The following is a 69,898-nucleotide window of genomic DNA, read 5'->3' as shown; positions in this document are numbered from 1 at the left end:
TCTTCCTCCCGTCGATTCTATGATTTTTCCTGCTCCGGAAAAGGAAAATGTCCGGACAGTGGTGAGAACTGTGACACTGTCTACAGAGGAAGGTAATAATTCATGCTTTTGTTTTGATTTCATTACTCCTAAACTGGAAGGTTAAGCAAGAAGGAAGGCAATTCACCCCTGTTAGCCTCCTGGTGCTGCCGCCTTCTGTTCAAAACATGCTTTTATGCTGAAAGTCCCTGGTTGTACTGGAAAGCTTTGGTGCTCAGGTTAAGTGCAGTAGCAGGAGAAAGAAAAAAATGTGTCAGTATGCAAATAGGGGGATAACTGAAAAACAGGAGAGTAACGAGAAGAAAGAGCTCTAGAGGACAGTGCTATGTAAGAAGCAATTTCTGAAGCTTTAAAGAGGCTGACAGTGGCACGTGTGGACAGTAGTGCGATAGGAGTCTGTGTATAAATTATATTGTTTAGAGTTGTGCAAATTCCTTTGAAAGGGAAAGAAGTGAAGAAGAACTTCTACTCATAGACATTCACCTTAGAAAGGAATATTTCTCAGCATTTGTACCTAATAATATTCTGCTTGCTTATGCAGCTCTGTTCTGCACAAAGTATAGCTGTCAAGCAGACTCAGATTCATTCTCGACTACATTCAGCTGGAATTTGAGGCAAACACTGAGACTATGGATACTTTTTCTAAGTTAATTATAGTTGAAATATGAGTTTGTGTGGTTTAGCTGTCAAAACAGTGCCTTGCTGGGTTCTTTTTGGACATGGGCTAACAGTATACTATTTCTATTGGCTACTGGTTTCTATGAAATAGAAAAATTTTACTTTTGTTTTAGGGGAGGAACCTGTGGTTCGACTAGATCTTGCTGAGAAACAAGGAAAACGGAAAGCCTCCGTGGGTAAGAACTTTTTATGAGCTGTTATTTAGGTGCCGCCTTCTCTATATGACTGCATTGAAGAGTATTTTTGACGTATGAGAGGAAAATGCGTTGCAGTGGAGATCTGTGTTGACTGCAGAAATGGCAAAAAAACCATTTAGCAGCTGAAAGGCAATTTTATGAAAATATGCTTGAAAAATAGAAGCTTGTGGTTGACTGTTCTCAAATCTTCCTGCAAAGAAATGTTCTTAAAATATTCTTTGTTTTCTCCGTCTGAAGCTGATGTAAGCGCCCTTCCGGTGAAGCGCAGCCTTGCTGAAAGGCTGGGGAAGAAGGTGGAGGTTCCGGGAAATGCTGACAAAGCACCAAAGGGAGGTACAGCTACTGAACAGGCATCTGGATGTGATTCACGGGTTTTGTATTTAGGCTTTCTGTTTGTCCTTTTCCTGCGATGTTTCTTTTTGCATGTTGGCTGAGGTCTTAATCGCCGGGATTCAAAGTTACCTTTCCTGCCTTGTTTTCGAATGTGAACACAAAGTTGACGTTTATGCAGCCTCCCTAATTTGGTCTTTTTCTGTTTTGCAGTTCAAGTTCCCAAGTCTGTGAAGGAGAGGCTAGGATTACCTTCTCAACGGACTAGTACTGCGAAAGGTAACAACTGGCTATTAAATATACTTTCTCCTTCTTCCTTTCCGTGAACTTAGACCGTTTTCATACAGCCCTAAAAAGGAATTCAAATGAAAACAAAGAACTGATTCCTCTTGCTTGAGTGCTGAAGCTCTTCTGACAGCCACTATCAGAAATCTGGCTCTAGGTGTGTGTTTATTTTCCGCTTGTGCCTTGTCAAGGTTTTAAGCTGCTTCTGTGAACCATCATATACAATTAGAATAGAGCCACTGCCGGGAGCAGGAATTTGAAATGCAGTCTGAAAAAGTAATCAAGTAAACTAGCATTTCTGTGTAGCAGCTCTCTCTGGATAGGGCTGGTCTTCAAAATACAACAAGTGGCTCAGAGGAGGAGGAGAATGTTAGGCTATTGTCCTAAGATGCGTTATTGGGAACGCTCAGGCTTAGTTTTCCTTAGTACTGTGACAAATTTTGGAGACTTAAACTATTGTTGGACTCTCTTTAAATGTTGGTGCTTCTCATTTCTTGATGATGACAGGGAAGGCTGCTAAGCCAAAGGGAGAGATCCATGTGAAAACACTGGAGGAAATCCGTCGTGAGAGAGCTCTTCAGAGACGAGAATGTCAAGCCAAAGCCCAGGCTGAATGGCATGGTAAAACCAAAGATCCCAGCGCAGGGGCAAAAATTCAGGGTGAGCCCAAGAAGCAGAGCGTGCTCACTCTTTCCGGGCCCAGCAAAGTGCAGTCGAAGGAGCCGGCAGGTAAAGCCAAGCCAGAAGGAGAAGTGCGTGTTAAAACCCTGGAAGAAATAAAGCGCGAGAAAGCTCTGCGGATGCAGCAGAGTGGAGGAAATGTGCCAGCTCCCCCAGCACAACCTGGACCTGCCCCAGCCGGGCAGAAATCGTTATGGAACACAAAGCTATCAGGTAATAAGATGCTTTAATACCTGCCTCGGTGAGGTGCTTCCCATATTGAGCAAGTTCCGTTTGCTCAGGATCTGCTTTGCTTTTTCCTTCAATGCGGAGGATAAAAGAGTTTAAGGCTACAAAGTTCAAAGGCAAAGAAGGGCCAGAACGTGCAACCATGTCTGTTTTCGTTAATTACGTGATGGTATTCTGTATTTCCCACTAGAAAATTAACACACTGAGGGGCTTTTTAGTCTAATTTTGGTATTCTGTTTTTTTCTGCCATCTGTTTATGGTATGAAGTCCTCCCTGCGTTGAGTTCAAGTTCACCTTCCTCTTTGGCATGTGTTGCTTAACTTGACACGTGTATGTGTTTGTAAAGCATGCATCAGCGTCTTAATGTGGGGGGCCAGTTTCTGTCAAAAATGACAGAGGATCAAAGGCCTCGTTGTTAAGATTATATCAACTTTGTAAAATGAGATTGTGTGAGGGAGATAAGGAGGGCTTAAAGGCTGCATGCACTGCACATTGTAGCCTTTCTCTCTGTCTCATGGGACACGAGGAAATAAACACACAAAGAAAACAAGTACCCAGCTTTCTTTCGTTTCTTCTCCTGCCAGCCAGATGTTAGGTCAGGAATGGGAGACTAGAATATGACTCTACAAATTTGGATTTTGTAGAACAACTTAATAGATTTTGTGGGACATCACTGCAGGGGAGAGGAAGCTGGTACAACAGTTGCATACACTCTCTTGTCTTACTATACCTGCTGCTTTTCCTTTCCTAGAGGGAGCAAGACTTTAAATACAAAAGCTGTCAACATTTGTGAATCTTACTAGACTTCATACAACGTCTTAGAGTATTGCTTGCACTTGGGATCGCTCTGTGTCTGAGTTTCCCTCGTCCTGGATTATGATTTACTGTAGCTATTCAGTTCCTTTGTTCCTTTGTATGGATTGTTGGTAGACGGAGTTTACTATGTGGAAGATATTGCTGAGAATCCAGGCAATGGCAGTGTAATTCTGCTGGCCAAATACAGTTAACTGTGTAGACGGGCCGTGGAAATGAGGAAGAGAACGTGGATTTTTCATGAGGCAGAGCAAGACTGTATCAGTTCTCTCTTCCTTTTACTCTAGCCAACTTTAACATGTTTGCGAAGCCTTGGGATGGGAAAGTCGCTTCCCCCAAGAAGAAGGCACTGAAACGTAAGGCACCTGGCAGTTTTCCCTCTGCTGTAGCAGCTGTGAAGCCACGGACTGCCTCTGACGCTGACACAATGGGACCTCCAGCCAAAAAAGCAGCTATGGTAAGGACAGGGGCTAATGCAGAAATGGATCCCTTGTAAAATTTACACCCTCCTCTAGGAGAAAAGATGGAAAACTCAAAAGTTCTACAGGCTTTCTGTTTCCTTTTAAATCCAGTAGCTGCCTACAGAATTCTTGTAGTACCCTTCCATATTTATTAGATTAATGGCACTATTTACTTAGTCCTCTGTGATTCTGTGATTTCTCTGGTGTGGAGGATTTTGTCCATTAATGCTGTGTTCTTAAAAGACACAAGATCATTAGTAACCTCCAAGTGAATATTAACTTTCTTCAGGAGCACCTTGGTTTTGTATTTTGGCTAAGGCTCCGCAATGCCAGAGGAGAAGCAGCATGGAGGAAAAAGCTAGTAAGGAATCTTTTACCCATGAGTCCTAAATACTGTTTTGCTGCTTTCTAGGCTGTTCCAGCCACGCTGGAGCACGTCCCAGCCACCAGACTTGAAGAAAATCCCCAAAACAGGTGATGACCACAACTTGTTCTTTTTCTCAATCGGTGTATATCCCCAGTGAAACATAAGTTCTGTCACACGTGGGGAAAAAAGGAGGGTTCTGAGATAATTAAAGCCCAAATCCATCAGAGGAATAAGTCACGTGAAATGACTTTCTAGCAGCTAGCAGGAATGCTTAATTAGACTTACTTTCTTTAAATGCTGCAAGTCGGTACAGCTTTCCAGTGACTTCTTGCTCTGTCTGAATACCTAAATGAGGATGAGGTGAAGTTCTCCTACTTCCTCGTGAGGTGATAAATGATGAGTAGTGTCCTCTGCCTTTTGGTCCTCAAGAAAGCCACCCGAACAAACATACAAGGTGACAAGAGTGCAGGGAGAGCAGAGGGAAGTGATGGCTGCAGATCAGCTTCCTGTAGTGGGGAGCAAACTCTGCTGAGTGTGCCGTGGGAAAAATGACTAACTTAGCAAACAGATATTTGCAGATGGAGACTTCTTAACATTTTAACAGGAAAATTAAGCAAGGTGGCAAAGTGCCTCTTGCTACAAAAATTGAACCATCTTTGCTAGACTCCAGGTGCTCTGGCTTCACAGAGAAACCCCCAAACTGAAAAATGTACCTGCTAATATATTGGGCTCTAAATGTAGCCCTGGGTTAATTGAATAACAATCCCTAGGTAAGATTGAAGTGCAGGAGGGGTTGGCTACGGTTTCAAGAGCCGGTTTGCAGAAAAGGGATTTCCCGTTAAGAAATGGCATATACTGATTGTTCTCTTCCTTGCTCTGCCAAGACCTGAAGCACATCTTGGAAGCCAGGCAGAATCCGTGGAGCCAATGGAGTTCTCAAGCTCGACTTCAGCTTCTTCCCAGCTAGAAGAAGCAAGGACACGCCGGCTGAGTTCCACAGGCAACGCGCCCGTATCTGTAGACGAGGATTTAGAGACGCTACTTTGGGAACTCTCAGACGGCATACTGGAAGCCGAGCTCGACTTGGACCCAGGGAAGGATGAGGATGACCTCCTCCTTGAGCTTTCCAAGATGATTGATGATTGAACTGCATAGTCCTATTGTATATTAAAAAAAAAAAAAAAAAACTCTTCTTCTTGTTGGATACCCCGAGGTGATCCTTTTTCTAACTGAGGCTTTGTAATGAGGCTTTGGGGCCTCCCTTTGAGGGGGGCAGTTGGGAGCTGGTTGTACACCTTTGGGGCCTGAGTCTGGGGTGTGGGGGCTGGGGCTGAGGCCTGGGGCATGCATCTGGGTGGTGGTGGTGGGGGGTCCAGTTCATGGGGGGGGTGGGTTGGGAGCTGCTTGTGGACAGTTGGGGTCTGCATCCGGGTGTGGCTGGGGCCTGCTTGTAGACTTCTGCAGCCTGTGTCTGGTGTTTGGGGGCTTTTCTGTAGTGTTTGGGGATTGCATTTTGGCTTTGGGATGTGTCTAGAGCTTCTGGGGCCTAGCTGTAGTGCTTGGGGCCTGCGTCTGGGGCTTTTCTGTAGCATTTTGGTAGCGTGTTTGTGATTTGGGGTCTGTATCCAGGGTTTTGCCTTTTTTGTAGTTTCCAGCTTTGTGTCTGTTTCTTTGTTGGTTGCCTGGGGTTTGGGGTTTGGATCATTAGTCAGTGTCATTAGCGTCGGGGGGTTGATATGAAGGGTTAGGGTTGTGGTTAGAGTTGTTAGGGTTAAAGAGAATAAGGATTTTAGGGTAAGGGGATCAAGGTTGTGGGAATAAAAATGTTTTTGCACAGAGTTACATCGTTTAGAGGGAGGGAAGGTGGTATTGATATATGCTTGCAGTGATAAGAAAGCTTAACAGACAACCTTGTAAAATGCAGACAACCAGAATCCTTAGAGCAATTGGGTGGAAATCACGGTGTAAGAAACATTACCACCTCAAAGAGGAAAACAGTCAAGAAAAAAATAAAATTGACTAGTAACAGGCCAGCAGCTGTGTATTTTCTGTGAAGCACTGGATAGATTGTGAACATGGATTACCCAGTCAATGGGGAAACTGGGGAGGGTCCTGGTCACCGAGAGGAAAAAAAAAATTATATAAACTGTGTTATGGAACTGGTAGGTGGCTTGTGGGACGCCTGCCATTGCAATCGTGAATAAAAATGCTACCTCACTGAGATACTTGCCTGAGCCTATGGTATTGGTTACAGAGTGTTTCTAATAAGGTGTTAGGGTTTTAAGGTTTCAGGGCTAAGGCACTAGGGTTGGGTTTCAGGGTTAGGGTTTCCAGGGTTTAGGGTTAGGATTTTAAGGTTGTTAGGGTTGGAGTTATAAGGGTTAGGGTTTGGGGGTTAGTGTGTTAAGGTTTTAAAGTATTTTGTGGTTTTAGTGTTGATAGGGTTTTTAGGGTTAGGGTCTTAGGGTTTTAGTTATGGTCAGGTATTTAGGGTTAGGGTTTTAAGGTCTTATTTTTTTTTTTTTAAGGTTAGGGTCTCCAGCGTTAGGGCTTTGAGAATCTTTACGTTTTGGGTTAGGGTTTAGAGGGTCTTAATTTTTAGGGTTAGGGCTTTTAGGCGTAGGTCTAGTGTGGTAAACTTTATCGGGTTAGGACTGTAAGGGTTTTTAGGGTTAGGGTTTCTAGGGTTTGTTGGAGTAGGGGTTAGGGTTAGATCCGTGGTTGCCATAGGCTTAGGGGTCAAGGTTCTTAGGGGTTAGGCCTAATATTAGGGCGGAAGGCCAAAATAAGAGGGTGGGAGCCCCCCCCAAAATTGAAGGGTTGAAGCCCCAAGTTAGGGGAAGGAACGTCAAAATTGTGGGGTCCCCCAAAATTGGGCGGAAGAACTTTTAATATTAGGGGGGAACCCAAAAAAGGAGGGTGGGGGACTCTACAATCGGTTGTGTCCCCCCCAAATTAGGGGAGGAACCCCCAAAATTGGGTGGGCGAACCCCCAAATTGGGGGGAAGAAGACTTAAATGGAAGTGTGAAATTCCAGAATTGAATGTGGACCCCCCAGAACAGTCTTCAGGGGTTTAGTGTGGTAAATTTTATCGGGTTAGGGCTGCAAGGGTTTTTAGGGTTAGGGTTTCTAGGGTTTGTTGGGGTAGGGGTTAGGGTTAGATCCGTGGTTGCCATAGGCTTAGGGGTCAAGGTTCTTAGGGGTTAGGCCTAATATTAGGGCGGAAGGCCAAAATAAGAGGGTGGGAGCCCCCCCCCCAAAATCGAAGGGTTGAAGCCCCAAGTTAGGGGAAGGAACGTCAAAATTGTGGGGTCCCCCAAAATTGAGCGGAAGAGCTCTTAATATTGGGGGAAACCCAAAAAAGGAGGGTGGGGGACTCTACAATTGGGGGGGACCCCCAAAATTGGTCGGGTCCCCCCAAATTAGGGGAGGAACCCCCAAAATTGGGTGGGTGAACCCCCAAATTGGGGGGAAGAAGACTTAAAAGGAAGTGTGAAATTCCAGAATTGAATGTGGACCCCCCCCAGACCTGGGGAGGAATCCCCAAACTTGGGGGGGACCCCCAAAATTGGGGTTAAAGCCCCAGATCCCGGGGAGCTAAGCCCCAAATTAAGGGAAGGAACCTCAAACATGTGGTGAGAACCCCAACACTGGGGGAAAGAACCTTAATATTAGGGTGGCAGGCCAAGAAAGGATGGTGGGGGCCTCCAAAATTGTGGGGGGCTTGGAATTGGGGGGAATCCCCAAAATGGAGGGGGAACCCCAAAAGTGGGGGGGGGGGCGAAGCACCAAATTAGGGGAAGGAACCCCAAAATTGCGGGGAAGAACTCTGAAATGGAGAGCTGAAAACCCGAAATTGAGGGGAAACCCCCCAAAACGGCGGGAAAACCCTCCATAAACACGACACCGGTAATGTAACAGAGCAAAAAATGGCGTCCTACGGCACGCTGTGAGGCTCAATTTTCTGGGGAGTGCTGGGAAATGTAGTTCTTGGCCACCGGGTTTCCGGGAGTCCATATTGTTTTCCCAGAGCATGCCGGGAGATGTAGTTCTCGGACACTGGGCTTCCGGGAGGCCATGTTGGTTTCCCATCTTTGCTAGGCTCCGGGTGCTCTGGCTTCACAGAGAAACCCCCAAACTGAAAAATGTACCTGCTAATATATTGGGCTCTAAATGTAGCCCTGGGTTAACTGAATAACAATCCCTGGGTAAGATTGAAGTGCAGGAGGGGTTGGCTACGGTTTTAAGAGCCGGTTTGCAGAAAAGGGATTTCCCGTTAAGAAATGGCATATACTGATTGTTCTCTTCCTTGCTCTGCCAAGACCTGAAGCACATCTTGGAAGCCAGGCAGAATCCGTGGAGCCAATGGAGTTCTCAAGCTCGACTTCAGCTTCTTCCCAGCTAGAAGAAGCAAGGACACGCCGGCTGAGTTCCACAGGCAACGCGCCCGTATCTGTAGACGAGGATTTAGAGATGCTACTTTGGGAACTCTCAGACGGCATACTGGAAGCCGAGCTCGACTTGGACCCAGGGAAGGATGAGGATGACCTCCTCCTTGAGCTTTCCAAGATGATTGATGATTGAACTGCATAGTCCTATGGTATATTAAAAAAAAAAAAAAAAAGAAAAAAAAAAAAGAAAACAACTCTTCTTCTTGTTGGATACCCTGAGGTGATCCTTTTTCTAACTGAGGCTTTGCAATGAGACTTAAAGCACAGTTGGAACTGGTAGAAATTGGCAGGATCTGCACTCAGTTGTCCTAAGTTTTCCTGCTGGTCAGAGTTAAGGTCTTGTGCATGGTTCCGTAACTATAGGTGGCTACCTTTGATATCAAGAGGACAAAGCACTTGTTTCTTTTGGCACAGAAAGATGTCCATCGGCACGCTGTGGTGGCTGTGAATTGACGTAGTGATGGAGCGATGCTCTGAAGGCTTAAACGGAAAGCTTCTTCCTTCCGCCCCCCCTTGGCACAGCTCGATGTTGGGCACATTGTGAAGCCTGGGTGTTCTGATTTCTCGGACAGTTGATACCCAAATCCCGGAGTTACTATGTCAACTCTTGACTTTTATTTGTGTATGCCATTGTTTTGACTGTAATCTTTTCAGATGATGAAGCTGTAGGGGCGGGAGGGAGCAAAATAATTATTCTAGCGTTGTGGACCAAACATGCTGCCAGGAGTGGTGGTGGTGGGGTCAGCCCACCCGGCCTTACTTTCAATTATCAGGGATGATAAAATGGTGTGAAAAGCAGCAGCTCTGCGATACGGCTACGCTACCCCCACTCCCTTCTCTTGTGCTGTACCAAAGTTCCCCCAAGCTTTGGTTGGTGCTTTTTGCTGGTGACAGTAGGACTCCAGGGCGAGTAGTCGGGACTCTCCTGCAGTAACTGGGTCAATTAAGGGTCGGTTTAAGTGCCTCCTGGTTTTTAAAATTGCTTCCCTGAGCTGCTGGCTCTGCTGCCTGCTACAGCAAATGTTCGGGTGCCATCAGCGTCGCACTTGGGCGTGGGCACTGACCCTGCGGAGGAGAGCTGAGACTCGCGTGTATTGTGTACCCTGCCGCCAGTGATCGTTTTCCCCTAGCAGATCTATTTTGAATCATTTCCCTAAATTTTAGAGGAACTTTAGGCTCTTTGTGCTATGATTTGTGAAGCTGTAGGGGCCCTCAGGCATTTGCTGCTGGCAGAGGAAAACCGCTTGTCGAATTTGTTGTAAATACTTTCTGTTTGGACAACAACGCCTGTGTGTGTGTGTGTGCGTGTGTGTGTGTGTGCGCGTGCGTGCTTTGACGACCCCCTGCGACGCCCCAGCTCCGCGAGGGAAGCTTTGAAGCGGCTCTGGGAAAACCTCTGCGGAAGAAACCGCTGCTAGTGACTTGCGGAAAAGGGACTCCACAATCAGTGAGATTGTAAAGTAGGTATGTTTATTCAGCGCTGGGCAGCACGGGAGGTCGTGGGCATGAAGATTGATGACTCTTCCTCGTCACCGCTAGTTGACCTCTTGTCTTTGCACAGACTCAGTTGCTCCTTGGCTCTTGTCCACCTGCAGGACCAGTTTCTCCCAGTTTCTTAAGACAGGCTCACTCTCTTATTAGGAGACTGACCTTGGTAAGGGGCCCAAGGCTTCTTGCTTTAGTTAATTGGCACAATGCACCATAGTTAGCAAAGACGCTAAGTAGCATCCTAGTTTAACGCCGTCAGCGCTCTATCTCTACTTGATAAGATTCTCCTAACTCCCTCTCTCACTGGAGCCCACGCAGCCCTCCGTCCTGCCGAAGGACTTCACGGGGACTTCTGCCGGCTCCGGGTGCCCGCACACAGACAGAAATGGCTTTGAGAGAAAACAATCAGGAGGAGGAGAGCTCAGAGACTGCGGCCGGCTTCGGCCACCTTCCCCTCGCTTTCCCTCTCCGTGTTCAAACCGAGCACTGTTCTGCCGTCAACCTTCGCTGCCTCTGCCCGCGGCGCTGGGCTTTCGCGTGTGCCATTGCTCCTCTACATATTTTATCCTTCCTTTTGTAAGGAATGGTCCAGCAATTCGTGTCACTAAGGGATTTGAAGGGTTAACATCGAGGCCCGGGTCTAGGTGATAAGAGAACAAAGGGGTTTTTAGGGAAAAGTGCTGACTACTGCAGGGGATGTTGCTAGAGTTTCTGAAATCCGGCGCAGAGGCTCCCAAACGAGGAGGAAGGGGGAGCTGAAGGACAATTGAAGGACAAAAGCCTGAGAGGAAGACAACCAGCATTGAGCCCGAGCAAGCCCCGAGAGACCACCAGAGACTGGTACGCAGGCGCCCCTGGGAGGGGTTTCGGATTCCGGAAACCAATTCTAATAACCCTGCCTCTTCTCGAAGTAGTAATGAATATGTATTAGCCTGGGAGCATCAAAACCAGCCGCCTTACGTAACAGGTGTGCGTCCTGGGGGAGCAGAGACTCCCGGCGCACCCAGCGCTGCTTGCTTGCCTCTATTCGTTTAATAAATTGTAAACTTTGATTGTAATCCTATTTGGATTTATAACAGCCATTTATAACACTTTTTATATTTGTATTTTATTTAAGGCTGTCTTGCCCCCCTCCCCCCCCAGCCTCGGTGCTCGCCAATAAAGCTGGCGCAGGGGCTAAGGGATTTGAAGGGCCTGCTTGTACACCTAAGGGATTTGAGGGCCTGCTTGTACACCTTTGGGGACTGCCTCTTTTGGGGGGGGGGAGGTGGGGGTGTTAGGAGCTGCTTGTATACTTTTTTAGGCATTCCTCTGAGAGGGGGTTGGGAGCTTCGTGTATACTGGGGGGGGAGGGCCTCCCTCGAGGTGGAAGGGGGGGGGGTTGGAGCGTTTCTACACTGTAGGGGCCTGCCTGTACACTTTTGGGGCCTGCCTTGGAGGGGTTGGGAACTGCTTGTACACCTTTGGGGCCTGCGTCTGCGCGGGGCGGGGGGGGTTGGGGGGTTGGAGCTGGTTTTAACCTTTCGGGCTTGCATCTGGAGGGGGTTGGGGCCTGCCTTTCGGGGGGTGGTTGTGAGCTGCTTGTATACTGTAGGGGCCTGCTTGTACACCTTTGGGGCCTGCGTCTGGGGGGGGGTGGGAGCTGCTTGTACACTGTTAGGGCCTGCCTTGGGGGAGGGGTTGGGGCATGTGCCTTGGGGGCATGGGGTTGGGAGCTGCTTCTACGCTGTAGGGGTCTGGGTCTTGGGGGGTTGGGGCTGTTTGTACACCTTTGGGGCGTGCCTCTGGGAAGGATGGGGAGTTGCTTGTACACCTTTGGGGCCTGTGTCTTGGGGGGGGTTGGGGCCTGTGCCGGGGGGGTTGGGAGCTGCTTGTACGCTCTAGGGTCCTCTGGCAGGCTTTGGGGCCTCCCTTTGAGGGGGGCAGTTGGGAGCTGGTTGTACACCTTTGGGGCCTGAGTCTGGGGTGTGGGGGCTGGGGCTGAGGCCTGGGGCCTGGGGCATGCATCTGGGTGGTGGTGGGGGGGGGTCCAGTTCATGGGGGGGGTGGGTTGGGAGCTGCTTGTGGACAGTTGGGGTCTGCATCCGGGTGTGGCTGGGGCCTGCTTGTAGACTTCTGCAGCCTGTGTCTGGTGTTTGGGGGCTTTTCTGTAGTGTTTGGGGATTGCATTTTGGCTTTGGGATGTGTCTAGAGCTTCTGGGGCCTAGCTGTAGTGCTTGGGGCCTGCGTCTGGGGCTTTTCTGTAGCATTTTGGTAGCGTGTTTGTGATTTGGGGTCTGTATCCAGGGTTTTGCCTTTTTTGTAGTTTCCAGCTTTGTGTCTGTTTCTTTGTTGGTTGCCTGGGGTTTGGGGTTTGGATCATTAGTCAGTGTCATTAGCGTCGGGGGGTTGATATGAAGGGTTAGGGTTGTGGTTAGAGTTGTTAGGGTTAAAGAGAATAAGGATTTTAGGGTAAGGGGATCAAGGTTGTGGGAATAAAAATGTTTTTGCACAGAGTTACATCGTTTAGAGGGAGGGAAGGTGGTATTGATATATGCTTGCAGTGATAAGAAAGCTTAACAGACAACCTTGTAAAATGCAGACAACCAGAATCCTTAGAGCAATTGGGTGGAAATCACGGTGTAAGAAACATTACCACCTCAAAGAGGAAAACAGTCAAGAAAAAAATAAAATTGACTAGTAACAGGCCAGCAGCTGTGTATTTTCTGTGAAGCACTGGATAGATTGTGAACATGGATTACCCAGTCAATGGGGAAACTGGGGAGGGTCCTGGTCACCGAGAGGAAAAAAAAAATTATATAAACTGTGTTATGGAACTGGTAGGTGGCTTGTGGGACGCCTGCCATTGCAATCATGAATAAAAATGCTACCTCACTGAGATACTTGCCTGAGCCTATGGTATTGGTTACAGAGTGTTTCTAATAAGGTGTTAGGGTTTTAAGGTTTCAGGGCTAAGGCACTAGGGTTGGGTTTCAGGGTTAGGGTTTCCAGGGTTTAGGGTTAGGATTTTAAGGTTGTTAGGGTTGGAGTTATAAGGGTTAGGGTTTGGGGGTTAGTGTGTTAAGGTTTTAAAGTATTTTGTGGTTTTAGTGTTGATAGGGTTTTTAGGGTTAGGGTCTTAGGGTTTTAGTTATGGTCAGGTATTTAGGGTTAGGGTTTTAAGGTCTTATTTTTTTTTTTTTTAAGGTTAGGGTCTCCAGCGTTAGGGCTTTGAGAATCTTTACGTTTTGGGTTAGGGTTTAGAGGGTCTTAATTTTTAGGGTTAGGGCTTTTAGGCGTAGGTCTAGTGTGGTAAATTTTATCGGGTTAGGACTGTAAGGGTTTTTAGGGTTAGGGTTTCTAGGGTTTTTTGGGGTAGGGGTTAGGGTTAGATCCGTGGGAGCCGTAGTGTTAGGGGTAGGGTTCTTAGGGGTAAGGCCCAATATTAGGGTGGAAGGCCAAACTAAGGGGGGAGCCCCCCCCAAAATTGAAGGGTCGAAGCCCCAATTTAGGGGAAGAAACGTCAAAATTGTGGGGTCCCCCAAAATTGGGCAGAAGAACTTTTAATATTAGGGGGGAACCCAAAAAAGGAGGGTGGGGGACTCTAAAATCGGTTGTGTCCCCCCCAAATTGGTTGTGTCCCCCCCCAAATTGGTTGTGTCCCCCCCAAAATTGGTTGTGTCCCCCCCAATTAGGGGAGGAACCCCCAAAATTGGGTGGGCGAACCCCCATATTGGGGGGGCAGAACACTTAAATGGAAGTGTGAAATTCCAGAATTGAATGTGGACCCCCCAGAACAGTCTTCAGGGGTTTAGTGTGGTAAATTTTATCGGGTTAGGGCTGTAAGGGTTTTTAGGGTTAGGGTTTCTAGGGTTTGTTGGGGTAGGGGTTAGGGTTAGATCCGTGGTTGCCATAGCGTTAGGGGTCAAGGTTCTTAGGGGTTAGGCCTAATATTAGGGCGGAAGGCCAAAATAAGAGGGTGGGAGCCCCCCCCAAAATTGAAGGGTTGAAGCCCCAAGTTAGGGGAAGGAACGTCAAAATTGTGGGGTCCCCCAAAATTGGGCGGAAGAACTTTTAATATTAGGGGGGAACCCAAAAAAGGAGGGTGGGGGACTCTAAAATCGGTTGTGTCCCCCCCAAATTAGGGGAGGAACCCCCAAAATTGGGTGGGCGAACCCCCAAATTGGGGGGAAGAAGACTTAAATGGAAGTGTGAAATTCCAGAATTGGATGTGGACCCCCCAGAACAGTCTTCAGGGGTTTAGTGTGGTAAATTTTATCGGGTTAGGGCTGCAAGGGTTTTTAGGGTTAGGGTTTCTAGGGTTTGTTGGGGTAGGGGTTAGGGTTAGATCCGTGGTTGCCATAGGCTTAGGGGTCAAGGTTCTTAGGGGTTAGGCCTAATATTAGGGCGGAAGGCCAAAATAAGAGGGGGGGAACCCCCCCCCAAAATCGAAGGGTTGAAGCCCAAAGTTAGGGGAAGGAACGGCCAAATTGTGGGGTCCCCCAAAATTGGGCGGAAGAACTCTTTAATATTAGGGGGGAACCCAAAAAAGGAGGGTGGGGGACTCTACAATTGGGGGGGACCCCCAAAATCGGTCGGGTCCCCCCAAATTAGGGGAGGAACCCCCAAAATTGGGTGGGTGAACCCCCAAATTGGGGGGAAGAAGACTTAAATGGAAGTGTGAAATTCCAGAATTGAATGTGGACCCCCCCCCAGACCTGGGGAGGAATCCCCAAACTTGGGGGGGACCCCCAAAATTGGGGTTAAAGCCCCAGATCCCGGGGAGCTAAGCCCCAAATTAAGGGAAGGAACCTCAAACATGTGGTGAGAACCCCAACATTGGGGGAAAGAACCTTAATATTAGGGTGGCAGGCCAAGAAAGGATGGTGGGGGCCTCCAAAATTGTGGGGGGCTTGGAACTGGGGGGAATCCCCAAAATGGAGGGGGAACCCCAAAAGTGGGCGGGGGGCGAAGCACCAAATTAGGGGAAGGAACCCCAAAATTGCGGGGAAGAACTCTGAAATGGAGAGCTGAAAACCCGAAATTGAGGGGAAACCCCCCAAAACGGCGGGAAAACCCTCCATAAACACGAAACCGGTAATGTAACAGAGCAAAAAATGGCGTCCTACGGCACGCTGCGAGGCTCAATTTTCTGGGGAGTGCTGGGAAATGTAGTTCTTGGCCACCGGGTTTCCGGGAGTCCATATTGTTTTCCCAGAGCATGCCGGGAGATGTAGTTCTCGGACACTGGGCTTCCGGGAGGCCATGTTGGTTTCCCATCTTTGCTAGGCTCCGGGTGCTCTGGCTTCACAGAGAAACCCCCAAACTGAAAAATGTACCTGCTAATATATTGGGCTCTAAATGTAGCCCTGGGTTAATTGAATAACAATCCCTGGGTAAGATTGAAGTGCAGGAGAGGTTGGCTACGGTTTTAAGAGCCGGTTTGCAGAAAAGGGATTTCCCGTTAAGAAATGGCATATACTGATTGTTCTCTTCCTTGCTCTGCCAAGACCTGAAGCACATCTTGGAAGCCAGGCAGAATCCGTGGAGCCAATGGAGTTCTCAAGCTCGACTTCAGCTTCTTCCCAGCTAGAAGAAGCAAGGACACGCCGGCTGAGTTCCACAGGCAACGCGCCCGTATCTGTAGACGAGGATTTAGAGATGCTACTTTGGGAACTCTCAGACGGCATACTGGAAGCCGAGCTCGACTTGGACCCAGGGAAGGATGAGGATGACCTCCTCCTTGAGCTTTCCAAGATGATCGATGATTGAACTGCATAGTCCTATGGTATATTGAAAAAAAAAAAAAAAAAAAAAGAAAACAACTCTTCTTCTTGTTGGATACCCTGAGGTGATCCTTTTTCTAACTGAGGCTTTGCAATGAGACTTAAAGCACAGTTGGAACTGGTAGAAATTGGCAGGATCTGCACTCAGTTGTCCTAAGTTTTCCTGCTGGTCAGAGTTAAGGTCTTGTGCATGGTTCCGTAACTATAGGTGGCTACCTTTGATATCAAGAGGACAAAGCACTTGTTTCTTTTGGCACAGAAAGATGTCCATCGGCACGCTGTGGTGGCTGTGAATTGACGTAGTGACGGAGCGATGCTCTGAAGGCTTAAACGGAAAGCTTCTTCCTTCCGCCCCCCCCTTGGCACAGCTCGATGTTGGGCACATTGTGAAGCCTGGGTGTTCTGATTTCTCGGACAGTTGATACCCAAATCCCGGAGTTACTATGTCAACTCTTGACTTTTATTTGTGTATGCCATTGTTTTGACTGTAATCTTTTCAGATGATGAAGCTGTAGGGGCGGGAGGGAGCAGAATAATTATTCTAGCGTTGTGGACCAAACATGCTGCCAGGAGTGGTGGTGGTGGGGTCAGCCCACCCGGCCTTACTTTCAATTATCAGGGATGATAAAATGGTGTGAAAAGCAGCAGCTCTGCGATACGGCTACGCTACCCCCACTCCCTTCTCTTGTGCTGTACCAAAGTTCCCCCAAGCTTTGGTTGGTGCTTTTTGCTGGTGACAGTAGGACTCCAGGGCGAGTAGTCGGGACTCTCCTGCAGTAACTGGGTCAATTAAGGGTTGGTTTAAGTACCTCCTGGTTTTTAAAATTACTCCCCTGAGCTGCTGGCTCTGCTGCCTGCTACAGCAAATGTTCGGGTGCCATCAGCGTCGCACTTGGGCGTGGGCACTGACCCTGCGGAGGAGAGCTGAGACTCGCGTGTATTGTGTACCCTGCCGCCAGTGATCGTTTTCCCCTAGCAGATCTATTTTGAATCATTTCCCTAAATTTTAGAGGAACTTTAGGCTCTTTGTGCTATGATTTGTGAAGCTGTAGGGGCCCTCAGGCATTTGCTGCTGGCAGAGGAAAACCGCTTGTCGAATTTGTTGTAAATACTTTCTGTTTGGACAACAACGCCTGTGTGTGTGTGTGTGTGCGTGTGTGTGTGTGTGTGCGCGTGCGTGCTTTGATGACCCCCTGCGACGCCCCAGCTCCGCGAGGGAAGCTTTGAAGCGGCTCTGGGAAAACCTCTGCGGAAGAAACCGCTGCTAGTGACTTGCGGAAAAGGGACTCCACAATCAGTGAGATTGTAAAGTAGGTATGTTTATTCAGCGCTGGGCAGCACGGGAGGTCGTGGGCATGAAGATTGATGACTCTTCCTCGTCACCGCTAGTTGACCTCTTGTCTTTGCACAGACTCAGTTGCTCCTTGGCTCTTGTCCACCTGCAGGACCAGTTTCTCCCAGTTTCTTAAGATAGGCTCACTCTCTTATTAGGAGACTGACCTTGGTAAGGGGCCCAAGGCTTCTTGCTTTAGTTAATTGGCACAATGCACCATAGTTAGCAAAGACGCTAAGTAGCATCCTAGTTTAACGCTGTCAGCGCTCTATCTCTACTTGATAAGATTCTCCTAACTCCCTCTCTCACTGGAGCCCACGCAGCCCTCCGTCCTGCCGAAGGACTTCACGGGGACTTCTGCCGGCTCCGGGTGCCCGCACACAGACAGAAATGGCTTTGAGAGAAAACAATCAGGAGGAGGAGAGCTCAGAGACTGCGGCCGGCTTCGGCCACCTTCCCCTCGCTTTCCCTCTCCGTGTTCAAACCGAGCACTGTTCTGCCGTCAACCTTCGCTGCCTCTGCCCGCGGCGCTGGGCTTTCGCGTGTGCCATTGCTCCTCTACATATTTTATCCTTCCTTTTGTAAGGAATGGTCCAGCAATTCGTGTCACTAAGGGATTTGAAGGGTTAACATCGAAGCCCGGGTCTAGGTGATAAGAGAACAAAGGGGTTTTTAGGGAAAAGTGCTGACTACTGCAGGGGATGTTGCTAGAGTTTCTGAAATCCGGCGCAGAGGCTCCCAAACGAGGAGGAAGGGGGAGCTGAAGGACAATTGAAGGACAAAAGCCTGGGAGGAAGACAACCAGCATTGAGCCCGAGCAAGCCCCGAGAGACCACCAGAGACTGATACGCAGGCGCCCCTGGGAGGGGTTTCGGATTCCGGAAACCAATTCTAATAACCCTGCCTCTTCTCGAAGTAGTAATGAATATGTATTAGCCTGGGAGCATCAAAACCAGCCGCCTTAAGTAACAGGTGTGCGTCCTGGGGGAGCAGAGACTCCCGGCGCACCCAGCGCTGCTTGCTTGCCTCTATTCGTTTAATAAATTGTAAACTTTGATTGTAATCCTATTTGGATTTATAACAGCCATTTATAACACTTTTTATATTTGTATTTTATTTAAGGCTGTCTTGCCCCCCTCCCCCCCCCAGCCTCGCTGCTCACCAATAAAGCTGGCGCAGGGACTCCTGCCTGCGACCATAGAGATGCGGTCCTCCCGGCCTGCTAGAGCAGCCCCCCACGCTCCTCCAGCATCCCAGCGTACCTTGCGTGCTCCCGCCCGGCCTCAGGGGCTTCCGGAGGCGGCCCAGCAGGGGCGGCGGGAGCAGCGAGGCGGCGGCAGCCATGGCGTACCGCGGGCAGGACCAGAAGGTGCAGACGGTGATGGTGCAGCCCATCGTAGCCTTCCTGCGGCTGGGGAGCGACGGGGGAGCGGGTGGGGGGCGGCCCGGGCCTCAGGGGTCTCGGCCCGGGCCTTGAGGCCTTGTCCCGGGGCCCTGGGGCCTCGTTGCAGGGTTTGAGGCCTTGTCTTGAGGCCTTGTCCCGGGCCTGGAGCTCTTGTCCCCGTGCTGAGCCCTTCACGCAGTGCCCCAGAACCTCATCTTCCGCTACCTGCAGAGCGTGAGTAGCGCGGGGAGAGGACGGGGAGGGGATGGGGATGGGGATTTGGGGGGGGTGGGGGGAGCGGGGAGGGTCCGGGGATCTCCCTCGCTGAGTTTTCGGCTCCCACCCGTTGCTCGGGGCAGGTTTGTGGGGAATGGAGAGCTGTGCGGCGTGCTGGTGGGTACAAGGAGCTGCTGCGCAGCCCGGCGTTTCCCCCTCGTGTTAACGGGAGTGGGATCGTGCAGCCGGGCGTGCAGGAGTGTTCCCTTGTGACTGGAAACGTGTCCTTCAGCAAACGTGTAGTATTCACCCAGTCATATAAGACTCTAAAATGTCAGACTGTTAATTGAAACTGCCCCTGAGAGTTGCTCCTTGGAGTGTTTGGGAGCTCTAGCGGCTATGGTTAGCGGGTATTTCTGAACACACGAGAGAGAACAAAACTGCTCGCGGTGTTTGTGTTCCAATTTGCTCTCCTCCTTCGTTCTGCAGAGCTCGAGGATCCAGGTGTGGGTGAGCAAGTGAACGTGCGGATAGAAGGCTGCATCATCGTGAGTGTCAGCACGACCCCACGTTACATCGTTAGTTTGTTTTCCCTCATTCACAATCCTATTTTTTCTTGTCAAGAAAAACTAGCCCAAGGGAAAAAAGAAATCGTGCTTCTCTAACAATTAGTCTTCGTTGTCCAGCCTGGGTCAGCACAGCTGACGATGGTTCGTGTTGTTGCTGAACTAATTGCCACTGTTGCCGATTTGTAGGGCTTTGACGAGTACGTGAATTTGGCGCTGGACGACGCAGAGGAGATTCACTCCAAGACAAAATCAAGGAAACAGCTGGGTGTGTCGTGTGTCTGTGCAACCCGAGTGACGCGCGGTCTGAAACCTGCCCGGGTGAGCCTTCTAGGTAGCAGCACTGAGACGTACCAACCGTGTGACGAGCCTTGCTGTTGAAGTTCAGTGAGCAATTCCTGGCTACATCTCTGTCCCTGATGATTTTTGAGCTGCTGATTTTGCTGAATGAAGGAGAATCTGTCCCTGCCTGAGACCAGTTCTGGTCTTTGAAACGTGTAATACCAGGCGGCCTGCACTCTGCATGATGGGCAAAACCCTGCTCAACCACACGAAACACTTTCTGAAAACACGAGATTATTCTCAGGTTCTGGGCTCTCTCTAATCCCCTCTTTCCCTTCTCTGTGCTGCAGGCCGGATCGTGTTAAAAGGGGACAACATCACTCTTCTACAGAGCGTTTCTAAGTAGAATTTGCCATCCTTAGAACAAAGGTGGCTGCCGTGCTGCGGAGTGACTGAGTGCCAGGGGAACGCGGCCCGCTGGTAGATAGGAAGTTATTTGTAACTGGGGTTGCATGCTGAGGTCAAAAGTCTTTCCTTTGTGGGAGCGAGTTGTTTGTAGCTTGAAACAATACGTGATGTATTTCACAAATAGCCATTTTTCACATTAACTGTAAATGTAAACCACAAATCTGCCTGTTTTCAGTCTCTTCCTTCTGTGAATGGAGAAGGAGGAGAAATATAGAAGCGTGGGCTTTTCTTTTTGCTGTGGATCTGATAAGTTTCGATAACGCTATGTGCTTTCTTGACCATTACATCTGCGTTATGTGGCCAGGGTGGACTCGTTCAGGGCACGGAAGCCCCACACAGTCCTTGAGCTAGCAGGGTGCTAAGGAGGGTGTTGGAGATTTTGCATACAATTGCAGCCCTTTGTTGCTGCAGTGACAGGTTCCTCAGATTCTTTCTAAACAGGGTTTAGCTTGTTGAGAATCTTTTTGGGAGTGTTTATTGTGGATCAGTCAGTAAAAGTATCTTAGTGGGCCCGTGAGGGATTTGGGGCTGTGGTGCAGTAACCCAGTGTTTACAAGTGTTACTGCTATGCATGCTTGTCCAATAACGTCTCCAGATCAGAGAGTGAGAGCGGGCAACTGGTTTGGATTAAATCTGTCACTTCTTGCTGCTTTGGACAGAGCCTGTAGATTAAACCCTTGTGCTGTTCAATAAGCTGGGGTATCAGATGTGTCGGTTGGGTTTTTATCATTTGATTTATTTTTTTTATCCATTTGGAGATCTGTCTTTTCTATTTAAGTTTCCCCAAGAGAGCTGAGTTGCTTGATGCATCGACCAAAGAGAAGTTCCCCGGCTGACTTGGGACAGCCAGTCCCCTCGTTTTTCTGATCACAAAAAAAAAAAAAAAAAAGAGAAAAAAATCGAAGAAGAAAAATTTTGACTGTAACTGTAACTCAGAAACTAAGATTACCTAAATGGAGAGAAATGAATTTTGATGCACAGGCTGTGCTAGAAATCTGTTAATCAGCATTCAGTTTTTTGTGTATCATCATCATGAAAATTAATAAATTCAAGGTGGGAGATCCTTTCCTGAAAGGGAAGGACAGAAATACGAGTCTTGCTGTGGGGCCTACCCAGCGCAGTTCTGCCATTCCGAGAAGTAATACGTCAGGAGTGTCACAGCAGACGTTCCCAGGAAGAAACCTTTGAGGGGCAGCATGACACACTTGATTGGCTAAAGCAGCTTCAGCTGGACAGCCTGCTGCCGGGATGGGTAATTCTAAGTTGTGTTCAAGTTGCTGAGTTCCTTTCAGCATGTAGTAAAGATGTAACGTGCCGATGTCGTTTGGGAACAGGAGGCATTACGTGTCACCAGCAGTGGGCACGTAGGGAACAAAACAGTATCTTACGAGGTCCTCCACATCTGCCTTTCATTTTGTCCTTGGTTTGCCAGCTGGAGCTTTCAGGAGGTGAGGAAGGAGGCTGTCCCAGTGAATAGTTCAGGTGTTGCAGGGTATTTGTGATGCAGTGCTTGTAAAATTTACCTGCCCGCATCTCCTGTTACAGGCAGCCCCCCGCGGGCCCTGTGAGATGGGGAGCTGCTGCCCGGGGTTAGGCCCAAGGTGCCCTGTCAGGCCCAGGGCCGCCCTTCCCCTCGCCCTGCCCTTCCCTCCCGCTCCTCAGCCCTTGCTCAGGCCTTTTGGGCCGTTTGGCCGTCCGTCTGGCCGTCTGTCCATCCATCCGGCTGTCTGGCCGTCCATCTGGCCCTGTGTCCCCCCGTCCCACCGCCCTGCCCCGTCCCTGCCGTCTCCCTAGGGAAGCAAAGAGTCCCTGGGCTGCCTTCAGGGGGGAGGTTCTGCTCAGGAAATTAAAGCTTCCCCCTTAACGGGCGCCTTGCGAGTTATTTTGAGTTCCAACCTTCTGCCTTCCTTTCGTAGCAGTGCCTCTGAGGGGTGCGCTGTAAGGTAGCCGTCATCTGGCGCGCTGCTCCTGCGTTTCCCAAAGGAACTGCCTTCGGGATCTGACTAACTCTGGATGCACGCGGTTGTCACCTTAATTTCTCCGTTAGTTTGCTGAAAACAACCCGCTTGGGTGACCTTTGTGTTTGTTTCTTCAAACTTGGATCGAGGAGGTCTCTGTTTCCTTATGTTGATGTTCACGGCGAAAGTGCAGAAGGGATGCTTACTGTTGCCCGGGTCAGTCCTGTTGCCAGGATGGGAATGTTTAGCCTACCGGCCCTCTGGTGCTGTTAGGCTGCACTCGGAGTGTGAGCTCTGGGCCTTATTTGGAAAAGACTGCGTTATTTGAGTGTACAAACCCGAGATATTCTGCGGATAGGTGATTCTCAAACCACGTCAGAACCACCGCTGTGACGTGTGCTGGAGTCGGACGCGCGTTTGACTGATCAGGCGGAGCAGGTGAATTGAATTTGTTGCTGGATGGCGAGGTGTTCTGGGGGAAGAGCTAGTCTAAGGAAAACTTCCTCTTACTGCCCCTTCCCATCTCAAATGGCCACTGCCTGGGGAAATTGCTTCTTTATGACATTAACTACAACGTTACAGTGAGGATGAGGAATCATCTTTACTCCCATAGTTATTTGCTGCCAGGCCGCAGCATTGATTTCAGAGATTTAAAAAAAAAAAAAAGGAAAAAGAAAGGAAGTATGTATTCTTTCACATACTCTCTTTTCCCTGAGAGTAAATGTTGTAGCTTCAGCAGTACCCTTCCTCTGGAAACGATTCCCAGTGCCTGCTCAGACACTGGGGAGTAAAATGACAGAACAATGGAGGAGAGCCACCCGATATAAAGAAAGGAAAAAAGGGGTTATGGATGAAGGGAAAGCAACTACATAAACAATTGGTGCTATCTAAAAATTGGTTAACGGTTTGGGACCTGCAGGTGCTGCCTACACGTGCGTGTGTTGCAGTCGTGCCTGTTGCCACTGCGCAAAATGGAGAGAGCTTCTTTGTCGAATGCAGCACGTTAAAGAATGCGCCATCCCTCGTGTGGGACTTCTTCCCCATTGATCTGTGGTTTACCTGAAGGTTTACCATAACCTACATAAGTTTCAAAAGCAAGCAAACAACCAACCAAAAAACAACACCAACATTAAAGAGTGGCAAGGCAGATGCTCATCTGGGGACTCTGACTCATCGGTGACATCACCAAGCAAAGCATTGTGAGCGCTTCGGGTCGGGGCTGCTGTGGCGAGCCTCGCAGCCGGGAGGGAGAGCGGGTACGGTTCGCCTCTGGTGGGTCTGTGTCAGCCCTCTGCCCTGGTGGCTTCGTTAGCAGTGAGGGTTTGACTGCTGTGTTCCCAGCTTTCGCTTCTGCACCGACCGTGTGGCAGAGCCCGCAAGCTGCTTCCTCAGCTGGAAGAGGAAGAGGAGTGACCTCAACTGTGCCGAGGTAAAGCAGAACCGTTGAAAAGATTTGTCAAAGATGCGGCTGGTACCAGCGCAGCCGCTGCAGCTGCAGCAGGTCCTGGAGCATTGGAGAAGATAGAGAGGGGTTTCTTCGTGAAAAGAATGCTGTGAAAGTGTTTTCACGCCAGAAATGAGGAGAAGCGCCTCTGTTGTTTGGATATCCTCTATTGACCTGGCACACGGGCATTACAGCATACCTGGCACACTCTTTGTATTGTTTGTAAAAGAAAAAAAAAAAAAGTGTTTTAGGGCAGGCCAAAAACCTGCCTTGGCACTTCCACATTGCAGCAGTGCTTGCAGGCCGTGCATCCTGGATGCCAGGCAAGGATCTAAATCCGATGGTGCTGTTGGTAACGTGAAGTTCAGGAAGCACTTCTGGGTTTTTCTGCTCTTCCATGTGAATTTTTGCCCTGTGAAGGTGGTGTACTGAGCTCTTTTCTTACCAACAAATAGGTTTAAAAGCAGTTACAGCAAGGATGAGCTGTGTTAGCAGGAGGCTGTTCTGTGCTTTGACCATGGGAAGATGAATGGTTTACCTATGCACCGTTAAATATAATTTGACACCTAGCACACAACACTTGCAGCCTGTGGGGTGCTTTAACAAGCAGGTAAATCAGCGGAGACTGTTTTGCAGCAAGGCTGATGCTGGGTGATTAAAAAGCAGGGTCACAACAAGGATTTATGCTGTTCTTTCTTGCTTGTCATCCGACTGTCCGCTTACACTGTTCTTAAAATAAAAAACCACCAAAACGGGGTAAGCATCTTTAATACCTTTATTATAAATGGAAGGCACAAAACAGGCCAGCAACAGAGACTGTCCAAGAGAAAGACTTTGTGCTTTATAAACAAACAAGAAATTACCCTTAGGTAGGTGTGATAATCCTTCCCTAATGCATTTTTTGGAGTGCAAAAATATTTTGTTCCCTTCTTGCTCTTCTCTCCAGGACAAAGGCAGAATAGCCAACTGGAAAGTTAGACCAGGGAGGTCAGTTTGTTCCATACTGAGAAAGACAAGCCTGTAAAACAAACTAGGCAGGTTTTCTTTGGACTAGTTATCTTCCTTCAGCAAAGGCAAAGTTTATGACACTTGTTGGCATGTATTTCCAGACCCCCAGCTACCGTGACTGTAGTGCATCTGTAATTCTTTTGTACAAAAAGAGTTCAAAATCTCGTAACGCAAAAACTTTACTAGCACCCTGGAGAAAAAAGAAATCTAAAAATCTTGCCAACTTCTATTACAGACCTGCTGAGTGCACCAGAGTTACTCATTTTTATTCAGGCTTTCAGGGGCTAGTTCAGTTGGTTTCTGTTCAGCACTTGGATCGCCATATTGGCAGATGTCAGTTTAAAAAAAAAAAAAAAAGCCTTGGAGATCTTTTTTAAAATGTGACTGCTTTTTATGGCATTTAGGGCTGTGAGGTATCCTTGGTTTTTGCTTTCTTCCCATTCCTTAGACCAGATCCATTCATATCCTGAACAGCGTTCTGGGTCTGTTCAGGAAAATGGAAGGCAACAAGCAAAATGATGAGCTCCTTGGGCATTCAAAAGAGCTCAGTCTGGAAAAGATTTCAAGTCCAACTTCCATGCTAAGGAGCACCAGTAATTTTTAGAAGTAGATGCAGAGGAATCTGCATGGCACTAAGTGTGTTTCTGAAGGTGCTAAAGGTCAGAAGTGACGATTCCTCTCAATACTAAAGAAGAGAAGGAAACCTTGCACTTAACTACTGTTTTTATTCCCTTTGTCAAGCAGTCAAAACCAACAACTAATACGGGAACCCAACTTTTCCCCTCTTTACTTTAGATTTGGGAAAATTCCCTGCCAAAATAATACTTCCTGGAAAATTCACTAGTGTTTGTGTGAGTAAAAGGTTCCAACCTTTTATTATTAATTTGTAAGAACTATTTCATCCGCTTTTGTCCAGAAGAGTCAGAAATAATTTGCACAGAAATGTGTAGCATTTTAATGAAAGGCTTCAGAATCACTCTAATTTGAACTTTATCTGGTCTGGTTGCAGGTTTTATGACATTTAGTGTCTTAAAAAAAAAATCAAAATATCTGACTTCACATCAGAAAAAAAAACCTGCTTGTGGCTAAATAAAATCTGTTGCAGCTCTGGTCATTGAAAAATCATTGGCTGTTAAATTGGACCTAAGTCATCTTTTCTAACCTTTCATGATCTTGCAGCAATGGATGATGATGGATATATGGATTAGGGAACAGCACGTGATGGCAAACCTGTGGTATTTGCTACAGCGCAGAAAGAAAACAAATTGCTTCCAAAAAATCAAACTAATTCAAAATTCTTGGTATCATGCAGCCATGCCACTGGCAAAGTGAGCATTGCCCTGCCTCTCAAAGCTTGCTGTATCCTTGATCTGCTGCCTTCCTGCTGTTAATTGATTGCAACTCTACGTGTCTGATCAGGGCTACGAGTTGTTCTCCATATGGATACCATACGACATATACTGTGCACGCTTGTGTGTATAGATATGTTTATCCTGTATGCATGTACATATTTGATCTGGATAGGCTGGAGCGATGGGCTGAGGTCAACTGTATGAAGTTCAACAAGGCCAAGTGCCGGGTCCTGCACCTGGGGCGCAACAACCCCAAGCAGAGCTACAGGCTGGGAGATGAGTGGCTGGAAAGCTGCCTGGCCGAGAGGGACCTGGGAGTGTTGGTTGACAGTCGGCTGAATATGAGCCAGCAGTGTGCCCAGGTGGCCAAGAAGGCCAACAGCATCCTGGCCTGTATAAGAAGCAGTGTGGCCAGCAGGTCTAGGGAAGTGATTGTGCCCCTGTACTCGGCTCTGGTGAGGCCGCACCTTGAGTACTGTGTTCAGTTTTGGGCCCCTCGCTACAGGAAGGACATGGACGTGCTCGAGCGAGTCCAGAGAAGGGCGACCAAGCTGGTGAGGGGTCTGGAGAACAAGTCTTACGAGGAGCGGCTGAGGGAGCTGGGCTTGTTCAGCCTGGAGAAGAGGAGGCTCAGGGGCGACCTTATCGCTCTCTACAGTTACCTTAAAGGAGGCTGTAAAGAGGTGGGGGTTGGTCTGTTCTCCTACGTGCCTGGTGACAGGACGAGGGGGAATGGGCGAAAGTTGCGACAGGGGAGTTTTAGGTTGGATGTTAGGAAGTACTTCTTTACCGAAAGGGTTATTAAGCATTGGAACGGGCTGCCCAGGGAGGTGGTGGAGTCACCATCCCTGGAGGTCTTTAAAAGACGTTTAGATGTAGAGCTTAGCGATATGGTTTAGTGGAGTACTTAGTGTTAGGTCGGAGGTTGGACTCGATGATCTTGAGGTCTCTTCCAACCTAGAAATCCGTGATACTGTGTGATACATATGTATGCATATTTGTGTGCTGGCCCCCAGATCACTCATGGTATAAAGCATTGGCCTCGAAGGCATACTCATCAAAATATTTGGTAGATCCTCCTTTTTTTTCTAGTTCCCTCAAAATGAGAGAGTTTTTACGCGCTCTCTGTGTCAAAAAGGCAAAACTTCTGATTTCCACTGTCGCTCTCGCTAACTTTCTATCACTCACTCCTCGTGTGTGTGTCTAAACACATATGTGTGTATGCGTATGCACATTTGTGTATTTCTGTGCACTGGTGTGTTTTTTGCTGTACAGGTAATAAAGACGGGGAAAGGTTTTAGTGTTTTCTTAATAGGTGAAGAAATCTTGAAGACCAGAGATTGGAACATACTGAATTTTGAATTAAAAAAAAAAAAAAAGTCAAATTTTCTGGCTGTGGAAGATGGAGCCTCATTTTTGCAGCCACTTTGAATCACGAGTTCATCTCTAAATGCACTGGGTTTTTTTGTTTTTGTTTTGTTTTGTGGTGTTTTTTTTTTTGGTTTTTATTTTTTGAAGAGCTAACTAACCCTGGCTGTCTCCAGTCTGAGAGAGTGTTCAGATGGACTTGCTTCCTCCATTAGTTATAAGCTGTTTAAAAGCACATCCTATGTTTGAATTGTGGATGAGAGGCTCCCTTGGCAAAGTGAGGAGGCAAATTCTTCCTACCCCTTTATCATTAATTCACGGATTCAGTGTTGGTTCGGCCTCCAGGAGAAGTTAACTGGAAGTCTTTGAAGATCGATAACTTTGCTGAGGTTGTCCAGGTAGGTGAACTCGAAGACCCACAGTGACTGGAACGTGCTATTTAATGCGTCATACTGCGTTCTGTAGAAGTTACTCGTAGCCATAGTTGATCATTGCCTTGCATGTATGATCAGGTGGTTTTTGAAGAAGTGACTCCCTTTTCAGGCTTCCGGATGTGCTCCAAGGCATATTATTGAGGACGTGGAAGAGAACACTTGCTGACAAAGCTCCTGGCAGCTTTACAGAACTTTAGTTTAATATTGTGTTAGTTCCCGTAACAGCTGATTTCAAGGCATTGCTCTCCTCAAGAGACTAATTTGATGAACAGAAGAAAGCTGGAAAAATGCTTGTTACTCATTATTTTTCACTTGTTGGTACTTTGTTTAGGGTTACTTTTAAAAAGAAGATTTCACTGATCACAAGCCAGTGGAAGACTTTCAGCCCAAGCAAGGGTGAAGACAGCTCTCTCCAAGAGCAGAGGAAGTCCCTGTGGAGAGAACCCGAGCTTGTTATCAGAACTTGTCGGCATGTCTAAACAAGGAGACGATTGCTACTTCTATTTCTATTCTACCTGTACCAAGGTATGGCTGGGTTTCTTTTGCTTTGCTTTGCTTTGTTTTTTTGTTGTTTTTTTTTTTTTTCATTTTTTTCAGGAAGGGGTAGAGTAGGAGGAGGAGGCACACTGGTCTTTGGTTAACGTGATAACCAGATAGATTCTGAATTCAATCGTAGCAACCTGAGGCAGTAGCATGGACGTTTTTGAGGCTGTACTATATTTTCCTTGTTGGTTTCCTTTTGGTTACAGGGAGACAACTGTTCCTTCCGCCACTGTGAAGCTGCTCTGGGGAACGAGACAGTCTGCACGCTGTGGCAGGAGGGTCGTTGTTTCAGGAATGTCTGCCGATTCAGACACATGGAAATCGATGTGAGTGCCTAAAGATGTGTTCTCAAAATAAATCAACAAAAGCATTTTTCAGTGCTGTAGGTGTGCTGATTGTGCTTTTGCAGGACAGAGTCCTTTGCTTTGGAATTACACTGGTTTCTGTTAGCAGGGGAGGGGGTGGGAGGAAGGAGAGGGAAATAAAATCAATGCCTTAGGTATGTCTTAGCAAGATTTTCTTTTATTAGACGCCGACAGTATTTTCTCAACAGATGCAGAATAACCGCTAACTAGACTGCTAAAACCTGCTGGAGCAGGGGGGTAATAAACAGGCTGTACTAGCCTCCTGAGAGCAGGCTTGATAATGATCTATCAGGTCTCTTGTGTCCCGGAGTCCTTCAGATAATGCTGTTCTAGCTGCCTGGGCTAGGAAGCAGTGGGGAAAGTTAAAGGTGCAGAAGAACGAAGTCTCCGAGAAGTAGTTCTGGATAGAGTTAACGTAGGCAATTTAAGATGTTCTTTTTCCCTCTGAATAATCCTAGTATAATCCTGGGTGTATTAGTTTAACCCACCCTAAACTGATGTCTGAGAGTGCCTGTCTTCTCAAACTGAATGATGACAAGGCTAAACGTGCATAGTGGTTACAGCTTCTGCAAACTTTGTGAATATGCCCGGAAATACTATACTTCCGTGATAAACTGACCTTTGGAATGATGTTTCAGCACTGTATTGTGACAGCCCTATCGCTGTCGTGACCTGGAACTGTGCATCTCTTTGCAAACCTTAGGTGCATGTTATCACGAGCTTGTCTTTCTTTCTGTCTTCAGAAAAAGCGCGCTGAGATTCCCTGCTACTGGGAGAAGCAGCCAGTAGGCTGTCAGAAAGCCAACTGTGCTTTTCATCACGCAAAGGGACGTTACATCGATGGCGTCTTCTTACCACCAAGCAAGAGTGAGTTTAGGTCCTTTTTCTTTAAGTATTGAAGAATTAATTTTGCATATTACTTAGTGGGTGCCAATAGTGTAGGAGACATCAGGTAACCGTTCATTTGTGAGTGCAGGAAAAGGTCTGCAGTCCTAGGTGGTCAGCTAAACCGAGTGTACTGCTGCTGTACTGCTGGTATTTGTTTTCTGCTTTCATGCTCAGCTTCTCTCTGCTTTGTGTGATATTTGCCTTGCAGTTTGCTTTCTGTTGTTTCGTCTTCTGCTGGGTGGTAGGGAGATGTGTTGTTGTTTGAAGGCAAGTCATTGTTCACGGTGTAAACAGTGGCGGGATGGGCAAAAGGAGATGCTGCATTCATTGCCTGTGCAGGTTATCTGCCTTAGCTACCATCTTCGTGCATTGTGGTCAAAGTTTTAAACTGCCATATTACTGATGATCCTCCTCTTCCTCTAGCTACACTGCCAAGTCCGCCTGAGTCCGCGGACGATGATTTGAAAGTGGCTCAGATGTCACTGCAGCAAAACAAACTTTCTGTCCAGTCCAATCCCTCTCCATAGCTAAGGCGGGTGATGAAAGTGGAAAACTCGGAAAATGTCCCAAGCCCTACACACCCTCCAGTTGTAATCAATGCTGCAGATGATGATGAAGATGATGATGGTGAGCATGGTTTGGTTCCTGGAAGGAATTTGTGCTGTAAATGATTGTGTAAGTCTTTGGTTCTTGGAAGGAATTTGTGCTGTAAATGAATGTATAAATCACAGATGACCTGAGGTCTGACTAGCGATAGGGCAGGCAGTCCGCTCAGGTCACTGGTGGCTTTGTCTGGCAGTCAGTGGACAGAACCTGAAATGTTGGAGGAAAGCTTAGAACCACTCTTGGCTTTAGCTGGTCTGTTGTGTAAAGCTCTATGTGAAACTAGGAAGGAAATTCCTTTTTTTTTGTCTGAAGAGTAATATGTTGTGTAGTAGTTAAAGCTGCAGAGAGAATCTAGAGTCCTAGATGTTTTGTCCTAGGGTAGTCTACTTACGAGTTCATCAGGTCAGTGTAGCTGTATTAAAAAAAAAAAAAAAACAAAAAAAAACCAACTTTTTTATAGGAACCATGGACTGAAGTGTCATTGCATGAGCTACATAATCACGAACAATCTGGCCTATGCATAACTGAATAGATTTTTCCCCTTCAGACCAGCTTTCTGCGGAAGGAGAAGAAACTAAAACTCCCGTCCAGCAACCAGCTGAGGAAGGCCAAAATGGATTACGGATGATTTCCACTCGGAAAGCCAGTGCTACTACTGCTAAACAAGGTATTCCAGCACCTGTAGTAGGATAAATCGGAAGGAGAACTTGACAATTAACTCAAAAGCAATGTGGCGTAAAAACACAACAGAATGTAGGGGTGCTGAATGGACTCGGTTATTTCCATGATCTCATTTCTCCCTGATACCATCATGTGCCCATTGGGTCAGAAAGTTGAACTGCTTTTCTTTCCTTTTGGAGAACAAAACAGGGTCACAGCATGGAGTTTAAATGGCTGCACGTGCAGCCTGGCAACCACTGTTGAAAGCCATATCTAACGATAGAGGGATCTAATATCACGTAAATGGATTAAAATTAAAACTACAGTTTTTACCCTGAAGGGTGAAAGGAGGGGCAAAATGCCATTGATTCTATGGTTGTTTCACTTGTGAGGAGTGTTGACAGGCTTTATTCTAAATACTTCTGAAAGTTCCTGAGCACTAAGAAGCCTGAGGATCTGTGATCCTCAGTGAGTGCCTCTAAGCCTTAGTCTCATTAACTGTTTTCTGTTTTCAGAGGACGGTCTGAATTTTGGAATAAAAACACTTGAAGAAATCAAATTGCAGAAAATGAAGGAAAAAACTAAGAGACACGGTGGTGAGTTAATATTCCCTGCTTCCTTACCCGGTTCACCTTCATCCTGTGTGATGATTTTTCTTTCAAAAAAAACCTCTTCCAGTAATACCGGGTAGCTGGCTATGCTTTGGTGAATCCAACTATTTTGCCAAAGAAGTGAAATTTGATTGGCTTCAGAATGGCAGGTGATGGTGGCTGGGAGCTGCTTGAGGGATAGACTTCCATGTTTAGCTGGGGGCATCGAGCAACCTGATTCTCAGCCAGCTGGTATTCTAGATGGGAATTCCAAGGGCAACCAGAGGCAAACTAGTCACCTCTCTTATTTGCATGCTCTGGTCACTGTATGTTTGACAGTAATGAATAATTAAAGTTTTTTGTTCTTCGTGATAGTTTTTTCTGTTTGGTAAACTTCCTTATGTTTTGCTTGCTCTGAGCAGAAGGTCCTTCAAGATCTTCTCTTCCTCCCGTCGATTCTATGATTTTTCCTGCTCCGGAAAAGGAAAATGTCCGGACAGTGGTGAGAACTGTGACACTGTCTACAGAGGAAGGTAATAATTCATGCTTTTGTTTTGATTTCATTACTCCTAAACTGGAAGGTTAAGCAAGAAGGAAGGCAATTCACCCCTGTTAGCCTCCTGGTGCTGCCGCCTTCTGTTCAAAACATGCTTTTATGCTGAAAGTCCCTGGTTGTACTGGAAAGCTTTGGTGCTCAGGTTAAGTGCAGTAGCAGGAGAAAGAAAAAAATGTGTCAGTATGCAAATAGGGGGATAACTGAAAAACAGGAGAGTAACGAGAAGAAAGAGCTCTAGAGGACAGTGCTATGTAAGAAGCAATTTCTGAAGCTTTAAAGAGGCTGACAGTGGCACGTGTGGACAGTAGTGCGATAGGAGTCTGTGTATAAATTATATTGTTTAGAGTTGTGCAAATTCCTTTGAAAGGGAAAGAAGTGAAGAAGTACTTCTACTCATAGACATTCACCTTAGAAAGGAATATTTCTCAGCATTTGTACCTAATAATATTCTGCTTGCTTATGCAGCTCTGTTCTGCACAAAGTATAGCTGTCAAGCAGACTCAGATTCATTCTCGACTACATTCAGCTGGAATTTGAGGCAAACACTGAGACTATGGATACTTTTTCTAAGTTAATTATAGTTGAAATATGAGTTTGTGTGGTTTAGCTGTCAAAACAGTGCCTTGCTGGGTTCTTTTTGGACATGGGCTAACAGTATACTATTTCTATTGGCTACTGGTTTCTATGAAATAGAAAAATTTTACTTTTGTTTTAGGGGAGGAACCTGTGGTTCGACTAGATCTTGCTGAGAAACAAGGAAAACGGAAAGCCTCCGTGGGTAAGAACTTTTTATGAGCTGTTATTTAGGTGCCGCCTTCTCTATATGACTGCATTGAAGAGTATTTTTGACGTATGAGAGGAAAATGCGTTGCAGTGGAGATCTGTGTTGACTGCAGAAATGGCAAAAAAACCATTTAGCAGCTGAAAGGCAATTTTATGAAAATATGCTTGAAAAATAGAAGCTTGTGGTTGACTGTTCTCAAATCTTCCTGCAAAGAAATGTTCTTAAAATATTCCTTGTTTTCTCTGTCTGAAGCTGATGTAAGCGCCCTTCCGGTGAAGCGCAGCCTTGCTGAAAGGCTGGGGAAGAAGGTGGAGGTTCCGGGAAATGCTGACAAAGCACCAAAGAGAGGTACAGCTACTAAACAGGCATCTGGATGTGATTCACGGGTTTTGTAGTTAGGCTTTCTGTTTGTCCTTTTCCTGCGATGTTTCTTTTTGCATGTTGGCTGAGGTCTTAATCACCGGGATTCAAAGTTACCTTTCCTGCCTTGTTTTTGAATGTGAACACAAAGTTGACGTTTATGCAGCCTCCCTAATTTGGTCTTTTTCTGTTTTGCAGTTCAAGTTCCCAAGTCTGTGAAGGAGAGGCTAGGATTACCTTCTCAACGGACTAGTACTGCGAAAGGTAACAACTGGCTATTAAATATACTTTCTCCTTCTTCCTTTCCGTGAACTTAGACCGTTTTCATACAGCCCTAAAAAGGAATTCAAATGAAAACAAAGAACTGATTCCTCTTGCTCGAGTGCTGAAGCTCTTCTGACAGCCACTATCAGAAATCTGGCTCTAGGTGTGTGTTTATTTTCCGCTTGTGCCTTGTCAAGGTTTTAAGCTGCTTCTGTGAACCATCATATACAATTAGAATAGAGCCACTGCCGGGAGCAGGAATTTGAAATGCAGTCTGAAAAAGTAATCAAGTAAACTAGCATTTCTGTGTAGCAACTCTCTCTGGATAGGGCTGGTCTTCAAAATACAACAAGTGGCTCAGAGGAGGAGGAGAATGTTAGGCTATTGTCCTAAGATGCGTTATTGGGAACGCTCAGGCTTAGTTTTCCTTAGTACTGTGACAAATTTTGGAGACTTAAACTATTGTTGGACTCTCTTTAAATGTTGGCGCTTCTCATTTCTTGATGATGACAGGGAAGGCTGCTAAGCCAAAGGGAGAGGTCCATGTGAAAACACTGGAGGAAATCCGTCGTGAGAGAGCTCTTCAGAGACGAGAATGTCAAGCCAAAGCCCAGGCTGAATGGCATGGTAAAACCAAAGATCCCAGCGCAGGGGCAAAAATTGAGGGTGAGCCCAAGAAGCAGAGCGTGCTCACTCTTTCCGGGCCCAGCAAAGTGCAGTCGAAGGAGCCGGCAGGTAAAGCCAAGCCAGAAGGAGAAGTGCGTGTTAAAACCCTGGAAGAAATAAAGCGCGAGAAAGCTCTGCGGATGCAGCAGAGTGGAGAAAATGTGCCAGCTCCCCCAGCACAACCTGGACCTGCCCCAGCCGGGCAGAAATCGTTATGGAACACAAAGCTATCAGGTAATAAGATGCTTTAATACCTGCCCCGGTGAGGTGCTTCCCATATTGAGCAAATTCCGTTTGCTCAGGATCTGCTTTGCTTTTTCCTTCAATGCAGAGGATAAAAGAGTTTAAGGCTGCAAAGTTCAAAGGCAAAGAAGGGCCAGAACATGCAACCATGTCTGTTTTCATTAATTACGTGATGGTATTCTGTATTTCCCACTAGAAAATTAACACATTGAGGGGCTTTTTAGTCTAATTTTGGTATTCTGTTTTTTTCTGCCATCTGTTTATGGTATGAAGTCCTCCCTGCGTTGAGTTCAAGTTCACCTTCCTCTTTGGCATGTGTTGCTTAACTTGACACGTGTATGTGTTTGTAAAGCATGCTTCAGCGTCTTAATGTGGGGGGCCAGTTTCTGTCAAAAATGACAGAGGATCAAAGGCCTCGTTGTTAAGATTATATCAACTTTGTAAAATGAGATTGTGTGAGGGAGATAAGGAGGGCTTAAAGGCTGCATGCACTGCACATTGTAGCCTTTCTCTCTGTCTCATGGGACACGAGGAAATAAACACACAAAGAAAACAAGTACCCAGCTTTCTTTCGTTTCTTCTCCTGCCAGCCAGATGTTAGGTCAGGAATGGGAGACTAGAATATGACTCTACAAATTTGGATTTTGTAGAACAACTTAATAGATTTTGTGGGACATCACTGCAGGGGAGAGGAAGCTGGTACAACAGTTGCATACACTCTCTTGTCTTACTATACCTGCTGCTTTTCCTTTCCTAGAGGGAGCAAGACTTTAAATACAAAAGCTGTCAACATTTGTGAATCTTACTAGACTTCATACAACGTCTTAGAGTATTGCTTGCACTTGGGATCGCTCTGTGTCTGAGTTTCCCTCGTCCTGGATTATGATTTACTGTAGCTATTCAGTTCCTTTGTTCCTTTGTATGGATTGTTGGTAGACGGAGTTTACTATGTGGAAGATATTGCTGAGAATCCAGGCAATGGCAGTGTAATTCTGCTGGCCAAATACAGTTAACTGTGTAGACGGGCCGTGGAAATGAGGAAGAGAACGTGGATTTTTCATGAGGCAGAGCAAGACTGTATCAGTTCTCTCTTCCTTTTACTCTAGCCAACTTTAACATGTTTGCGAAGCCTTGGGATGGGAAAGTCGCTTCCCCCAAGAAGAAGGCACTGAAACGTAAGGCACCTGGCAGTTTTCCCTCTGCTGTAGCAGCTGTGAAGCCACGGACTGCCTCTGACGCTGACACAATGGGACCTCCAGCCAAAAAAGCAGCTATGGTAAGGACAGGGGCTAATGCAGAAATGGATCCCTTGTAAAATTTACACCCTCCTCTAGGAGAAAAGATGGAAAACTCAAAAGTTCTACAGGCTTTCTGTTTCCTTTTAAATCCAGTAGCTGCCTACAGAATTCTTGTAGTACCCTTCCATATTTATTAGATTAATGGCACTATTTACTTAGTCCTCTGTGATTCTGTGATTTCTCTGGTGTGGAGGATTTTGTCCATTAATGCTGTGTTCTTAAAAGACACAAGATCATTAGTAACCTCCAAGTGAATATTAACTTTCTTCAGGAGCACCTTGGTTTTGTATTTTGGCTAAGGCTCCGCAATGCCAGAGGAGAAGCAGCATGGAGGAAAAAGCTAGTAAGGAATCTTTTACCCATGAGTCCTAAATGCTGTTTTGCTGCTTTCTAGGCTGTTCCAGCCACGCTGGAGCACGTCCCAGCCACCAGACTTGAAGAAAATCCCCAAAACAGGTGATGACCACAACTTGTTCTTTTTCTCAATCGGTGTATATCCCCAGTGAAACATAAGTTCTGTCACACGTGGGGAAAAAAGGAGGGTTCTGAGATAATTAAAGCCCAAATCCATCAGAGGAATAAGTCACGTGAAATGACTTTCTAGCAGCTAGCAGGAATGCTTAATTAGACTTACTTTCTTTAAATGCTGCAAGTCGGTACAGCTTTCCAGTGACTTCTTGCTCTGTCTGAATACCTAAATGAGGATGAGGTGAAGTTCTCCTACTTCCTCGTGAGGTGATAAATGATGAGTAGTGTCCTCTGCCTTTTGGTCCTCAAGAATGCCACCCGAACAAACATACAAGGTGACAAGAGTGCAGGGAGAGCAGAGGGAAGTGATGGCTGCAGATCAGCTTCCTGTAGTGGGGAGCAAACTCTGCTGAGTGTGCCGTGGGAAAAATGACTAACTTAGCAAACAGATATTTGCAGATGGAGACTTCTTAACATTTTTACAGGAAAATTAAGCAAGGTGGCAAAGTGCCTCTTGCTACAACAATTGAACCATCTTTGCTAGACTCCAGGTGCTCTGGCTTCACAGAGAAACCCCCAAACTGAAAAATGTACCTGCTAATATATTGGGCTCTAAATGTCGCCCTGGGTTAATTGAATAACAATCCCTGGGTAAGATTGAAGTGCAGGAGGGGTTGGCTGCGGTTTTAAGAGCCGGTTTGCAGAAAAGGGATTTCCCGTTAAGAAATGGCATATACTGATTGTTCTCTTCCTTGCTCTGCCAAGACCTGAAGCACATCTTGGAAGCCAGGCAGAATCTGTGGAGCCAATGGAGTTCTCAAGCTCGACTTCAGCTTCTTCCCAGCTAGAAGAAGCAAGGACACGCCGGCTGAGTTCCACAGGCAACGCGCCCGTATCTGTAGACGAGGATTTAGAGACGCTACTTTGGGAACTCTCAGACGGCATACTGGAAGCCGAGCTCGACTTGGACCCAGGGAAGGATGAGGATGACCTCCTCCTTGAGCTTTCCAAGATGATTGATGATTGAACTGCATAGTCCTATGGTATATTAAAAAAAAAAACAAAAACAAAAAAAAAACCAACTCTTCTTCTTGTTGGATACCCCGAGGTGATCCTTTTTCTAACTGAGGCTTTGCAATGAGACTTAAAGCACAGTTGGAACTGGTAGAAATTGGCAGGATCTGCACTCAGTTGTCCTAAGTTTCCCTGCTGGTCAGAGTTAAGGTCTTGTGCATGGTTCCGTAACTATAGGTGGCTACCTTTGATATCAAGAGGACAAAGCACTTGTTTCTTTTGGCACAGAAAGATGTCCATCGGCACGCTGTGGTGGCTGTGAATTGACGTAGTGATGGAGCGATGCTCTGAAGGCTTAAACGGAAAGCTTCTTCCTTCCGCCCCCCCTTGGCACAGCTCGATGTTGGGCACATTGTGAAGCCTGGGTGTTCTGATTTCTCGGACAGTTGATACCCAAATCCCGGAGTTACTATGTCAACTCTTGACTTTTATTTGTGTATGCCATTGTTTTGACTGTAATCTTTTCAGATGATGAAGCTGTAGGGGCGGGAGGGAGCAGAATAATTATTCTAGCGTTGTGGACCAAACATGCTGCCAGGAGTGGTGGTGGTGGGGTCAGCCCACCCGGCCTTACTTTCAATTATCAGGGATGATAAAATGGTGTGAAAAGCAGCAGCTCTGCGATACGGCTACGCTACCCCCACTCCCTTCTCTTGTGCTGTACCAAAGTTCCCCCAAGCTTTGGTTGGTGCTTTTTGCTGGTGACAGTAGGACTCCAGGGCGAGTAGTCGGGACTCTCCTGCAGTAACTGGGTCAATTAAGGGTTGGTTTAAGTGCCTCCTGGTTTTTAAAATTGCTCCCCTGAGCTGCTGGCTCTGCTGCCTGCTACAGCAAATGTTCGGGTGCCATCAGCGTCGCACTTGGGCGTGGGCACTGACTCTGCGGAGGAGAGCTGAGGCTCGGGTGTATTGTGTACCCTGCCGCCAGTGATCGTTTTCCCCTAGCAGATCTATTTTGAATTATTTCCCTAAATTTTAGAGGAACTTTAGGCTCTTTGTGCTATGATTTGTGAAGCTGTAGGGGCCCTCAGGCATTTGCTGCTGGCAGAGAAAAACCGCTTGTCGAATTTGTTGTAAATACTTTCTGTTTGGACAACAACGCCTGTGTGTGTGTGTGTGTGTGTGTGTGTGTACGTGCGTGCTTTGATGACCCCCTGCGACGCCCCAGCTCCGCGAGGGAAGCTTTGAAGCGGCTCTGGGAAAACCTCTGCGGAAGAAACTGCTGCTGGCGACTTGCGGAAAACGGACTCCACAATCAGTGAGATTGTAAAGTAGGTATGTTTATTCAGCGCTGGGCAGCACGGGAGGTCGTGGGCATGAAGATTGATGACTCTTCCTCGTCACCGCTAGTTGACCTCTTGTCTTTGCACAGACTCAGTTGCTCCTTGGCTCTTGTCCACCTGCAGGACCAGTTTCTCCCAGTTTCTTAAGATAGGCTCGCTCTCTTATTAGGAGACTGACCTTGGTAAGGGGCCCAAGGCTTCTTGCTTTAGTTAATTGGCACAATGCACCATAGTTAGCAAAGACACTAAGTAGCATCCTAGTTTAATGCCGTCAGCGCTCTATCTCTACTTGATAAGATTCTCCTATCTCCCTCTCTCACTGGAGCCCACGCAGCCCTCCGTCCTGCCGAAGGACTTCACGGGGACTTCTGCCGGCTCCGGGTGCCCGCACACAGACAGAAATGGCTTTGAGAGAAAACAATCAGGAGGAGGAGAGCTCAGAGACTGCGGCCGGCTTCGGCCACCTTCCCCTCGCTTTCCCTCTCCGTGTTCAAACCGAGCACTGTTCTGCCGTCAACCTTCGCTGCCTGTGCCCGCGGCGCTGGGCTTTCGCGTGTGCCATTGCTCCTCTACATATTTTATCCTTCCTTTTGTAAGGAATGGTCCAGCAATTCGTGTCACTAAGGGATTTGAAGGGTTAACATCGAGGCCCGGGTCTAGGTGATAAGAGAACAAAGGGGTTTTTAGGGAAAAGTGCTGACTACTGCAGGGGATGTTGCTAGAGTTTCTGAAATCCGGCGCAGAGGCTCCCAAACGAGGAGGAAGGGGGGGATGAAGGACAATTGAAGGACAAAAGCCTGGGAGGAAGACAACCAGCATTCAGCCCGAGCAAGCCCCGAGAGACCACCAGAGACTGATACGCAGGCGCCCCTGGGAGGGGTTTCGGATTCCGGAAACCAATTCTAATAACCCTGCCTCTTCTCGAAGTAGTAATGAATATGTATTAGCCTGGGAGCATCAAAACCAGCCGCCTTACGTAACAGGTGTGCGTCCTGGGGGAGCAGAGACTCCCGGCGCACCCAGCGCTGCTTGCTTGCCTCTATTCGTTTAATAAATTGTAAACTTTGATTGTAATCCTATTTGGATTTATAACAGCCATTTATAACACTTTTTATATTTGTATTTTATTTAAGGCTGTCTTGCCCCCCTCCCCCCCCCAGCCTCGCTGCTCACCAATAAAGCTGGCGCAGGGACTCCTGCCTGCGACCATAGAGACGCGGTCCTCCCGGCCTGCTAGAGCAGCCCCCCACGCTCCTCCAGCATCCCAGCGTCCCTTGTGCGCTCCCGCCCGGCCTCAGGGGCTTCCGGAGGCGGCCCAGCAGGGGCGGCGGGAGCAGCGAGGCGGCGGCAGCCATGGCGTACCGCGGGCAGGACCAGAAGGTGCAGACGGTGATGGTGCAGCCCATCGTAGCCTTCCTGCGGCCGGGGAGCGACGGGGGAGCGGGTGGGGGGCGGCCCGGGCCTCAGGGGTCTCGGCCCGGACCTTGAGGCCTTGTCCCGGGGCCCTGGGGCCTCGTTGCAGGGTTTGAGGCCTTGTCTTGAGGCCTTGTCCCGGGCCTGGAGCTCTTGTCCCCGTGCTGAGCCCTTCACGCAGTGCCCCAGAACCTCATCTTCCGCTACCTGCAGAGCGTGAGTAGCGCGGGGAGAGGACGGGGAGGGGATGGGGATGGGGATTTGGAGGGGGTGGGGGGAGCGGGGAGGGTCCGGGGATCTCCCTCGCTGAGTTTTCGGCTCCCACCCGTTGCTCGGGGCAGGTTTGTGGGGAATGGAGAGCTGTGCGGCGTGCTGGTGGGTACAAGGAGCTGCTGCGCAGCCCGGCGTTTCCCCCTCGTGTTAACGGGAGTGGGATCGTGCAGCCGGGCGTGCAGGAGTGTTCCCTTGTGACTGGAAACGTGTCCTTCAGCAAACGTGTAGTATTCACCCAGTCATATAAGACTCTAAAATGTCAGACTGTTAATTGAAACTGCCCCTGAGAGTTGCTCCTTGGAGTTTTTGGGAGCTCTAGCGGCTATGGTTAGCGGGTATTTCTGAACACACGAGAGAGAACAAAACTGCTCGCGGTGTTTGTGTTCCAATTTACTCTCCTCCTTCGTTCTGCAGAGCTCGAGGATCCAGGTGTGGCTGAGCAAGTGAACGTGCGGATAGAAGGCTGCATCATCGTGAGTGTCAGCACGACCCCACGTTACATCGTTAGTTTGTTTTCCCTCATTCACAATCCTATTTTTTCTTGTCAAGAAAAACTAGCCCAAGGGAAAAAAGAAATCGTGCTTCTCTAACAATTAGTCTTCGTTGTCCAGCCTGGGTCAGCACAGCTGACGATGGTTCGTGTTGTTGCTGAACTAATTGCCACTGTTGCCGATTTCTAGGGCTTTGACGAGTACGTGAATTTGGCGCTGGACGACGCAGAGGAGATTCACTCCAAGGCAAAATCAAGGAAACAGCTGGGTGTGTCGTGTGTCTGTGCAACCCGAGTGACGCGCGGTCTGAAACCTGCCCGGGTGAGCCTTCTAGGTAGCAGCACTGAGACGTACCAACCGTGTGACGAGCCTTGCTGTTGAAGTTCAGTGAGCAATTCCTGGCTACATCTCTGTCCCTGATGATTTTTGAGCTGCTGATTTTGCTGGATGAAGGAGAATCTGTCCCTGCCTGAGACCAGTTCTGGTCTTTGAAACGTGTAATACCAGGCGGCCTGCACTCTGCATGATGGGCAAAACCCTGCTCAACCACACAAAACACTTTCTGAAAACACGAGATTATTCTCAGGTTCTGGGCTCTCTCTAATCCCCTCTTTCCCTTCTCTTTGCTGCAGGCTGGATCGTGTTAAAAGGGGACAACATCACTCTTCTACAGAGCGTTTCTAAGTAGAATTTGCCATCCTTAGAACAAAGGTGGCTGCCGTGCTGCGGAGTGACTGAGTGCCAGGGGAACGCGGCCCACTGGTAGATAGGAAGTTATTTGTAACTGGGGTTGCATGCTGAGGTCAAAAGTCTTTCCTTTGTGGGAGCGAGTTGTTTGTAGCTTGAAACAATACGTGATGTATTTCACAAATAGCCATTTTTCACATTAACTGTAAATGTAAACCACAAATCTGCCTGTTTTCAGTCTCTTCCTTCTGTGAATGGAGAAGGAGGAGAAATATAGAAGCGTGGGCTTTTCCTTTTGCTGTGGATCTGATAAGTTTCGATAACGCTATGTGCTTTCTTGACCATTACATCTGCGTTATGTGGCCAGGGTGGACTCGTTCAGGGCACGGAAGCCCCACACAGTCCTTGAGCTAGCAGGGTGCTAAGGAGGGTGTTGGAGATTTTGCATACAATTGCAGCCCTTTGTTGCTGCAGTGACAGGTTCCTCAGATTCTTTCTAAACAGGGTTTAGCTTGTTGAGAATCTTTTTGGGAGTGTTTATTGTGGATCAGTCAGTAAAAGTATCTTAGTGGGCCCGTGAGGGATTTGGGGCTGTGGTGCAGTAACCCAGTGTTTACAAGTGTTACTGCTATGCATGCTTGTCCAATAACGTCTCCAGATCAGAGAGTGAGAGCGGGCAACTGGTTTGGATTAAATCTGTCACTTCTTGCTGCTTTGGACAGAGCCTGTAGATTAAACCCTTGTGCTGTTCAATAAGCTGGGGTATCAGATGTGTCGGTTGGGTTTTTATCATTTGATTTATTTTTTTTATCCGTTTGGAGATCTGTCTTTTCTATTTAAGTTTCCCCAAGAGAGCTGAGTTGCTTGATGCATCGACCAAAGAGAAGTTCCCCGGCTGACTTGGGACAGCCAGTCCCCTCGTTTTTCTGATCACAAAAAAAAAAAAAAAAAAAAAGAAAAAGAAAAAAATCGAAGAAGAAAAATTTTGACTGTAACTGTAACTCAGAAACTAAGATTACCTAAATGGAGAGAAATGAATTTTGATGCACAGGCTGTGCTAGAAATCTGTTAATCAGCATTCAGTTTTTCAAAACTTCAATTTGTGTATCATCATCATGAAAATTAATAAATTCAAGGTGGGAGATCCTTTCCTGAAAGGGAAGGACAGAAATACGAGTCTTGCTGTGGGGCCTACCCAGCGCAGTTCTGCCATTCCGAGAAGTAATACGTCAGGAGTGTCACAGCAGACGTTCCCAGGAAGAAACCTTTGAGGGGCAGCGTGACACACTTGATTGGCTAAAGCAGCTTCAGCTGGACAGCCTGCTGCCGGGATGGGTAATTCTAAGTTGTGTTCAAGTTGCTGAGTTCCTTTCAGCATGTAGTAAAGATGTAACGTGCCGATGTCGTTTGGGAACAGGAGGCATTACGTGTCACCAGCAGTGGGCACGTAGGGAACAAAACAGTATCTTACGAGGTCCTCCACATCTGCCTTTCATTTTGTCCTTGGTTTGCCAGCTGGAGCTTTCAGGAGGTGAGGAAGGAGGCTGTCCCAGTGAATAGTTCAGGTGTTGCAGGGTATTTGTGATGCAGTGCTTGTAAAATTTACCTGCCCGCATCTCCTGTTACAGGCAGCCCCCCGTGGGCCCTGTGAGATGGGGAGCTGCTGCCCGGGGTTAGGCCCAAGGTGCCCTGTCAGGCCCAGGGCCGCCCTTCCCCTTCCCCTCGCCCTGCCCTTCCCTCCCGCTCCTCAGCCCTTGCTCAGGCCTTTTGGGCCGTCTGGCCGTCCGTCTGTCCATCCATCCGGCCGTCTGGCCGTCCATCTGGCCCTGTGTCCCTCCATCCCACCGCCCTGCCCCGTCCCTGCCGTCTCCCTAGGGAAGCAAAGAGTCCCTGGGCTGCCTTCAGGGGGGAGGTTCTGCTCAGGAAATTAAAGCTTCCCCCTTAACGGGCGCCTTGCGAGTTATTTTGAGTTCCAACCTTCTGCCTTCCTTTCGTAGCAGTGCCTCTGAGGGGTGCGCTGTAAGGTAGCCGTCATCTGGCGCGCTGCTCCTGCGTTTCCCAAAGGAACTGCCTTCGGGATCTGACTAACTCTGGATGCACGCGGTTGTCACCTTAATTTCTCCGTTAGTTTGCTGAAAACAACCCGCTTGGGTGACCTTTGTGTTTGTTTCTTCAAACTTGGATCGAGGAGGTCTCTGTTTCCTTATGTTGATGTTCACGACGAAAGTGCAGAAGGGATGCTTACTGTTGCCCGGGTCAGTCCTGTTGCCAGGATGGGAATGTTTAGCCTACCGGCCCTCTGGTGCTGTTAGGCTGCACTCGGAGTGTGAGCTCTGGGCCTTATTTGGAAAAGACTGCGTTATTTGAGTGTACAAACCCGAGATATTCTGCGGATAGGTGATTCTCAAACCACGTCAGAACCACCGCTGTGACGTGTGCTGGAGTCGGACGCGCGTTTGACTGATCAGGCGGAGCAGGTGAATTGAATTTGTTGCTGGATGGCGAGGTGTTCTGGGGGAAGAGCTAGTCTAAGGAAAACTTCCTCTTACTGCCCCTTCCCATCTCAAATGGCCACTGCCTGGGGAAATTGCTTCTTTATGACATTAACTACAACGTTACAGTGAGGATGAGGAATCATCATTACTCCCATAGTTATTTGCTGCCAGGCCGCAGCGTTGATTTCAGAGATTTAAAAAAAAAAACAACAGGAAAAAGAAAGGAAGTATGTATTCTTTCACATACTCTCTTTTCCCTGAGAGTAAATGTTGTAGCTTCAGCAGTACCCTTCCTCTGGAAACGATTCCCAGTGCCTGCTCAGACACTGGGGAGTAAAATGACAGAACAATGGAGGAGAGCCACCCGATATAAAGAAAGGAAAAAAGGGGTTATGGATGAAGGGAAAGCAACTACATAAAAAATTGGTGCTATCTAAAAATTGGTTAACGGTTTGGGACCTGCAGGTGCTGCCTACACGTGCGTGTGTTGCAGTCGTGCCTGTTGCCACTGCGCAAAATGGAGAGAGCTTCTTTGTCGAATGCAGCATGTTAAAGAATGCGCCATTGCCTGGAAGAAATGCACGGCCTTCCCTCGTGTGGGACTTCTTCCCCATTGATCTGTGGTTTACCTGAAGGTTTACCATAACCTACATAAGTTTCAAAAGCAAGCAAGCAACCAACCAAAAAACAACACCAACATTAAAGAGTGGCAAGGCAGATGCTCATCTGGGGACTCTGACTCATCGGTGACATCACCAAGCAAAGCATTGTGAGCGCTTCGGGTCGGGGCTGCTGTGGCGAGCCTCGCAGCCGGGAGGGAGAGCGGGTACGGTTCGCCTCTGGCGGGTCTGTGTCAGCCCTCTGCCCTGGTGGCTTCGTTAGCAGTGAGAGTTTGACTGCTGTGTTCCCAGCTTTCGCTTCTGCACCGACCGTGTGGCAGAGCCCGCAAGCTGCTTCCTCAGCTGGAAGAGGAAGAGGAGTGACCTCAACTGTGCCGAGGTAAAGCAGAACCGTTGAAAAGATTTGTCAAAGATGCGGCTGGTACCAGCGCAGCCGCTGCAGCTGCAGCAGGTCCTGGAGCATTGGAGAAGATAGAGAGGGGTTTCTTCGTGAAAAGAATGCTGTGAAAGTGTTTTCACGCCAGAAATTAGGAGAAGCGCCTCTGTTGTTTGGATATCCTCTATTGACCTGGCACACGGGCATTACAGCATACCTGGCACACTCTTTGTATTGTTTGTAAAAGAAAAAAAAAAAAAAGTGTTTTAGGGCAGGCCAAAAACCTGCCTTGGCACTTCCACATCGCAGCAGTGCTTGCAGGCCATGCATCCTGGATGCCAGGCAAGGATCTAAATCCGATGGTGCTGTTGGTAACGTGAAGTTCAGGAAGCACTTCTGGGTTTTTCTGCTCTTCCATGTGAATTTTTGCCCTGTGAAGGTGGTGTACTGAGCTCTTTTCTTACCAACAAATAGGTTTAAAAGCAGTTACAGCAAGGATGAGCTGTGTTAGCAGGAGGCTCTTCTGTGCTTTGACCATGGGAAGATGAATGGTTTACCTATGCACCGTTAAATATAATTTGACACCTAGCACACAACACTTGCAGCCTGTGGGGTGCTTTAACAAGCAGGTAAATCAGCGGAGACTGTTTTGCAGCAAGGCTGATGCTGGGTGATTAAAAAGCAGGGTCACAACAAGGAGAAAAAAAAAAAAAAAAGCTTTGGAGATCTTTTTTAAAATGAGACTGCTTTTTATGGCATTTAGGGCTGTGAGGTATCCTTGGTTTTTGCTTTCTTCCCATTCCTTAGACCAGATCCATTCATATCCTGAACAGCGTTCTGGGTCTGTTCAGGAAAATGGAAGGCAACAAGCAAAATGATGAGCTCCTTGGGCATTCAAAAGAGCTCAGTCTGGGAAAGATTTCAAGTCCAACTTCCATGCTAAGGAGCACCAGTAATTTTTAGAAGTAGATGCAGAGGAATCTGCATGGCACTAAGTGTGTTTCTGAAGGTGCTAAAGGTCAGAAGTGACGATTCCTCTCAATACTAAAGAAGAGAAGGAAACCTTGCACTTAACTACTGTTTTTATTCCCTTTGTCAAGCAGTCAAAACCAACAACTAATACGGGAACCCAACTTTTCCCGTCTTTACTTTAGATTTGGGAAAATTCCCTGCCAAAATAATACTTCCTGGAAAATTCACTAGTGTTTGTGTGAGTAAAAGGTTCCAACCTTTTATTATTAATTTGTAAGAACTATTTCATCCGCTTTTGTCCAGAAGAGTCAGAAATAATTTGCACAGAAATGTGCAGCATTTTAATGAAAGGCTTCAGAATCACTCTAATTTGAACTTTATCTGGTCTGGTTGCAGGTTTTATGACATTTAGTGTCTTAAAAAAAAAATCAAAATATCTGACTTCACATCAGAAAAAAAAAACCTGCTTGTGGCTAAATAAAATCTGTTGCAGCTCTGGTCATTGAAAAATCATTGGCTGTTAAATTGGACCTAAGTCATCTTTTCTAACCTTTCATGATCTTGCAGCAATGGATGATGATGGATATATGGATTAGGGAACAGCACGTGATGGCAAACCTGTGGTATTTGCTACAGCGCAGAAAGAAAACAAATTGCTTCCAAAAAATCAAACTAATTCAAAATTCTTGGTATCATGCAGCCATGCCACTGGCAAAGTGAGCATTGCCCTGCCTCTCAAAGCTTGCTGTATCCTTGATCTGCTGTCTTGCTGCTGTTAATTGATTGCAACTCTACGTGTCTGATCAGGGCTACGAGTTGTTCTCGATATGGATACCATACGACATATACTGTGCACGCTTGTGTGTATAGATATGTTTATCCTGTATGCATGTACATATTTGATCTGGATAGGCTGGAGCGATGGGCTGAGGTCAACTGTATGAAGTTCAACAAGGCCAAGTGCCGGGTCCTGCACCTGGGGCGCAACAACCCCAAGCAGAGCTACAGGCTGGGAGATGAGTGGCTGGAAAGCTGCCTGGCCGAGAAGGACCTGGGAGTGTTGGTTGACAGTCGGCTGAATATGAGCCAGCAGTGTGCCCAGGTGGCCAAGAAGGCCAACAGCATCCTGGCCTGTATAAGAAGCAGTGTGGCCAGCAGGTCTAGGGAAGTGATTGTCCCCCTGTACTCGGCTCTGGTGAGGCCGCACCTTGAGTACTGTGTTCAGTTTTGGGCCCCTCGCTACAGGAAGGACATGGACGTGCTCGAGCGAGTCCAGAGAAGGGCGACCAAGCTGGTGAGGGGTCTGGAGAACAAGTCTTACGAGGAGCGGCTGAGGGAGCTGGGCTTGTTCAGCCTGGAGAAGAGGAGGCTCAGGGGCGACCTTATCGCTCTCTACAGTTACCTTAAAGGAGGCTGTAAAGAGGTGGGGGTTGGTCTGTTCTCCTACGTGCCTGGTGACAGGACGAGGGGGAATGGGCGAAAGTTGCGACAGGGGAGTTTTAGGTTGGATGTTAGGAAGTACTTCTTTACCGAAAGGGTTATTAAGCATTGGAACGGGCTGCCCAGGGAGGTGGTGGAGTCACCATCCCTAGAGGTCTTTAAAAGACGTTTAGATGTAGAGCTTAGCGATATGGTTTAGTGGAGTACTTAGTGTTAGGTCGGAGGTTGGACTCGATGATCTTGAGGTCTCTTCCAACCTAGAAATCCGTGATACTGTGTGATACATATGTATGCATATTTGTGTGCTGGCCCCCAGATCACTCATGGTATAAAGCATTGGCCTCGAAGGCATACTCATCAAAATATTTGGTAGATCCTCCATTTTTTTCTAGTTCCCTCAAAATGAGAGAGTTTTTACGCGCTCTCTGTGTCAAAAAGGCAAAACTTCTGATTTCCACTGTCGCTCTCGCTAACTTTCTATCACTCACTCCTCGTGTGTGTGTCTAAACACATATGTGTGTATGCGTATGCACATTTGTGTATTTCTGTGCACTGTTGTGTTTTTTGCTGTACAGGTAATAAAGACGGGGAAAGGTTTTAGTGTTTTCTTAATAGGTGAAGAAATCTTGAAGACCAGAGATTGGAACATACTGAATTTTGAATTAAAAAAAAAAAAAAAAAAGTCAAATTTTCTGGCTGTGGAAGATGGAGCCTCATTTTTGCAGCCACTTTGAATCACGAGTTCATCTCTAAATGCACTGGGTTTTTTTGTTTTTGTTTTGTTTTGTGGTGTTTTTTTTTTTGGTTTTTATTTTTTGAAGAGCTAACTAACCCTGGCTGTCTCCAGTCTGAGAGAGTGTTCAGATGGACTTGCTTCCTCCATTAGTTATAAGCTGTTTAAAAGCACATCCTATGTTTGAATTGTGGATGAGAGGCTCCCTTGGCAAAGTGAGGAGGCAAATTCTTCCTACCCCTTTATCATTAATTCACGGATTCAGTGTTGGTTCGGCCTCCAGGAGAAGTTAACTGGAAGTCTTTGAAGATCGATAACTTTGCTGAGGTTGTCCAGGTAGGTGAACTCGAAGACCCACAGTGACTGGAACGTGCTATTTAATGCGTCATACTGCGTTCTGTAGAAGTTACTCGTAGCCATAGTTGATCATTGCCTTGCATGTATGATCAGGTGGTTTTTGAAGAAGTGACTCCCTTTTCAGGCTTCCGGATGTGCTCCAAGGCATATTATTGAGGACGTGGAAGAGAACACTTGCTGACAAAGCTCCTGGCAGCTTTACAGAACTTTAGTTTAATATTGTGTTAGTTCCCGTAACAGCTGATTTCAAGGCATTGCTCTCCTCAAGAGACTAATTTGATGAACAGAAGAAAGCTGGAAAAATGCTTGTTACTCATTATTTTTCACTTGTTGGTACTTTGTTTAGGGTTACTTTTAAAAAGAAGATTTCACTGATCACAAGCCAGTGGAAGACTTTCAGCCCAAGCAAGGGTGAAGACAGCTCTCTCCAAGAGCAGAGGAAGTCCCTGTGGAGAGAACCCGAGCTTGTTATCAGAACTTGTCGGCATGTCTAAACAAGGAGACGATTGCTACTTCTATTTCTATTCTACCTGTACCAAGGTATGGCTGGGTTTCTTTTGCTTTGCTTTGCTTTGTTTTTTTGTTGTTTTTTTTTTTTTTTTTCTTTTTTTTCAGGAAGGGGTAGAGTAGGAGGAGGAGGCACACTGGTCTTTGGTTAACGTGATAACCAGATAGATTCTGAATTCAATCGTAGCAACCTGAGGCAGTAGCATGGACGTTTTTGAGGCTGTACTATATTTTCCTTGTTGGTTTCCTTTTGGTTACAGGGAGACAACTGTTCCTTCCGCCACTGTGAAGCTGCTCTGGGGAACGAGACAGTCTGCACGCTGTGGCAGGAGGGTCGTTGTTTCAGGAATGTCTGCCGATTCAGACACATGGAAATCGATGTGAGTGCCTAAAGATGTGTTCTCAAAATAAATCAACAAAAGCATTTTTCAGTGCTGTAGGTGTGCTGATTGTGCTTTTGCAGGACAGAGTCCTTTGCTTTGGAATTACACTGGTTTCTGTTAGCAGGGGAGGGGGTGGGAGGAAGGAGAGGGAAATAAAATCAATGCCTTAGGTATGTCTTAGCAAGATTTTCTTTTATTAGACGCCGACAGTATTTTCTCAACAGATGCAGAATAACCGCTAACTAGACTGCTAAAACCTGCTGGAGCAGGGGGGTAATAAACAGGCTGTACTAGCCTCCTGAGAGCAGGCTTGATAATGATCTATCAGGTCTCTTGTGTCCCGGAGTCCTTCAGATAATGCTGTTCTAGCTGCCTGGGCTAGGAAGCAGTGGGGAAAGTTAAAGGTGCAGAAGAACGAAGTCTCCGAGAAGTAGTTCTGGATAGAGTTAACGTAGGCAATTTAAGATGTTCTTTTTCCCTCTGAATAATCCTAGTATAATCCTGGGTGTATTAGTTTAACCCACCCTAAACTGATGTCTGAGAGTGCCTGTCTTCTCAAACTGAATGATGACAAGGCTAAACGTGCATAGTGGTTACAGCTTCTGCAAACTTTGTGAATATGCCCGGAAATACTATACTTCCGTGATAAACTGACCTTTGGAATGATGTTTCAGCACTGTATTGTGACAGCCCTATCGCTGTCGTGACCTGGAACTGTGCATCTCTTTGCAAACCTTAGGTGCATGTTATCACGAGCTTGTCTTTCTTTCTGTCTTCAGAAAAAGCGCGCTGAGATTCCCTGCTACTGGGAGAAGCAGCCAGTAGGCTGTCAGAAAGCCAACTGTGCTTTTCATCACGCAAAGGGACGTTACATCGATGGCGTCTTCTTACCACCAAGCAAGAGTGAGTTTAGGTCCTTTTTCTTTAAGTATTGAAGAATTAATTTTGCATATTACTTAGTGGGTGCCAATAGTGTAGGAGACATCAGGTAACCGTTCATTTGTGAGTGCAGGAAAAGGTCTGCAGTCCTAGGTGGTCAGCTAAACCGAGTGTACTGCTGCTGTACTGCTGGTATTTGTTTTCTGCTTTCATGCTCAGCTTCTCTCTGCTTTGTGTGATATTTGCCTTGCAGTTTGCTTTCTGTTGTTTCGTCTTCTGCTGGGTGGCAGGGAGATGTGTTGTTGTTTGAAGGCAAGTCATTGTTCACGGTGTAAACAGTGGCGGGATGGGCAAAAGGAGATGCTGCATTCATTGCCTGTGCAGGTTATCTGCCTTAGCTACCATCTTCGTGCATTGTGGTCAAAGTTTTAAACTGCCATATTACTGATGATCCTCCTCTTCCTCTAGCTACACTGCCAAGTCCGCCTGAGTCCGCGGACGATGATTTGAAAGTGGCTCAGATGTCACTGCAGCAAAACAAACTTTCTGTCCAGTCCAATCCCTCTCCATAGCTAAGGCGGGTGATGAAAGTGGAAAACTCGGAAAATGTCCCAAGCCCTACACACCCTCCAGTTGTAATCAATGCTGCAGATGATGATGAAGATGATGATGGTGAGCATGGTTTGGTTCCTGGAAGGAATTTGTGCTGTAAATGATTGTGTAAGTCTTTGGTTCTTGGAAGGAATTTGTGCTGTAAATGAATGTATAAATCACAGATGACCTGAGGTCTGACTAGCGATAGGGCAGGCAGTCCGCTCAGGTCACTGGTGGCTTTGTCTGGCAGTCAGTGGACAGAACCTGAAATGTTGGAGGAAAGCTTAGAACCACTCTTGGCTTTAGCTGGTCTGTTGTGTAAAGCTCTATGTGAAACTAGGAAGGAAATTCCTTTTTTTTTGTCTGAAGAGTAATATGTTGTGTAGTAGTTAAAGCTGCAGAGAGAATCTAGAGTCCTAGATGTTTTGTCCTAGGGTAGTCTACTTACGAGTTCATCAGGTCAGTGTAGCTGTATTAAAAAAAAAAAAAAAACAAAAAAAAACCAACTTTTTTATAGGAACCATGGACTGAAGTGTCATTGCATGAGCTACATAATCACGAACAATCTGGCCTATGCATAACTGAATAGATTTTTCCCCTTCAGACCAGCTTTCTGCGGAAGGAGAAGAAACTAAAACTCCCGTCCAGCAACCAGCTGAGGAAGGCCAAAATGGATTACGGATGATTTCCACTCGGAAAGCCAGTGCTACTACTGCTAAACAAGGTATTCCAGCACCTGTAGTAGGATAAATCGGCAGGATAACTTGACAATTAACTCAAAAGCAATGTGGCGTAAAAACACAACAGAATGTAGGGGTGCTGAATGGACTCGGTTATTTCCATGATCTCATTTCTCCCTGATACCATCATGTGCCCATTGGGTCAGAAAGTTGAACTGCTTTTCTTTCCTTTTGGAGAACAAAACAGGGTCACAGCATGGAGTTTAAATGGCTGCACGTGCAGCCTGGCAACCACTGTTGAAAGCCATATCTAACGATAGAGGGATCTAATATCACGTAAATGGATTAAAATTAAAACTACAGTTTTTACCCTGAAGGGTGAAAGGAGGGGCAAAATGCCATTGATTCTATGGTTGTTTCACTTGTGAGGAGTGTTGACAGGCTTTATTCTAAATACTTCTGAAAGTTCCTGAGCACTAAGAAGCCTGAGGATCTGTGGTCCTCAGTGAGTGCCTCTAAGCCTTAGTCTCATTAACTGTTTTCTGTTTTCAGAGGACGGTCTGAATTTTGGAATAAAAACACTTGAAGAAATCAAATTGCAGAAAATGAAGGAAAAAACTAAGAGACACGGTGGTGAGTTAATATTCCCTGCTTCCTTACCCGGTTCACCTTCATCCTGTGTGATGATTTTTCTTTCAAAAAAAACCTCTTCCAGTAATACCGGGTAGCTGGCTATGCTTTGGTGAATCCAACTATTTTGCCAAAGAAGTGAAATTTGATTGGCTTCAGAATGGCAGGTGATGGTGGCTGGGAGCTGCTTGAGGGATAGACTTCCATGTTTAGCTGGGGGCATCGAGCAACCTGATTCTCAGCCAGCTGGTATTCTAGATGGGAATTCCAAGGGCAACCAGAGGCAAACTAGTCACCTCTCTTATTTGCATGCTCTGGTCACTGTATGTTTGACAGTAATGAATAATTAAAGTTTTTTGTTCTTCGTGATAGTTTTTTCTGTTTGGTAAACTTCCTTATGTTTTGCTTGCTCTGAGCAGAAGGTCCTTCAAGATCTTCTCTTCCTCCCGTCGATTCTATGATTTTTCCTGCTCCGGAAAAGGAAAATGTCCGGACAGTGGTGAGAACTGTGACACTGTCTACAGAGGAAGGTAATAATTCATGCTTTTGTTTTGATTTCATTACTCCTAAACTGGAAGGTTAAGCAAGAAGGAAGGCAATTCACCCCTGTTAGCCTCCTGGTGCTGCCGCCTTCTGTTCAAAACATGCTTTTATGCTGAAAGTCCCTGGTTGTACTGGAAAGCTTTGGTGCTCAGGTTAAGTGCAGTAGCAGGAGAAAGAAAAAAATGTGTCAGTATGCAAATAGGGGGATAACTGAAAAACAGGAGAGTAACGAGAAGAAAGAGCTCTAGAGGACAGTGCTATGTAAGAAGCAATTTCTGAAGCTTTAAAGAGGCTGACAGTGGCACGTGTGGACAGTAGTGCGATAGGAGTCTGTGTATAAATTATATTGTTTAGAGTTGTGCAAATTCCTTTGAAAGGGAAAGAAGTGAAGAAGTACTTCTACCCATAGACATTCACCTTAGAAAGGAATATTTCTCAGCATTTGTACCTAATAATATTCTGCTTGCTTATGCAGCTCTGTTCTGCACAAAGTATAGCTGTCAAGCAGACTCAGATTCATTCTCGACTACATTCAGCTGGAATTTGAGGCAAACACTGAGACTATGGATACTTTTTCTAAGTTAATTATAGTTGAAATATGAGTTTGTGTGGTTTAGCTGTCAAAACAGTGCCTTGCTGGGTTTTTTTTGGACATGGGCTAACAGTATACTATTTCTATTGGCTACTGGTTTCTATGAAATAGAAAAATTTTACTTTTGTTTTAGGGGAGGAACCTGTGGTTCGACTAGATCTTGCTGAGAAACAAGGAAAACGGAAAGCCTCCGTGGGTAAGAACTTTTTATGAGCTGTTATTTAGGTGCCGCCTTCTCTATATGACTGCATTGAAGAGTATTTTTGACGTATGAGAGGAAAATGCGTTGCAGTGGAGATCTGTGTTGACTGCAGAAATGGCAAAAAAACCATTTAGCAGCTGAAAGGCAATTTTATGAAAATATGCTTGAAAAATAGAAGCTTGTGGTTGACTGTTCTCAAATCTTCCTGCAAAGAAATGTTCTTAAAATATTCCTTGTTTTCTCTGTCTGAAGCTGATGTAAGCGCCCTTCCGGTGAAGCGCAGCCTTGCTGAAAGGCTGGGGAAGAAGGTGGAGGTTCCGGGAAATGCTGACAAAGCACCAAAGAGAGGTACAGCTACTAAACAGGCATCTGGATGTGATTCACGGGTTTTGTAGTTAGGCTTTCTGTTTGTCCTTTTCCTGCGATGTTTCTTTTTGCATGTTGGCTGAGGTCTTAATCACCGGGATTCAAAGTTACCTTTCCTGCCTTGTTTTTGAATGTGAACACAAAGTTGACGTTTATGCAGCCTCCCTAATTTGGTCTTTTTCTGTTTTGCAGTTCAAGTTCCCAAGTCTGTGAAGGAGAGGCTAGGATTACCTTCTCAACGGACTAGTACTGCGAAAGGTAACAACTGGCTATTAAATATACTTTCTCCTTCTTCCTTTCCGTGAACTTAGACCGTTTTCATACAGCCCTAAAAAGGAATTCAAATGAAAACAAAGAACTGATTCCTCTTGCTCGAGTGCTGAAGCTCTTCTGACAGCCACTATCAGAAATCTGGCTCTAGGTGTGTGTTTATTTTCCGCTTGTGCCTTGTCAAGGTTTTAAGCTGCTTCTGTGAACCATCATATACAATTAGAATAGAGCCACTGCCGGGAGCAGGAATTTGAAATGCAGTCTGAAAAAGTAATCAAGTAAACTAGCATTTCTGTGTAGCAACTCTCTCTGGATAGGGCTGGTCTTCAAAATACAACAAGTGGCTCAGAGGAGGAGGAGAATGTTAGGCTATTGTCCTAAGATGCGTTATTGGGAACGCTCAGGCTTAGTTTTCCTTAGTACTGTGACAAATTTTGGAGACTTAAACTATTGTTGGACTCTCTTTAAATGTTGGCGCTTCTCATTTCTTGATGATGACAGGGAAGGCTGCTAAGCCAAAGGGAGAGGTCCATGTGAAAACACTGGAGGAAATCCGTCGTGAGAGAGCTCTTCAGAGACGAGAATGTCAAGCCAAAGCCCAGGCTGAATGGCATGGTAAAACCAAAGATCCCAGCGCAGGGGCAAAAATTGAGGGTGAGCCCAAGAAGCAGAGCGTGCTCACTCTTTCCGGGCCCAGCAAAGTGCAGTCGAAGGAGCCGGCAGGTAAAGCCAAGCCAGAAGGAGAAGTGCGTGTTAAAACCCTGGAAGAAATAAAGCGCGAGAAAGCTCTGCGGATGCAGCAGAGTGGAGAAAATGTGCCAGCTCCCCCAGCACAACCTGGACCTGCCCCAGCCGGGCAGAAATCGTTATGGAACACAAAGCTATCAGGTAATAAGATGCTTTAATACCTGCCCCGGTGAGGTGCTTCCCATATTGAGCAAGTTCCGTTTGCTCAGGATCTGCTTTGCTTTTTCCTTCAATGCAGAGGATAAAAGAGTTTAAGGCTGCAAAGTTCAAAGGCAAAGACGGGCCAGAACATGCAACCATGTCTGTTTTCGTTAATTACGTGATGGTATTCTGTATTTCCCACTAGAAAATTAACACATTGAGGGGCTTTTTAGTCTAATTTTGGTATTCTGTTTTTTTCTGCCATCTGTTTATGGTATGAAGTCCTCCCTGCGTTGAGTTCAAGTTCACCTTCCTCTTTGGCATGTGTTGCTTAACTTGACACGTGTATGTGTTTGTAAAGCATGCATCAGCGTCTTAATGTGGGGGGCCAGTTTCTGTCAAAAATGACAGAGGATCAAAGGCCTCGTTGTTAAGATTATATCAACTTTGTAAAATGAGATTGTGTGAGGGAGATAAGGAGGGCTTAAAGGCTGCATGCACTGCACATTGTAGCCTTTCTCTCTGTCTCATGGGACACGAGGAAATAAACACACAAAGAAAACAAGTACCCAGCTTTCTTTCGTTTCTTCTCCTGCCAGCCAGATGTTAGGTCAGGAATGGGAGACTAGAATATGACTCTACAAATTTGGATTTTGTAGAACAACTTAATAGATTTTGTGGGACATCACTGCAGGGGAGAGGAAGCTGGTACAACAGTTGCATACACTCTCTTGTCTTACTATACCTGCTGCTTTTCCTTTCCTAGAGGGAGCAAGACTTTAAATACAAAAGCTGTCAACATTTGTGAATCTTACTAGACTTCATACAACGTCTTAGAGTATTGCTTGCACTTGGGATCGCTCTGTGTCTGAGTTTCCCTCGTCCTGGATTATGATTTACTGTAGCTATTCAGTTCCTTTGTTCCTTTGTATGGATTGTTGGTAGACGGAGTTTACTATGTGGAAGATATTGCTGAGAATCCAGGCAATGGCAGTGTAATTCTGCTGGCCAAATACAGTTAACTGTGTAGACGGGCCGTGGAAATGAGGAAGAGAACGTGGATTTTTCATGAGGCAGAGCAAGACTGTATCAGTTCTCTCTTCCTTTTACTCTAGCCAACTTTAACATGTTTGCGAAGCCTTGGGATGGGAAAGTCGCTTCCCCCAAGAAGAAGGCACTGAAACGTAAGGCACCTGGCAGTTTTCCCTCTGCTGTAGCAGCTGTGAAGCCACGGACTGCCTCTGACGCTGACACAATGGGACCTCCAGCCAAAAAAGCAGCTATGGTAAGGACAGGGGCTAATGCAGAAATGGATCCCTTGTAAAATTTACACCCTCCTCTAGGAGAAAAGATGGAAAACTCAAAAGTTCTACAGGCTTTCTGTTTCCTTTTAAATCCAGTAGCTGCCTACAGAATTCTTGTAGTACCCTTCCATATTTATTAGATTAATGGCACTATTTACTTAGTCCTCTGTGATTCTGTGATTTCTCTGGTGTGGAGGATTTTGTCCATTAATGCTGTGTTCTTAAAAGACACAAGATCATTAGTAACCTCCAAGTGAATATTAACTTTCTTCAGGAGCACCTTGGTTTTGTATTTTGGCTAAGGCTCCGCAATGCCAGAGGAGAAGCAGCATGGAGGAAAAAGCTAGTAAGGAATCTTTTACCCATGAGTCCTAAACGCTGTTTTGCTGCTTTCTAGGCTGTTCCAGCCACGCTGGAGCACGTCCCAGCCACCAGACTTGAAGAAAATCCCCAAAACAGGTGATGACCACAACTTGTTCTTTTTCTCAATCGGTGTATATCCCCAGTGAAACATAAGTTCTGTCACACGTGGGGAAAAAAGGAGGGTTCTGAGATAATTAAAGCCCAAATCCATCAGAGGAATAAGACACGTGAAATGACTTTCTAGCAGCTAGCAGGAATGCTTAATTAGACTTACTTTCTTTAAATGCTGCAAGTCGGTACAGCTTTCCAGTGACTTCTTGCTCTGTCTGAATACCTAAATGAGGATGAGGTGAAGTTCTCCTACTTCCTCGTGAGGTGATAAATGATGAGTAGTGTCCTCTGCCTTTTGGTCCTCAAGAAAGCCACCCGAACAAACATACAAGGTGACAAGAGTGCAGGGAGAGCAGAGGGAAGTGATGGCTGCAGATCAGCTTCCTGTAGTGGGGAGCAAACTCTGCTGAGTGTGCCGTGGGAAAAATGACTAACTTAGCAAACAGATATTTGCAGATGGAGACTTCTTAACATTTTTACAGGAAAATTAAGCAAGGTGGCAAAGTGCCTCTTGCTACAACAATTGAACCATCTTTGCTAGACTCCAGGTGCTCTGGCTTCACAGAGAAACCCCCAAACTGAAAAATGTACCTGCTAATATATTGGGCTCTAAATGTCGCCCTGGGTTAATTGAATAACAATCCCTGGGTAAGATTGAAGTGCAGGAGGGGTTGGCTGCGGTTTTAAGAGCCGGTTTGCAGAAAAGGGATTTCCCGTTAAGAAATGGCATATACTGATTGTTCTCTTCCTTGCTCTGCCAAGACCTGAAGCACATCTTGGAAGCCAGGCAGAATCTGTGGAGCCAATGGAGTTCTCAAGCTCGACTTCAGCTTCTTCCCAGCTAGAAGAAGCAAGGACACGCCGGCTGAGTTCCACAGGCAACGCGCCCGTATCTGTAGACGAGGATTTAGAGACGCTACTTTGGGAACTCTCAGACGGCATACTGGAAGCCGAGCTCGACTTGGACCCAGGGAAGGATGAGGATGACCTCCTCCTTGAGCTTTCCAAGATGATTGATGATTGAACTGCATAGTCCTATGGTATATTAAAAAAAAAAACAAAAACAAAAAAAAAACCAACTCTTCTTCTTGTTGGATACCCCGAGGTGATCCTTTTTCTAACTGAGGCTTTGCAATGAGACTTAAAGCACAGTTGGAACTGGTAGAAATTGGCAGGATCTGCACTCAGTTGTCCTAAGTTTCCCTGCTGGTCAGAGTTAAGGTCTTGTGCATGGTTCCGTAACTATAGGTGGCTACCTTTGATATCAAGAGGACAAAGCACTTGTTTCTTTTGGCACAGAAAGATGTCCATCGGCACGCTGTGGTGGCTGTGAATTGACGTAGTGATGGAGCGATGCTCTGAAGGCTTAAACGGAAAGCTTCTTCCTTCCGCCCCCCCTTGGCACAGCTCGATGTTGGGCACATTGTGAAGCCTGGGTGTTCTGATTTCTCGGACAGTTGATACCCAAATCCCGGAGTTACTATGTCAACTCTTGACTTTTATTTGTGTATGCCATTGTTTTGACTGTAATCTTTTCAGATGATGAAGCTGTAGGGGCGGGAGGGAGCAGAATAATTATTCTAGCGTTGTGGACCAAACATGCTGCCAGGAGTGGTGGTGGTGGGGTCAGCCCACCCGGCCTTACTTTCAATTATCAGGGATGATAAAATGGTGTGAAAAGCAGCAGCTCTGCGATACGGCTACGCTACCCCCACTCCCTTCTCTTGTGCTGTACCAAAGTTCCCCCAAGCTTTGGTTGGTGCTTTTTGCTGGTGACAGTAGGACTCCAGGGCGAGTAGTCGGGACTCTCCTGCAGTAACTGGGTCAATTAAGGGTTGGTTTAAGTGCCTCCTGGTTTTTAAAATTGCTCCCCTGAGCTGCTGGCTCTGCTGCCTGCTACAGCAAATGTTCGGGTGCCATCAGCGTCGCACTTGGGCGTGGGCACTGACTCTGCGGAGGAGAGCTGAGGCTCGGGTGTATTGTGTACCCTGCCGCCAGTGATCGTTTTCCCCTAGCAGATCTATTTTGAATTATTTCCCTAAATTTTAGAGGAACTTTAGGCTCTTTGTGCTATGATTTGTGAAGCTGTAGGGGCCCTCAGGCATTTGCTGCTGGCAGAGAAAAACCGCTTGTCGAATTTGTTGTAAATACTTTGTGTTTGGACAACAACGCCTGTGTGTGTGTGTGTGTGTGTGTGTGTGTGTACGTGCGTGCTTTGATGACCCCCTGCGACGCCCCAGCTCCGCGAGGGAAGCTTTGAAGCGGCTCTGGGAAAACCTCTGCGGAAGAAACTGCTGCTGGCGACTTGCGGAAAACGGACTCCACAATCAGTGAGATTGTAAAGTAGGTATGTTTATTCAGCGCTGGGCAGCACGGGAGGTCGTGGGCATGAAGATTGATGACTCTTCCTCGTCACCGCTAGTTGACCTCTTGTCTTTGCACAGACTCAGTTGCTCCTTGGCTCTTGTCCACCTGCAGGACCAGTTTCTCCCAGTTTCTTAAGATAGGCTCGCTCTCTTATTAGGAGACTGACCTTGGTAAGGGGCCCAAGGCTTCTTGCTTTAGTTAATTGGCACAATGCACCATAGTTAGCAAAGACACTAAGTAGCATCCTAGTTTAATGCCGTCAGCGCTCTATCTCTACTTGATAAGATTCTCCTAACTCCCTCTCTCACTGGAGCCCACGCAGCCCTCCGTCCTGCCGAAGGACTTCACGGGGACTTCTGCCGGCTCCGGGTGCCCGCACACAGACAGAAATGGCTTTGAGAGAAAACAATCAGGAGGAGGAGAGCTCAGAGACTGCGGCCGGCTTCGGCCACCTTCCCCTCGCTTTCCCTCTCCGTGTTCAAACCGAGCACTGTTCTGCCGTCAACCTTCGCTGCCTGTGCCCGCGGCGCTGGGCTTTCGCGTGTGCCATTGCTCCTCTACATATTTTATCCTTCCTTTTGTAAGGAATGGTCCAGCAATTCGTGTCACTAAGGGATTTGAAGGGTTAACATCGAGGCCCGGGTCTAGGTGATAAGAGAACAAAGGGGTTTTTAGGGAAAAGTGCTGACTACTGCAGGGGATGTTGCTAGAGTTTCTGAAATCCGGCGCAGAGGCTCCCAAACGAGGAGGAAGGGGGAGATGAAGGACAATTGAAGGACAAAAGCCTGGGAGGAAGACAACCAGCATTCAGCCCGAGCAAGCCCCGAGAGACCACCAGAGACTGGTATGCAGGCGCCCCTGGGAGGGGTTTCGGATTCCGGAAACCAATTCTAATAACCCTGCCTCTTCTCGAAGTAGTAATGAATATGTATTAGCCTGGGAGCATCAAAACCAGCCGCCTTACGTAACAGGTGTGCGTCCTGGGGGAGCAGAGACTCCCGGCGCACCCAGCGCTGCTTGCTTGCCTCTATTCGTTTAATAAATTGTAAACTTTGATTGTAATCCTATTTGGATTTATAACAGCCATTTATAACACTTTTTATATTTGTATTTTATTTAAGGCTGTCTTGCCCCCCTCCCCCCCCCAGCCTCGCTGCTCACCAATAAAGCTGGCGCAGGGACTCCTGCCTGCGACCATAGAGACGCGGTCCTCCCGGCCTGCTAGAGCGGCCCCCCACGCTCCTCCAGCATCCCAGCGTCCCTTGTGCGCTCCCGCCCGGCCTCAGGGGCTTCCGGAGGCGGCCCAGCAGGGGCGGCGGGAGCAGCGAGGCGGCGGCAGCCATGGCGTACCGCGGGCAGGACCAGAAGGTGCAGACGGTGATGGTGCAGCCCATCGTAGCCTTCCTGCGGCCGGGGAGCGACGGGGGAGCGGGTGGGGGGCGGCCCGGGCCTCAGGGGTCTCGGCCCGGGCCTTGAGGCCTTGTCCCGGGGCCCTGGGGCCTCGTTGCAGGGTTTGAGGCCTTGTCTTGAGGCCTTGTCCCGGGCCTGGAGCTCTTGTCCCCGTGCTGAGCCCTTCACGCAGTGCCCCAGAACCTCATCTTCCGCTACCTGCAGAGCGTGAGTAGCGCGGGGAGAGGACGGGGAGGGGATGGGGATGGGGATTTGGAGGGGGTGGGGGGAGCGGGGAGGGTCCGGGGATCTCCCTCGCTGAGTTTTCGGCTCCCACCCGTTGCTCGGGGCAGGTTTGTGGGGAATGGAGAGCTGTGCGGCGTGGTGGTGGGTACAAGGAGCTGCTGCGCAGCCCGGCGTTTCCCCCTCGTGTTAACGAGAGTGGGATCGTGCAGCCGGGCGTGCAGGAGTGTTCCCTTGTGACTGGAAACGTGTCCTTCAGCAAACGTGTAGTATTCACCCAGTCATATAAGACTCTAAAATGTCAGACTGTTAATTGAAACTGCCCCTGAGAGTTGCTCCTTGGAGTTTTTGGGAGCTCTAGCGGCTATGGTTAGCGGGTATTTCTGAACACACGAGAGAGAACAAAACTGCTCGCGGTGTTTGTGTTCCAATTTACTCTCCTCCTTCGTTCTGCAGAGCTCGAGGATCCAGGTGTGGCTGAGCAAGTGAACGTGCGGATAGAAGGCTGCATCATCGTGAGTGTCAGCACGACCCCACGTTACATCGTTAGTTTGTTTTCCCTCATTCACAATCCTATTTTTTCTTGTCAAGAAAAACTAGCCCAAGGGAAAAAAGAAATCGTGCTTCTCTAACAATTAGTCTTCGTTGTCCAGCCTGGGTCAGCACAGCTGACGATGGTTCGTGTTGTTGCTGAACTAATTGCCACTGTTGCCGATTTCTAGGGCTTTGACGAGTACGTGAATTTGGCGCTGGACGACGCAGAGGAGATTCACTCCAAGGCAAAATCAAGGAAACAGCTGGGTGTGTCGTGTGTCTGTGCAACCCGAGTGACGCGCGGTCTGAAACCTGCCCGGGTGAGCCTTCTAGGTAGCAGCACTGAGACGTACCAACCGTGTGACGAGCCTTGCTGTTGAAGTTCAGTGAGCAATTCCTGGCTACATCTCTGTCCCTGATGATTTTTGAGCTGCTGATTTTGCTGGATGAAGGAGAATCTGTCCCTGCCTGAGACCAGTTCTGGTCTTTGAAACGTGTAATACCAGGCGGCCTGCACTCTGCATGATGGGCAAAACCCTGCTCAACCACACAAAACACTTTCTGAAAACACGAGATTATTCTCAGGTTCTGGGCTCTCTCTAATCCCCTCTTTCCCTTCTCTTTGCTGCAGGCTGGATCGTGTTAAAAGGGGACAACATCACTCTTCTACAGAGCGTTTCTAAGTAGAATTTGCCATCCTTAGAACAAAGGTGGCTGCCGTGCTGCGGAGTGACTGAGTGCCAGGGGAACGCGGCCCACTGGTAGATAGGAAGTTATTTGTAACTGGGGTTGCATGCTGAGGTCAAAAGTCTTTCCTTTGTGGGAGCGAGTTGTTTGTAGCTTGAAACAATACGTGATGTATTTCACAAATAGCCATTTTTCACATTAACTGTAAATGTAAACCACAAATCTGCCTGTTTTCAGTCTCTTCCTTCTGTGAATGGAGAAGGAGGAGAAATATAGAAGCGTGGGCTTTTCCTTTTGCTGTGGATCTGATAAGTTTCGATAACGCTATGTGCTTTCTTGACCATTACATCTGCGTTATGTGGCCAGGGTGGACTCGTTCAGGGCACGGAAGCCCCACACAGTCCTTGAGCTAGCAGGGTGCTAAGGAGGGTGTTGGAGATTTTGCATACAATTGCAGCCCTTTGTTGCTGCAGTGACAGGTTCCTCAGATTCTTTCTAAACAGGGTTTAGCTTATTGAGAATCTTTTTGGGAGTGTTTATTGTGGATCAGTCAGTAAAAGTATCTTAGTGGGCCCGTGAGGGATTTGGGGCTGTGGTGCAGTAACCCAGTGTTTACAAGTGTTACTGCTATGCATGCTTGTCCAATAACGTCTCCAGATCAGAGAGTGAGAGCGGGCAACTGGTTTGGATTAAATCTGTCACTTCTTGCTGCTTTGGACAGAGCCTGTAGATTAAACCCTTGTGCTGTTCAATAAGCTGGGGTATCAGATGTGTCGGTTGGGTTTTTATCATTTGATTTATTTTTTTTATCCGTTTGGAGATCTGTCTTTTCTATTTAAGTTTCCCCAAGAGAGCTGAGTTGCTTGATGCATCGACCAAAGAGAAGTTCCCCGGCTGACTTGGGACAGCCAGTCCCCTCGTTTTTCTGATCACAAAAAAAAAAAAAAAAAAAAAGAAAAAGAAAAAAATCGAAGAAGAAAAATTTTGACTGTAACTGTAACTCAGAAACTAAGATTACCTAAATGGAGAGAAATGAATTTTGATGCACAGGCTGTGCTAGAAATCTGTTAATCAGCATTCAGTTTTTCAAAACTTCAATTTGTGTATCATCATCATGAAAATTAATAAATTCAAGGTGGGAGATCCTTTCCTGAAAGGGAAGGACAGAAATACGAGTCTTGCTGTGGGGCCTACCCAGCGCAGTTCTGCCATTCCGAGAAGTAATACGTCAGGAGTGTCACAGCAGACGTTCCCAGGAAGAAACCTTTGAGGGGCAGCGTGACACACTTGATTGGCTAAAGCAGCTTCAGCTGGACAGCCTGCTGCCGGGATGGGTAATTCTAAGTTGTGTTCAAGTTGCTGAGTTCCTTTCAGCATGTAGTAAAGATGTAACGTGCCGATGTCGTTTGGGAACAGGAGGCATTACGTGTCACCAGCAGTGGGCACGTAAGGAACAAAACAGTATCTTACGAGGTCCTCCACATCTGCCTTTCATTTTGTCCTTGGTTTGCCAGCTGGAGCTTTCAGGAGGTGAGGAAGGAGGCTGTCCCAGTGAATAGTTCAGGTGTTGCAGGGTATTTGTGATGCAGTGCTTGTAAAATTTACCTGCCCGCATCTCCTGTTACAGGCAGCCCCCCGTGGGCCCTGTGAGATGGGGAGCTGCTGCCCGGGGTTAGGCCCAAGGTGCCCTGTCAGGCCCAGGGCCGCCCTTCCCCTTCCCCTCGCCCTGCCCTTCCCTCCCGCTCCTCAGCCCTTGCTCAGGCCTTTTGGGCCGTCTGGCCGTCCGTCTGTCCATCCATCCGGCCGTCTGGCCGTCCATCTGGCCCTGTGTCCCTCCATCCCACCGCCCTGCCCCGTCCCTGCCGTCTCCCTAGGGAAGCAAAGAGTCCCTGGGCTGCCTTCAGGGGGGAGGTTCTGCTCAGGAAATTAAAGCTTCCCCCTTAACGGGCGCCTTGCGAGTTATTTTGAGTTCCAACCTTCTGCCTTCCTTTCGTAGCAGTGCCTCTGAGGGGTGCGCTGTAAGGTAGCCGTCATCTGGCGCGCTGCTCCTGCGTTTCCCAAAGGAACTGCCTTCGGGATCTGACTAACTCTGGATGCACGCGGTTGTCACCTTAATTTCTCCGTTAGTTTGCTGAAAACAACCCGCTTGGGTGACCTTTGTGTTTGTTTCTTCAAACTTGGATCGAGGAGGTCTCTGTTTCCTTATGTTGATGTTCACGACGAAAGTGCAGAAGGGATGCTTACTGTTGCCCGGGTCAGTCCTGTTGCCAGGATGGGAATGTTTAGCCTACCGGCCCTCTGGTGCTGTTAGGCTGCACTCGGAGTGTGAGCTCTGGGCCTTATTTGGAAAAGACTGCGTTATTTGAGTGTACAAACCCGAGATATTCTGCGGATAGGTGATTCTCAAACCACGTCAGAACCACCGCTGTGACGTGTGCTGGAGTCGGACGCGCGTTTGACTGATCAGGCGGAGCAGGTGAATTGAATTTGTTGCTGGATGGCGAGGTGTTCTGGGGGAAGAGCTAGTCTAAGGAAAACTTCCTCTTACTGCCCCTTCCCATCTCAAATGGCCACTGCCTGGGGAAATTGCTTCTTTATGACATTAACTACAACGTTACAGTGAGGATGAGGAATCATCATTACTCCCATAGTTATTTGCTGCCAGGCCGCAGCGTTGATTTCAGAGATTTAAAAAAAAAAAACAACAGGAAAAAGAAAGGAAGTATGTATTCTTTCACATACTCTCTTTTCCCTGAGAGTAAATGTTGTAGCTTCAGCAGTACCCTTCCTCTGGAAACGATTCCCAGTGCCTGCTCAGACACTGGGGAGTAAAATGACAGAACAATGGAGGAGAGCCACCCGATATAAAGAAAGGAAAAAAGGGGTTATGGATGAAGGGAAAGCAACTACATAAAAAATTGGTGCTATCTAAAAATTGGTTAACGGTTTGGGACCTGCAGGTGCTGCCTACACGTGCGTGTGTTGCAGTCGTGCCTGTTGCCACTGCGCAAAATGGAGAGAGCTTCTTTGTCGAATGCAGCATGTTAAAGAATGCGCCATTGCCTGGAAGAAATGCACGGCCTTCCCTCGTGTGGGACTTCTTCCCCATTGATCTGTGGTTTACCTGAAGGTTTACCATAACCTACATAAGTTTCAAAAGCAAGCAAGCAACCAACCAAAAAACAACACCAACATTAAAGAGTGGCAAGGCAGATGCTCATCTGGGGACTCTGACTCATCGGTGACATCACCAAGCAAAGCATTGTGAGCGCTTCGGGTCGGGGCTGCTGTGGCGAGCCTCGCAGCCGGGAGGGAGAGCGGGTACGGTTCGCCTCTGGCGGGTCTGTGTCAGCCCTCTGCCCTGGTGGCTTCGTTAGCAGTGAGAGTTTGACTGCTGTGTTCCCAGCTTTCGCTTCTGCACCGACCGTGTGGCAGAGCCCGCAAGCTGCTTCCTCAGCTGGAAGAGGAAGAGGAGTGACCTCAACTGTGCCGAGGTAAAGCAGAACCGTTGAAAAGATTTGTCAAAGATGCGGCTGGTACCAGCGCAGCCGCTGCAGCTGCAGCAGGTCCTGGAGCATTGGAGAAGATAGAGAGGGGTTTCTTCGTGAAAAGAATGCTGTGAAAGTGTTTTCACGCCAGAAATTAGGAGAAGCGCCTCTGTTGTTTGGATATCCTCTATTGACCTGGCACACGGGCATTACAGCATACCTGGCACACTCTTTGTATTGTTTGTAAAAGAAAAAAAAAAAAAAGTGTTTTAGGGCAGGCCAAAAACCTGCCTTGGCACTTCCACATCGCAGCAGTGCTTGCAGGCCGTGCATCCTGGATGCCAGGCAAGGATCTAAATCCGATGGTGCTGTTGGTAACGTGAAGTTCAGGAAGCACTTCTGGGTTTTTCTGCTCTTCCATGTGAATTTTTGCCCTGTGAAGGTGGTGTACTGAGCTCTTTTCTTACCAACAAATAGGTTTAAAAGCAGTTACAGCAAGGATGAGCTGTGTTAGCAGGAGGCTCTTCTGTGCTTTGACCATGGGAAGATGAATGGTTTACCTATGCACCGTTAAATATAATTTGACACCTAGCACACAACACTTGCAGCCTGTGGGGTGCTTTAACAAGCAGGTAAATCAGCGGAGACTGTTTTGCAGCAAGGCTGATGCTGGGTGATTAAAAAGCAGGGTCACAACAAGGAGAAAAAAAAAAAAAAAAAGCTTTGGAGATCTTTTTTAAAATGAGACTGCTTTTTATGGCATTTAGGGCTGTGAGGTATCCTTGGTTTTTGCTTTCTTCCCATTCCTTAGACCAGATCCATTCATATCCTGAACAGCGTTCTGGGTCTGTTCAGGAAAATGGAAGGCAACAAGCAAAATGATGAGCTCCTTGGGCATTCAAAAGAGCTCAGTCTGGGAAAGATTTCAAGTCCAACTTCCATGCTAAGGAGCACCAGTAATTTTTAGAAGTAGATGCAGAGGAATCTGCATGGCACTAAGTGTGTTTCTGAAGGTGCTAAAGGTCAGAAGTGACGATTCCTCTCAATACTAAAGAAGAGAAGGAAACCTTGCACTTAACTACTGTTTTTATTCCCTTTGTCAAGCAGTCAAAACCAACAACTAATACGGGAACCCAACTTTTCCCCTCTTTACTTTAGATTTGGGAAAATTCCCTGCCAAAATAATACTTCCTGGAAAATTCACTAGTGTTTGTGTGAGTAAAAGGTTCCAACCTTTTATTATTAATTTGTAAGAACTATTTCATCCGCTTTTGTCCAGAAGAGTCAGAAATAATTTGCACAGAAATGTGCAGCATTTTAATGAAAGGCTTCAGAATCACTCTAATTTGAACTTTATCTGGTCTGGTTGCAGGTTTTATGACATTTAGTGTCTTAAAAAAAAAATCAAAATATCTGACTTCACATCAGAAAAAAAAAACCTGCTTGTGGCTAAATAAAATCTGTTGCAGCTCTGGTCATTGAAAAATCATTGGCTGTTAAATTGGACCTAAGTCATCTTTTCTAACCTTTCATGATCTTGCAGCAATGGATGATGATGGATATATGGATTAGGGAACAGCACGTGATGGCAAACCTGTGGTATTTGCTACAGCGCAGAAAGAAAACAAATTGCTTCCAAAAAATCAAACTAATTCAAAATTCTTGGTATCATGCAGCCATGCCACTGGCAAAGTGAGCATTGCCCTGCCTCTCAAAGCTTGCTGTATCCTTGATCTGCTGTCTTGCTGCTGTTAATTGATTGCAACTCTACGTGTCTGATCAGGGCTACGAGTTGTTCTCGATATGGATACCATACGACATATACTGTGCACGCTTGTGTGTATAGATATGTTTATCCTGTATGCATGTACATATTTGATCTGGATAGGCTGGAGCGATGGGCTGAGGTCAACTGTATGAAGATCAACAAGGCCAAGTGCCGGGTCCTGCACCTGGGGCGCAACAACCCCAAGCAGAGCTACAGGCTGGGAGATGAGTGGCTGGAAAGCTGCCTGGCCGAGAAGGACCTGGGAGTGTTGGTTGACAGTCGGCTGAATATGAGCCAGCAGTGTGCCCAGGTGGCCAAGAAGGCCAACAGCATCCTGGCCTGTATAAGAAGCAGTGTGGCCAGCAGGTCTAGGGAAGTGATTGTCCCCCTGTACTCGGCTCTGGTGAGGCCGCACCTTGAGTACTGTGTTCAGTTTTGGGCCCCTCGCTACAGGAAGGACATGGACGTGCTCGAGCGAGTCCAGAGAAGGGCGACCAAGCTGGTGAGGGGTCTGGAGAACAAGTCTTACGAGGAGCGGCTGAGGGAGCTGGGCTTGTTCAGCCTGGAGAAGAGGAGGCTCAGGGGCGACCTTATCGCTCTCTACAGTTACCTTAAAGGAGGCTGTAAAGAGGTGGGGGTTGGTCTGTTCTCCTACGTGCCTGGTGACAGGACGAGGGGGAATGGGCGAAAGTTGCGACAGGGGAGTTTTAGGTTGGATGTTAGGAAGTACTTCTTTACCGAAAGGGTTATTAAGCATTGGAACGGGCTGCCCAGGGAGGTGGTGGAGTCACCATCCCTGGAGGTCTTTAAAAGACGTTTAGATGTAGAGCTTAGCGATATGGTTTAGTGGAGTACTTAGTGTTAGGTCGGAGGTTGGACTCGATGATCTTGAGGTCTCTTCCAACCTAGAAATCCGTGATACTGTGTGATACATATGTATGCATATTTGTGTGCTGGCCCCCAGATCACTCATGGTATAAAGCATTGGCCTCGAAGGCATACTCATCAAAATATTTGGTAGATCCTCCATTTTTTTCTAGTTCCCTCAAAATGAGAGAGTTTTTACGCGCTCTCTGTGTCAAAAAGGCAAAACTTCTGATTTCCACTGTCGCTCTCGCTAACTTTCTATCACTCACTCCTCGTGTGTGTGTCTAAACACATATGTGTGTATGCGTATGCACATTTGTGTATTTCTGTGCACTGTTGTGTTTTTTGCTGTACAGGTAATAAAGACGGGGAAAGGTTTTAGTGTTTTCTTAATAGGTGAAGAAATCTTGAAGACCAGAGATTGGAACATACTGAATTTTGAATTAAAAAAAAAAAAAAAAAAGTCAAATTTTCTGGCTGTGGAAGATGGAGCCTCATTTTTGCAGCCACTTTGAATCACGAGTTCATCTCTAAATGCACTGGGTTTTTTTGTTTTTGTTTTGTTTTGTGGTGTTTTTTTTTTTGGTTTTTATTTTTTGAAGAGCTAACTAACCCTGGCTGTCTCCAGTCTGAGAGAGTGTTCAGATGGACTTGCTTCCTCCATTAGTTATAAGCTGTTTAAAAGCACATCCTATGTTTGAATTGTGGATGAGAGGCTCCCTTGGCAAAGTGAGGAGGCAAATTCTTCCTACCCCTTTATCATTAATTCACGGATTCAGTGTTGGTTCGGCCTCCAGGAGAAGTTAACTGGAAGTCTTTGAAGATCGATAACTTTGCTGAGGTTGTCCAGGTAGGTGAACTCGAAGACCCACAGTGACTGGAACGTGCTATTTAATGCGTCATACTGCGTTCTGTAGAAGTTACTCGTAGCCATAGTTGATCATTGCCTTGCATGTATGATCAGGTGGTTTTTGAAGAAGTGACTCCCTTTTCAGGCTTCCGGATGTGCTCCAAGGCATATTATTGAGGACGTGGAAGAGAACACTTGCTGACAAAGCTCCTGGCAGCTTTACAGAACTTTAGTTTAATATTGTGTTAGTTCCCGTAACAGCTGATTTCAAGGCATTGCTCTCCTCAAGAGACTAATTTGATGAACAGAAGAAAGCTGGAAAAATGCTTGTTACTCATTATTTTTCACTTGTTGGTACTTTGTTTAGGGTTACTTTTAAAAAGAAGATTTCACTGATCACAAGCCAGTGGAAGACTTTCAGCCCAAGCAAGGGTGAAGACAGCTCTCTCCAAGAGCAGAGGAAGTCCCTGTGGAGAGAACCCGAGCTTGTTATCAGAACTTGTCGGCATGTCTAAACAAGGAGACGATTGCTACTTCTATTTCTATTCTACCTGTACCAAGGTATGGCTGGGTTTCTTTTGCTTTGCTTTGCTTTGTTTTTTTGTTGTTTTTTTTTTTTTTCATTTTTTTCAGGAAGGGGTAGAGTAGGAGGAGGAGGCACACTGGTCTTTGGTTAACGTGATAACCAGATAGATTCTGAATTCAATCGTAGCAACCTGAGGCAGTAGCATGGACGTTTTTGAGGCTGTACTATATTTTCCTTGTTGGTTTCCTTTTGGTTACAGGGAGACAACTGTTCCTTCCGCCACTGTGAAGCTGCTCTGGGGAACGAGACAGTCTGCACGCTGTGGCAGGAGGGTCGTTGTTTCAGGAATGTCTGCCGATTCAGACACATGGAAATCGATGTGAGTGCCTAAAGATGTGTTCTCAAAATAAATCAACAAAAGCATTTTTCAGTGCTGTAGGTGTGCTGATTGTGCTTTTGCAGGACAGAGTCCTTTGCTTTGGAATTACACTGGTTTCTGTTAGCAGGGGAGGGGGTGGGAGGAAGGAGAGGGAAATAAAATCAATGCCTTAGGTATGTCTTAGCAAGATTTTCTTTTATTAGACGCCGACAGTATTTTCTCAACAGATGCAGAATAACCGCTAACTAGACTGCTAAAACCTGCTGGAGCAGGGGGGTAATAAACAGGCTGTACTAGCCTCCTGAGAGCAGGCTTGATAATGATCTATCAGGTCTCTTGTGTCCCGGAGTCCTTCAGATAATGCTGTTCTAGCTGCCTGGGCTAGGA

General features: G+C 47.0%; 3 pseudogenes across 3 annotated transcripts in view; all 3 read left to right on the top strand.

The window, feature by feature from the left end:
* The first annotated feature begins 28,047 nt into the window (after positions 1-28,047).
* On the top strand, positions 28,048-34,130 carry LOC310892061 (zinc finger CCCH domain-containing protein 11A-like; annotated as a pseudogene). Its single transcript has 11 exons — positions 28,048-28,122; positions 28,347-28,466; positions 29,249-29,372; positions 29,817-30,020; positions 30,547-30,666; positions 31,175-31,255; positions 31,672-31,782; positions 32,521-32,583; positions 32,842-32,937; positions 33,148-33,213; positions 33,727-34,130. The product of its transcript is annotated as a zinc finger CCCH domain-containing protein 11A-like (transcript).
* Positions 34,131-48,566: 14,436 nt separating this feature from the next.
* Positions 48,567-54,652, top strand: LOC310892060 (zinc finger CCCH domain-containing protein 11A-like; annotated as a pseudogene). The gene is made up of 11 exons: positions 48,567-48,641; positions 48,869-48,988; positions 49,771-49,894; positions 50,339-50,542; positions 51,069-51,188; positions 51,697-51,777; positions 52,194-52,304; positions 53,043-53,105; positions 53,364-53,459; positions 53,670-53,735; positions 54,249-54,652. The product of its transcript is annotated as a zinc finger CCCH domain-containing protein 11A-like (transcript).
* A 14,440-nt stretch (positions 54,653-69,092) lies between these two features.
* The window catches only part of LOC310892059 (zinc finger CCCH domain-containing protein 11A-like), a 6,082-nt pseudogene continuing 5,276 nt past the window's right edge, over positions 69,093-69,898 (top strand). The window contains exons 1-2 of the transcript in view: positions 69,093-69,167; positions 69,392-69,511. The product of the transcript in view is annotated as a zinc finger CCCH domain-containing protein 11A-like (transcript). The remainder of the gene's footprint in view (positions 69,168-69,391; positions 69,512-69,898) is intronic.

Source organism: Anser anser (assembly GCF_964211835.1).
Source record: "Anser anser genome assembly, contig: HAP1_SCAFFOLD_125, whole genome shotgun sequence".
Classification (NCBI taxonomy): Eukaryota; Metazoa; Chordata; class Aves; order Anseriformes; family Anatidae; genus Anser; species Anser anser.
The sequence above is the reverse complement of the archived record's forward strand: the minus strand, read 5'-3'. Positions and strand labels throughout refer to the sequence as shown.